Source organism: Pseudophryne corroboree, chromosome 8 (genome assembly GCF_028390025.1).
Source record: "Pseudophryne corroboree isolate aPseCor3 chromosome 8, aPseCor3.hap2, whole genome shotgun sequence".
Classification (NCBI taxonomy): Eukaryota; Metazoa; Chordata; class Amphibia; order Anura; family Myobatrachidae; genus Pseudophryne; species Pseudophryne corroboree.
The window spans coordinates 340,481,453-340,553,541 of record NC_086451.1 but is presented as its reverse complement, the minus strand read 5'-3'; the positions used below and the strand labels follow the sequence as shown (position 1 = coordinate 340,553,541).

The following is a 72,089-nucleotide window of genomic DNA, read 5'->3' as shown; positions in this document are numbered from 1 at the left end:
TGCTGTTTGGGGAGTATTTTTTGGAAGGGCCATCCTGCGTGACACTGCAGTGCCACTCCTAGATGGGCCAGGTGTTTGTGTCGGCCACTAGGGTCACTTATCTTAGTCACACAGCTACCTCATTGCGCCTCTTTTTTTTCTTCTTTGCGTCATGTGCTGTTTGGGGAATATTTTTTGGAAGGGCCATCCGGCCTGACACTGCAGTGCCACTCCTAGATGGGCCAGGTGTTTGTGTCGGCCACTAGTTTCGCTTAGCTTACTCACACAGCTACCTCATTGCGCCTCTTTTTTTCTTTGCGTCATGTGCTGTTTGGGGAGTGTTTTTTGGAAGGGCCATCCTGCGTGACACTGCAGTGCCACTCCTAGATGGGCCAGGTGTTTGTGTCGGCCACTTGGGTCGCTGAGCTTAGTCAAACAGCTACCTCATTGCGCCTCTTTTTTTCTTTGCGTCATGTGCTGTTTGGGGAGTGTTTTTTGGAAGGGCCTTCCTGCGTGACACTGCAGTGCCATTCCTAGATGGGCCAGGTGTTTGTGTCGGCCACTTGGGTCGCTGAGCTTAGTCATCCAGCGACCTCGGTGCAAATTTTAGGACTAAAAATAATATTGTGAGGTGTGAGGTGTTCAGAATAGACTGAAAATGAGTGGAAATTATGGTTATTGAGGTTAATAATACTTTGGGATCAAAATGACCCCCAAATTCTATGATTTAAGCTGTTTTTTAGGGTTTTTTGAAAAAAACACCCGAATCCAAAACACACCCGAATCCGACAAAAAAAATTCGGTGAGGTTTTGCCAAAACGCGTTCGAACCCAAAACACGGCCACGGAACCGAACCCAAAACCAAAACACAAAACCCGAAAAATTTCCGGTGCACATCTCTAATAACTAGACCCCCTAGTCTTAAGATACACCAGTACCATAGATAAATCCTTGGTATGTTTAAATCTCACCAATTTCAGGAAATCAGGAAATTGGGAGGTAATCAGGAACAATCAAACAATGGCTATTCACACTTAGCAGATAAAGAGCTCATTAATATATGTGGAAGAAAGGTTTATGAGTGGCTCTCCCCGAACTCCGAAGGTTTATGTTATCAAGGAAGGACACTACTTATAACCCTTATTCAATGATGAAACAGGCCTAGCATACGTTCCGGAAATGGAAACAATGTTCAGGAAATGATAGGAATATATATATATCATGAAAATTTTATATGTCACTTTCACGATTTGTTTGAGTTTTCTCCCTCTACCCGCAGAACCTCAATCGAATCTGAACATCAGTGTACAAAGACGTAGGTACATGTATGTGTGAAATGTTCGTTCAAATCAGACATCATAGGCCATAACATTGTCCCAGCATACTCTATAGGTTGAATGTTGTCCCACACCCAACCAGTGGTCCCGTGACCGCCGAGTGCATATAGAGGATGTCTCGTCCTCCTCCCTGTCTTCCCCAAATATAGTCAAATGTCTGATTTGCGAAATGAATACATACGTGTGTCTAGGTCACCGATTATTGTCTGAAATAATTTTCTTATGTTAATAATTTATGGCAGTTATTGTTTACTGCCAAAGGGTGGACTGTCGAAGTCAAACATATTACATAGAGAGAACATACAGACTTCACACATTATGAGTCACTATGCTTGCAAATACGCGCAGCGAGCATAGCAATATATGGTAACATACGCATTTACATAGACATGCCACAAAGATAGATTCAACACATATTTCATACAGCACATAAATGTAAACATATCAAGCAGCAGACATCATAAGGTTTTAAATAATATAATGGAGTAACGTCATGTATGTGCATTATTGGAGCGGAGCAAGATGGACATGTCGTGCTTGGTGTCAAAATAACCAGATTAATGTGTACATTCATTTGATGCCTGTGGTTAAGTTGTAGCACATTGCCATAAGTAGATATGATTAAATGTATGAAAGCTAAAGTCACTCTTATTAGAACAATGAATTTCCTGGAAGACAGCATGTTTGCAGCTTGGTACCAGTGGCTATCTCCTGTAATTACACAATCAAGGCTGGACGTTGCTTGCATATCAACTGACCAATGACTCATCATGAATGAGAAAGTTCCCTCCCCTAGACTAATAACAAGAGATCTGTATACGCCCAACAGACTCAGTGTATTGCTGAACATACACACAGAAGTCTCTGTTTTTCCCCTGGGTCCTGAGCGAGATGGAGTGTTGGTAATAGTTTTCTGATATTAGCTGGTGTTGAGGCACAGCTAAAGATGGAGGAACTGGAGCGATTATAAAGTGCATTGAGGGAGATGGTGATGTATTGCTGGACGTGTCTGTATTTGAATTAGTTTGTAATAACTGCTTACTGTGTAAATTGTAACCATGTAACTATATAAATACTGTACATTGTTATATATTGAATACATATCCTTTTAATAACAAATATATACATCAATGAGCTTTGAAACTCATTGGGTGTATTGTTTTCTCTTATGGGATGTAGTGTTTTGCGATGTATAGCGCACATTCATAGCACATGGTAATAAGATGCGCAGGCGTCCACAGTATATAATAGAGCTGGCATTTTAATTATTTGTTAGAAAGTAATTTGACTTCAACACATATCAATTGTTTCTTGAGGCGTCTGGCAGTGCTTTCTATCCATTTTCACATTTTCTAATATTTTATATAGACTCATTACATGCAAAGTGAGATATTTCAAGCCTTTATTTGTTATAATTTTGATGATTGTGGCTTACAGGTTAAGAAAACCCCAAATCCAAAATCTCAGAAAAATTAGAATATTACATAAAATCAATAAAAAAAGTATTTTAAATACAGAAATGTCAGCCCTCTCTAAAGTATATTCATGCATATGTACTCACTTGGTTTGGGCCCCTTTTGCATTTATTACTGCCTCAATGCGGCGTGGCATGGATTCTATCAGACTGTGGCACTGCTGAGGTGTTATGGAAGACCAGGTTGCTTCAATAGTGGCCTTCAGCTCTTCTGCATTGTTCAATCTCATGTCTCTCATCTTTCTCTTGGCAATGCCCCATAGATTCTCTTTTTTCTTTAGCCCAGGTAAGATGCTTCTGACATTGTTTGTTGTTCAGGAGCGGCTTGACAAGAGGAATACAACATTTAAAGCCAATGTCCAGGATCCGTCTGTGAGTGGTGGCTCTTGATGCACTAACTCCAGCCTCAGTCTACTCCTTGTGAAGCTCCCCCACACTTTTGAATGGCCTTTTCCTGACAAGAAAAAAAGAACTGGTCTGTTGCTCAGTGGTCCAAAGTCCTCTTTTCTGATGAGAGCAAATTTTGCATCTCATTTGGAAACCAAGGTCCCAGAGTATGGAGGAAGAACAGAGAGGCACACAATCCATAATGCTTGAAGTGCAGTGTGAAGTTTCCACAGTCTATGTTGACTTGGGGAGCCATGTCACCTGCTTTTGTTGGTCTACTGTGCTTTATTATGTCCAGAGTCAATGCAGCCGTCTACCTGTACATTTTAGAGCACTTCATGCTTCCTTCAGAAGACACGCTTTATGGAGATGCTGACTTCATTTTCCAGCCAGACTTGGCACCTGCCCACACTGCCAAAAGTACTAAAACCTGGCTCAATGACTGTGGGATTACTGTGCTGGATTGGCCAGCAAACTCGCCTGACCGGAAACCCCATAGAGAATCTATGGGACATTGCCAGGAGAACGATGAGAGACATGAGACCGAACAATGCAGAAGAGCTGAAGGCCACTATTGAAGCATCTTGGTCTTCCATAACACCTCAGCAGTGCCACAGGCTGATAGAATCCATGCGATGCCACATTGAGGCATTAATTAATGCAAAGGGGCCCAAACCAAGTACTGAGGACATATGCATGATTATGCTTTTCAGAGGGACGATATTTCTGTATTTAAAATCCTTTTTTAATTGATTTTATGTAATATTCTAATTTTCTGAGATTTTGGATTTGGGGTTATCTTAAGATGTAAGCAACAATCATTTACATTTACCAATTTCTACATATACCACACTCAGGCTACTGTATCCCACTTGCACCAGACTCTAGAGCGTGTCCTTGATGAAGTGGCTCCAGCTACCCATCACACTCCACGTATCCTTAGATGCCAAATGTGGCACTCTAAATCAACAAGACACCTACAAAAACTGTCACGTAAAGTAGAACGTCAGTGGCGTAAATCTCAGAATCCAAGTGACTTTCTCACATATAAGACCACCTATTACTCCTATCATCAGGCTCTGGACATTGCCAAACAAACATATTTCTAATCTCTCACCTCTTCTCATGCCAACAACCCCAAGCGACTTTTTAATACATTTAAATCACTTCTTTACCCTCCTTCACCTCCCCCACTAGCTGCTATCTGTGCATGTGAACTTGTGTCCTACTTCAAGGATAAGATTGATAAAATCCGAGATGAAATGGTATGCTCCAACTCAACCAGTGACCTGCTCAATTCCCTACCTGAACCCTCTGCCACTTTCTCTTCATTTGATCCCACAAGTGAGGACGAAGTATCAACACACTTTTCATCCTCCTACTCCACTACCTCCTCTCTTGATCCTATACCCTCACAAGTCAGTAAAACTTTGTCCTTCTCTGTTTAAGCATGCAGTGATTACTCCCATTCTGAAAAAACACAATTCTGACCCAAACACTCTAACTACCGTCCCATCTCTCGGCTCCCATGTCTCTCCAAGCTACTTGTGAGACTTGCCTACACTCGCCTTACACACTTTCTTAACTCCCACAACTTACTTGACCCACTTCAGTCAGTCTTTCGTGCCCAACACTCCACAGAGATGGCACTGACCAAAGTAGTGAATGATCTGGTCAATGCTAGATCGAAAGGCCATTACACACTTCTTATTCTTCTAGATCTCTCTGCTGCTTTTGACACTGTTGACCACTCTCCTCTCATACAAACACTACAATCCCTAGGTCTTCAGGACACAGCCCTTACTTGGTTCTCATTCTACCTATCTAATCGCTCTTTCAGTGTTCACTTCTCTGATTCTACGTCCTCTTCCTCTACCTCTATCAGTTGGAGTACCGCAAGGCACAGTCTTAGATCCTCTGCTTCTCTCAATCTATACCTCATCTCTTGGTAAACTAATCAGCTCCTTCGGATTTCAGTATCATCTGTACGCTGATGATACTCAAATCTACCTATCCTCCCCAGATTTATCACCATCTGTATTGGTCCGTGTCACTGAATGCCTGTCTGCCATTTCATCTTGGATGTCATCTCGCCACCTCAAACTCAACATTTCCAGAACAGAATTAATTATTTTCCCACCAGCCAAGAGTAGTTACCAACCTGATATCTCCATTACTGTTGACAATGCGACGATTCACCCTAGCCCACAAGCTTGCTGCCTAGGTGTTATCCTTTACTCTGAACTGTCCTTTGTTTCACACATTCAATCTGTCTCTAAATCATGTTACACGCACCTAAAAAAACATATCCAAAATACATCCTTATCTTACACAAGACACTACAAAATCTCTAATCCATGCACTCATCATCTCGCCCATTGATTATTGTAATAGTCTCCTTACTGGTCTTCCCAAACATAGGCTCTCACCACTACAATCCATTTTAAATGCAGCTGCGAGGCTAATCTTCCTCGCTAGACGTTCATCGTCTTCTGATCCGCTCTGTCAGTCCCTCCATTGGTTACCGGTATTCTACCATGTTAAATATAAAATACTTTTACATACATACAAGGCTATTAACCAAACTGCACCATCATACATCTCTTCACTCATCTCAAAATATCTTCCTACCAGACCTCTCCGCTCTGCACAAGATCTGCGTCTCTCATCCACATGTATTACTTGTTCCCACTCAAAATTACAGGACTTTATCCGGGCTACCCCCACTCTGTGGAATGCCTTCCCAAGCACAATAAGACTCACCTCTAGTCTCCAAACCTTTAAACGTTCCCTGGAAACTCACTTCTTCAGACAAGCCTATCAAATTCCAGACCCTCCCACATAACCTTCAATGCTTCCCTATCTAATTACATCCTCTCTGTACAGTCCACATAACCTCCCATATTTTGTCTTCCAAGATTGCTGGGTTATCATATCATACAACCCATTAAGAACCTAGCAATCTGGCAGAACATTATGCAATAGGTAGCATCTATCCCTGTGTATCAATGCCTCTTTCCCTATAGATTGAAAACTTGCGAGCAGGGCCTTCCTACCTCTATGTCTGTCTGTTTTTACTCAGTTTTGTTCTATTACTGTTCTAATTGTAAAGCGCAACGGAATATGCTGCGCTATATAAGAAACTGTTAATAATAATCATCATCATCAAAATTATAACAAATAAAGGCTTGCAATATCTCACTTTGCATGTAATGAGTCTATATAATATATTAGTTTCACATTTTAAGTTGAATTACTGAAATAAATGAACTTCTGCACGATATTCTCATTTTATGAGTTTCACCTGTATTTGAAAATGATATCAAGGACAGACGTACGGTATTTAAAATGAGCATTAGACTTTAATACAAGTCAATTCAGTTTCCAGAACTCCACAGCAGTACAAAATCGATGAATATTCATCTGTAATTTATTAATGATAATTTTAACAAAACTTTGTTTTGATAATCATAACAAGAAAACATTAATAATTCCCTTTTTAAAAATGTAAAGTTTTTAAAATAAAAACTGATAGGATAATTTAAGACGTAATCTCAGTAAATAATGTTTTAATATTATTATAATAATAATAATAATAATAATAATAATAATAATGATTTTACATTTCTATCAAACTACTGAACCATTTAGGCCCAGTGTATAAACATGATAAAATATTTATATTTCCTTTTTGGAAATAATACTGCTGCTGCCTGTGGATGTGTGGGTGCCGTCCAGGCACCCAAGGCCAGGGCTAAATCCCGGGGTTTTTCCCGGGTTGCAGTTAAAATGCCAGCTGTCAGATCCCAGTGTTCAGGATACTGATACCGAAATCCTGACAGACGGCAATACAGACATCCAGAATCCCGGCCCACAAGGGTTATTCCAGGGTGTCCGCGACACCCATAGAGTGGGAATAGATCCTGTGGGGAGCACAGTGTGGCAAGCACAGCGAGCCCGCCAGGGGACTTCTAGCACTCGCCCTGCTGCTGATATTCTGGCGGGTGGGATGCCGCTGTCGGGATATTGACAGCCGGCATCCCGCCCGCTGGTAAATGGTATGTATTCCCTATTCCCAGCACCCATAGGCGGTGAGTGCTGAGAATGTTTAAAAAAAATATATATATATTGTTTTTACAGGAGGGACTACAAGTCCCAGCAAGCCTTCCCCACTTTCGGGTACTTGGAAAGCCACAAGTACCAGCATGGAGGCGTTGAAGTGCCCACTGTTACTTATAGTCCCCCTGTAAAGAAATATAAAAAAAAAAAGACAGGACCCACGCACCCCATATTTTTGTAACCAGGACTGGTCCAAGAACCCGGTGCTGGCTCTTAAAATACGGAGGGACCTCATGCAGTTTTTCCTCTGTATTTTTTGTACCAGTAAAGAGCCCGGGGATGGTCATACTTGTGAAGGGGGACCCCACGCCTTTTTTTTCTTCTATATTTTACACATTTACACACAGAAGCACTGCACAGAACTGGGCTGCGCAGGCTACATGTTCAGGAGTGTTTTGGTACTGGCACAGGAACATAGTAAATTCCTGTGTTTTAATTAACAAAAAGCTCCTGTGTCTGATTGATCTCACCCGTGTTTAATCTCTGGAAAACAGAGGTGAGATACAATTCTTAGTAAACTTAACCATATGTTTTTTAATCATTACTAATAAAACTAATAACTGATTCCACATGCTGCTGGGCTGGACCATTATTATTGGGCACCAGCCACATTGAGAGGTTAATTTGACGCTGGAAATTATATTCCACAACACAAACTCCCCATACATGGTGAATATTCATTCTGTTTTACTGCTGAAACTTGCCAACACCCCACAGTGTACAAACAGATTGGAAGTTGTTCATAACATTTTATAAGCCCATCACAGGTGCATGAAAGGGAGAGGAAAATTAATCTAAAGTAGAAAACAACAAACAATTCCTCCAGCACACTGCTAATAGACCAGCATAAAGAGACATGGAGGCCAAATATAATAGAGTGAGAGTTTCAGAAAGTGAGAGATTTGGTAAGGTTTTTCATTTTTTTTATTTATTTTTTTAAAGTGGCAATCATTTACACAGCAAAACCAGGTTGATCTTGCTGTGTAAATGATTGCCACTTCAAAAAAAAAATGCAAAACCTTACCAAATCTCTCACTTTTTGAAACTCTCACTCTATTATATTTGGCCTTTGCAGTCAACCTGACAGTACCAATACAGAGATCTCCGTAGCATTCAAATATATGGTAAACCAGAGGCAGAACTAGCGGTGATACAGCGGGTGCATTTCACTGTGGCCAACTTCTATTAAGGGGCCCGAAGCGATCAGCTTTAATATTAGTAACCTTGACATCCTTGGAATTGATTTGAAGGTTACCTGTGATCAGAGCAACTGGTCCTGTAGAAAATAAATGCATGTGCACCAAGATTTAAGATCAAACATAAAATCCTTATCTTGCAGTGGATGGACCAGCCCTGCCTGATCCAGCTATTTTGTATAATTTATCATAGATCGATGAGCACTAAACAGCAGTAATCCTTATTAAATGTTATCTGGGTTCATACTGTGACCATCTTTAACAAACATGAAGTGGAAGTGACAGCAATATGCTGTAAATGAGATTAATTATAGGTTGCATAACATGAGAGCCACAATCGTAAGGCACTGAACTGTAGCATGCAGAAACATTGATTTGATGGAATCCATATTCATTTAATTCTTTATGCCCAATAAGAAATAAAATAGTGCTGATAATGAATCCATTAATTTGCACTATTTTGCCCATTTCCAATACTGCATGATCTACACAGATCTATCAGACTACAGTGATCTATTACACCACACAGACCTGTAACATTACATAGATATATTGCACTACAGATATACATCACACGCAGCTTCACAGCTACTGAAAGATTATGCAGAGACATGTGAAAACCGCGACAATCCAAGATGAGAAAAAGATGTTTTATTATAACCTCATGCTGGCAATCTAGTCTCTGTATCCATACTTCATATGCAATATATTATACATTATACCAGTAGCCCTGTATGTTCTTCTTTGCTAGAGATGCTTCTGATCTTACAGTCCATCTAGCAGTAGATATATATATATATATATATATATATATATATTGGAAGAAATAGGTAAGATCTAAGCGACCACTGGTGGCAGTAAATTCTATGGACTGCGGAATTATCTCAAAAAGATTTTGGGGTTTATTACAGAACAAGAAGTCATACAATGCAAAAAATAGAGAATCGCGATTTAACAATAGTGTCAAGGGCTAAAATTAGTAAGCGATAAAAATCCCTATTTAATAAAATATTAGAAAAAGTATTAAAACCAATACATGAAAATCAATGTGTTCTAGCCAGAACACCTATAAAATATAAACAATTGCACCTTACATAAAATGGGGGGAGGGGGGTGGGTTTAAAAAAGGGATATAAAATTCATATGTTAAAAGGTATACAAAAAACATATGAAAATACGAAATGTATAAGACAGGAAACAAGGCAAAAAAGGGGAAGAAGGATAAAAAGGGGGGAGGACAACTAAAAATAGTTGCACTAATAACAATTTGGATAAAGGTAGCTTAACTTGAGGATTTAGTAGTAACAGGATTCACCCAACGCGTTTCGTCTGGTCTGACTTCATCAAGGGGTATTGTGCAAGTGGGACATATCACCTTTATATACTATTGTGGATGAGGAAGTGATTTTACAGAGAGCTAGTACAAATGACAGTAGCAGTGCCTCTCTGTAGTTCACAATGCAGCTGATAGGAACATTGTGAACTACAGAGAGGCACTGCTACTGTCATTTGTACTAGCTCTCTGTAAAATCATTTTGGCCCAATCCTGGGAAACAATTGTCATATGAGCTTTTGAATAAGCAAAGTGATAACCCAAGAGGTGAAATTTAATCTGATATCGTTCTGATAATTTGTCTACTTATTGAAGATTTACTATGCTGATTATCTGTATTGAAGTCTCTTGATTATAAAGCCCCTGATGAAGTCCGTAGGAGGAAACGCGTTGGGTTTTTGAGACAACGATTATGTTCTTCAAAGAAGAGTCACTGTCATAATGTTATATGACTAAAATGGAACATTGTTCTTAATCATCTCATGTATAAAGCATCATTGACTGTCATTTGAAGATTTCGAACAGTTTTATGTATTGCATTTTATAAAATAAATTATTTTTTAAGAAGAACAATTAAGTATACAATTATACTGTTATATACCAGAGCACTAGTGCAAGCTCCTTTGGGAAACCCTTTCTTCTATATATATATATATATATATATATATAGTTTCTGAAAATGTCCGCACTCACATCTACTTATTCAGAAATCAAGGGGTGCTCCTCAAGATAACCCCAAAGGCTTCATGTATACCAGGTATATTGTGAGAACAAACAATCCCAACAGAGGGCACTCACCAGTCCAAATGAATCTAAAATACTTTTAATTGGTACATCAAATTCACCAGTAGATAGTCAATATATATATATATATATATATATATATACACACACATATCTATCTATCTATCTATCTATCTATCTATCTATCTATCTATCTATCTATCTATCTATCTATCTCAGGAGGGGTCTGCCTAGGATGCCGTGCTCCCCTATGTATCTTGATGCATCAGTCTCTCTTCTGCTTTGGGCCCGATTCAGACCTGATCGCTGTTGTGCGTATTCGAACAGCGAACGATTATTGAATGATTGCATATGCACCACAATGCACAGGCGTGTCGCCAAACAGCGACAGGATGGTGCGAATATTTTGATTTCAAAGCGTTCGTAAAGTGATTGACAGGAAGAGAATGTTTGTGGGGGAACTGTCCATTTTCAGGGAGTGTCAGGGAAAACGCAGGCGTTGCCAAGTGTTTTCAGGGAGTCTGTGTGATGTCAGCTCTGGCCCCGATCACCTGTTTGTATCGCACTACAGGAGTCAGTCCTGGGCGCACACACTGCACAGACTGGAAAAACAATTTGATGGTGAGTGAGTTGTGAATGGATTTGCAGCTGTTCGCTGTCTGGCGGAATTTTCGCATGGCGTACACATATTTTGCACACTTGCACTGGGCGGGATTTCACTCTCCCTTGGCGGCGACTATCTGATCTCAGACCTCTGCAAATTTGCAGTACAGCGATCCGGAATGAAATTAGTCCCTTTGTTATTTACTGGTCACCATGCAAAAGACTCTTGTAACGCGCTCATCAGTGCACTTCACACTTTGTTTTGTCCCAGCCATAAGCGGTTGATAGTAAGTTAAGTTGCCAGTAATGTATTTATACATACTCATTATAACTATGCAAGTGAATAACTCACACACACATGTATCACTCACATTACCTGTGATGATGGTGGTTTTATTATTATTTTTAATTAAGCAGCTTACAATTCCAATACTGATTGAGTGATGACCAGACACTGCATACCACTCAGCTGCCTGGTCCCAACCTGCATGGATTGTGTGTGATGGATCTGCAAACCTGTGTTCCTTCCCATACAGTCCAGCTTCCCTGATACACTGTCATTTGCTCTATGTAACATGATGGATGCTAAAACTACAGTATAATGTGCTGCAAGATATATTGCTGTGGAGCAGGGTGTCAGATGCACCGTTTTAGTTGCCCTTCTATTCAGTTTTGGTCCCACGTCTGAATCAGTCTCTAAGAGGGTCAATCATCAGCTTATTAGAGCGGAGAAAGAATAGATAGTTACTTCCAGAGGATGTGCTTGCTCCAGTGTGCTGTGCAAATAGGTTACTATACACGGGATGCGGTTATGTGACCGGTGGTCACAATACCGACGCCGGTATCCCGGCTTCTCAAAATCCCACCGGCCGGCATGCCGACCAACAGGGACTATTCCCACTTGTGCGTGAATAGAACTTGTGGCGAGCACAGCGAGCCACCGAGCCAACTGCATGGCGAACACAGCGATTGACGGCTACCCGGCATGTCCCGGGTCACAGCGGCTGCGTGTGATGTCACGCAGCTGGCGCGGCCCACCCCCGCAACGTCCCAGACACGCCTGCATTGTCCAGACCACGCCCCACCAAAGTCGTTTTAACTCCCAGCCCGTTAGCATGCCACCTCCTGCCCCGCGACCGCCTCTGTCTGTCAATCAGGCAGAGGTGATCGCAGCCCTAAGATGCTTTTAGCATCTCACTTGGCCTCCCAGGGTGCGCACGCTCCCTAAAGGGCTTCAGACTGCAATCGCTGCCACTGCAGCGATCCAGTCTGGATTAGGCCCAATAAACTGAATAGCTTTTGTGATCTACCAAGCAGGTGCATGTGCAAGGGGTGTGGAGACTGTCCCGCTGAAATCACACATTATCCTCTACAGGAAATAAAAATGGGGGGGGGGGGGGGGGGGGGGGAACAGTTTTCCCACAAAAAAAATATATATATATATTAAAAAAACATTAATTGCATCCCACATAAAGACTGACCAGATGTGTCTGAGATAGGAGCTCTCAGTTCCTAGCCCGGCCCTCAGCTGTGGGCGCCACCAGCAGCCTCAGTGCAGACTTCAGAGCACTGGGCCTGATTCAGATTCAGTTGCTATTAATACAGGTTCCTGATTATTGGAAAGCATCACATGCTCAGCATGGGCCCTACATCCTTGGATGCAGTGAGGCTGCAGACATCAGGAGACTGACAGTCTGCAACCATTTGGGGTGGGGAGGGTGTGGCTATGGTATCCATTTCACAAAAGAGTGAGAGTGCCAAGACCAGGGGCTCCATCTTCCGAGGGAGATTTCCTGGCCTCAGCGACAGAGTTGTGGTGGCCAGTCTGTGTAACCTCAGGGATACTCAGCTGGCAGATGGTGTCGCAGAGTAATCCGATGCTGCATCCTCGGATGCAGCACTGGATCACATATGCGTGCAGGAGGCGTCTATTTATACCAGACACCTCTGCTGCATTGCCATACTGTATATAAGCATTGCTGCTGCCTCCGATGAAGCAGCTGCTATGCTAAACCCAGCCGAACCTGAATAAGGCCAATGTGTGAGCAGGTGGGATGGCAGCACTGCGTATGGCTACGGCGCCCTTGAGTCAGCCTTGCCACTGTGCCACCCCCCTTAACCCGGCTTTCAATTTAAACCTTATTAACATAATTTCCAAAAAAATATAAACTCACATACAGTACCTCTGCTTGGTGGGGGATAAATCTGCATCATAAAGCCAAGAATGAAAAAACATAAAGCCAGACTGACAGGACACAGAGGACTGAGGGGCAGATTTATTAAGCCTGGTGAAGTGATAAAGTGGAAGGTGATAACGCACCAGCAAGGCAGCTCCTAACTGCCATGTTACAGGCTGGGTTTGAAAAATGACAGGAGCTGACTTGCTGGTGCATTATCACCTTCCACTTTATCACTTCTCCAGGCTTAATAAATCTGCCCCTGAGAGAGACAAACTAACAGGACTGACAGCGCTCATCCTCTTTTCCCTGTAGATCAGGCGGTTACAGACTTCCCTCCTCCCTGAACTATGTGCTCTCACACATAGTACCGGATTAGCCATAAGGTGGTACAGGTGCCCACCTAGGGCCCAGTGGGCCCACCCACTGCCCTTTTTATTTTTATCAAGATCTGCAAAATAATAATTCTTTCTAGCAACTCCTTCCTGCTACTGCTCTATGGTGAAACACCTAATGGTCAGAGGATCAAATGCTGAGCCCTGATTGGTGAGTCCAGGAGTTGCTCCTCTGATCCAGGCAGGGGGTTGGGGCAATACTGATTAGTTCAACTGTTCAGCACAGGCAGCATGAAGTACAGTTGGCCATCGGTGGGTTATCCATTGATGGTACAATTGGTGTTAACCTTGATGGTATGAAACCATTGACCATTGATCAATGGTTTCGCCCACCAATGGTCATCCCTCCTCTATTACTTACTGGGCAGCACGCCAGTACAATTTGGGATGGAGCTTCATGTGTCACACAGGAGGGCGGAGCTAGGTTACGTTTCCCAGCACCCAGAAAGAATAGAAAACCAAACATCACAGGCTCTGTGCTATTGGATTTCTGCCATTGATGTCAAAACCATTCTCCATCGGTTGTTAACCCTTGATGGTGAAAGGCCATTCCTAGAATATAGGAGGAGGGTGGCTCCAGTCCTGCAATACCCACATCAAAGTATGAAGGTGATTACAGGGAAACACGTTTGTGTTCCCCAGTCTGTCTGGCTGTATCTGTGTGTCTTCCTGTATGTGCATGTGTGTCTGTGGGCGGGATGTACTAAAGAAAAAATGCGGTAAAACCCCCATTTTTTCAGATGTACAATCACCCGTCCGCCGCGTTTTCGCCGATGAGGGTATCGCCATCTCTGAATGGCGATACCCTATAGAATCCTATGGGCTTCTTTTTGCTGGCCGCCGCAACCCGCTGCAGATGCCGACCCCCGCTGCAGACACCGAACCCCCCCCTCCCCTTCGGCATACCTTCCTCCAGGAAGCCTGGGCCCGGAAGGTAATCTCCTACTCCCCCTAGCAACGCAGCCGGAGGTCCTTCCGGCTGCAGGGGGGAGGAGGAGGCGCCGGGGACAGCCTGCTGCCTGCTTCCCGGCAGGGGAGCAGGTGAAGATCCCGGGGAGGTGACGAAGACCCCCCCGCACACCACCTCACAGGTATCGTGGGGGGCCTCCGTCACCGCATTGCGATATTGATCGCATATGTTAGTACATATGCGATCAACCTCGCTGTGATAAGCGGCGAGGGGCGGCGATGTATCTTAATACATCCCGCCCTGTATAAGTATGTAACCCTGCATTTATTATTATTATTATTATAATACTTTATTTATACAAAGTACATAAACAAATGAGCACACAGGAAAGCAGTGACTTATAATACAACTACAAGAACATGGTTAATAAACATTTCTGTTATGGGGTATAATATAGTATAAGTAAGGGAATCCAAAGCACATGAAGGAAGTGGGCCTTGCTCATAAGAGCTTACCTTCTAAAGGGGAGTTGGCAGACAGGGGTGACCCAGATGGGGTAGATAGTGAGCATTGAATAGAGGGTTAGGATGAGAGATTTGATGAAGAAGTGGGTTTTGAGTGCCCATTTTAAGTTTTGTAGATAGGCGGAGAGTCTGATAGGGAGACGGAGAGAATTCAGCCCCCCCCATCTCATCAGCCATCCAGCCCCCCCTCTGTCTCATCAGCCGGCCAGCACCCCTTCTGTCTCATTAGCCAGCCTCCCTTCCTTCTCACTGGATAGTCTTATTGGCCAACCAGCACCCCTTCTGTCTCATCAGCCAGTCATCCCCCACCCCTCTATCTCATCAGCCTGCCTTTTTCTCATCATGATGTCACGAGCGCCTCTCTCAATAAAAATGTATTGTACTAGGCAGCCACCAAACAGTGACAATGGCTGCCCGGAAACCATAGATAGATCCATCTTTAACCAGCAGTTATAGATGGATCTATTTGTGTCCCCTGACAGCTGACGCCTGTAGGCCAATGCTTCCATGGCCTCCGGGAGTTCCGCCAGTGTGTGTGTGTGTCTATATGTAACCCTGCCTGTGTTTGTGTTCTATATGTAACCTTTCTATATATCTGAGTGTGTCACTATATATAACCCTGCCTGTACCCTTCCTCTCCAGCAGCAGCAGATCTTCACAGCTAATATCAGCAGCAACCCGAATAGGGAACCGCTCACTGAGAGGTAACAAGCTCCACAGAGGGTCCTGAAAAGACTTACCGATGGCTACATCTCTTCTCCAGCAAGTGCCCTCATCATAACAGGGTTGATGCCCCATCGTGCTGTCCCTACACTAGTCCCTAGGGACAGCATCTTCTGCAGACTAAAGACAGCCCATCCAGGGACTCTGGAGGTTAATTCCATCACCCGGGATTGATAACCCATGGTGTACCCTACACAAGTCACTGGTGGCAGAATCTGCCAGTCACCATCGGCAACTCCTGTGGGCACTCAGAGTTCTTGGACTGCAAGCAAGACCAACCAAGAATAAGACTATTCTTACAGCGATGCAGTACGTCGTGCTCTCATATTAACCCTACTGCTACCTCAGTTTACCACACTGCAATTATACTTTGTGAGACCAAGCACCACTGCATTGCACAGATAACTTTTGCCACACTGTGGCACACTGTCTATCCCCCGTATGATATCCTATGATTATTGAGATTGTGATGCCCTTTTACCCAACATTTCCCAACATTGTTACATTTTGCATATTTTTTATTGTATTTTTACTAAAGCTGGGCATACACTATACAATTATCTGGCAGACCATCTGTCCAATCACTGATTGGAATGAAAATCTGGAAATGTATGGGAGCAAATAACATTCAGCCATTTGCTTTCAAACATTGAAAAATTAACAAAATGGTTGTTCAGACAAATTGGTTAAATCATGGATATCATATAATCACTTCCAGGGCTCTTTGTTCTCCTTTAAGCTGAAGATAGTAGTTCTTAATGATATTGCCTGTATGTTTGGGGTCATTGTCATGCTGCAGAATACATTTGGAGCCCGTCAGTCACCTCCCTGATGGTATTGCATGATGGATAAGAACCTGACAGTATTTTTTCAGCATTGAAGACACCATTAATCCTGACCAAATGCCCAACTCCATTTGCTGAAATGCAGCCCCAAACTTGCAAGGAACCTCCACCATGCTTCACTGTTGCCTGCATTATTGTTCTGCTCTCCAGCCCTTCAGCTAACAAACTGACTTCTGTTACAGCCAAATATTTAACATTTTAACTCATGAGTCCAGAGCACCTGCTGTCATTTTTCTGCACCCCAGTTCCTATGTTTTCATACATAGTTGAGTTGCTTTGCCATATTTCCACGTCGAAGGTATGTCTTTTTGGACACAATTCTTCCATGCAGACTACTTCTGGCCAGACTTCTCTGAACAGTAGATGGGTGTACCTGGGTCTCACTTGTTTCTGCCAGTTCTGAGCTGTAGGCACTGCTGAACATCTTCCAATTTCAGTTGAAGTAAGCATGATGTGTCTTTTATCTGATGCACTAAGTTTCCTTGTCTGACCATTGCGATTACTGTCCTCAACGTTGCTCGTTTCTTTGTGCTTTAATTATGAGAAAAGGGGGATAGAAAAGATTGTCTCTGATGAAGCTGATGTGAAACGTGCACGTTGGGTGTCGTTTCAGAGCGGCATGAATTTGCCAGCTATAAACTTTCACTGTGAAAAAATGTTGAAAACCAATTGCGAAATAGTAACCAATGTACATAATAGGACCAGGATCAATACAATAGAATGGATAGTTATTTAGAAAGCGTTTAGTAAATGTATCTATGTGTTTTAGTTAAAGTACCTGAGGACAGTTCCAATATGTGTATATGGACAGCTTACATACTGAACCATGCTAGATCTCAAGCGGCTTAGCTACAAGCAACAAACGTCCGTGGACATTCCGGTCTGTTTGTGTCCTGTATGCTGAACAATATTAGATCCTAGACGGCACAATAAGGACAGGCGATCTCATAGTTTTGTGTGTGACATAAGTGTAAATTGATTCTGGCTATAGACCGCTGAATGCAGGGAATCCCTGCACACGAGTTAGAGTTAATTAATGCAAGGAGCGGCATGTGTGTTAAAACCCGTCGACCAGACGGGCCTTAGTATAGATTAATTTACCATACGGAGGAAAACACAATACATACTAGCCAGATAAAAACCAGTGGGTTTACATTCTCTTGTTATCTATACTGAGAAGATACATGTGAATGTTATGTTACACAAATGTCAGCAGCTCTATGTGAATTACGTTTGCAATTTTGCAACAAATTAATACAGTTCAATGGTGGCTTTTTATAAATGTGCAATAGCATAATAGCTTTATTATTTTTTCAGTACTGCTCTTAAATCAACTTGGCAGTAGCATTGTAATACATACTTAAGATGCTGCTTAGATAAAAACTCACATACTAAGAGGCTTTATGTGGCTAATTCAATGGAACAGTATATGATATAATATTATATTCTGGCCCCAGTATTCGTTATGGAGATCGCTACATTCACAATGATTCCTGCAATGTGCCAATGTCAGGAGATGTAATAAGCTGTTCTTAAGCACATTGTATTATCTTGTTTGTGAGTACCTATGCAAGAGATCGAAACTTAAATGTAATTTGTCCTCAGTGGTTACAGTGCTGCGGTGTCAGATAATAAAACCACAACACTGTTAGACCTGACTAGACACAACGTATCTCTTCTTCAAAAGTCTACACACAGCCTTTGCAGACAAGTGTACCCCCGCAGCTAGATATATAGATGAAACTATTCAGCAAGACAGCTTGAGGTACATCATGCTAAGGGCAAATGACAATAATTTTTTAGAGTAATATTAAATGTGTTATGGTTATGAAAATTAGATTATTAAGGAGAAGCTGTGACATATGCTGCACCTCATAGATAATTAATATATAGTGATTTGAAGGTTGCAGGAACCAGTCGGACCCTGAATATATAACCATACTCACTAAGGATTACCCTTATAGTGAAGAGTGAGACAATTGTGTGGTGATCCTGGTTTTCATAAACACCTATTATACTATATACAGTAAAATAATAAACCACACACAGTGAATATAATTTAATAATTTTTTATTTGATATAGTATCCTTTATTTCATTAAAAAGATATATTTCATTAAAAAAGACTTTTTCATATATTTCACATCATTTTTATTGGCTGATACTAAAAGTTATATTTTAGACTTATTAAAATTAATTAATTTATTTTTCTCTCCGTGTGCCAACCAAGAGACAATCTTTTTCATCCCCTTTTCTTGTTCTCAATCTCATTGTCTGTGGCAGCACCCCCAACACATTATTGGGTATAGTAACCACAGTATGTGTATTTTTTGGGGCTTTCATCATATTTAAAAGAACACATTGACTTTTAACTTGTGCAGAAGGTATTCCCATTTCCCTTTTCCTTGTTGATTATGCTTTAATTATGAGAAATACAGACAACTACTTATCCATCATACAATACCAGGCATCTGATTGGCTCCAAATGTATTCTGCAGCAGGACAACATCCCCAAACATACAGCCAATATCATTAGGAACTATCTTCAGCGTAAAGAAGAACAAGGAGTCCTGGAAATTATGATATGGCCCCCACAGAGCCCTGATCTTGTTGAGTCTGTCTAGGATTATATGAAGAGACAGAAGGATTTGAGCAAGTCTAGATCCACAGATGATCTGTGGTTAGTTCTCCAAGATGTTTGGAGCAACCTCCCTGCTGAGCTCCTACAAAAACTGTGTGCAAGGGTACCTAGAAATATTGATGCTGTTTTGAAGGCAAAGAGTGGTCACACCAAATATTGATTTGATTTATATTCCTCATCCGTTCATTCACTTTGTATATTGTTAATTGATAAAACTATTAATACTTCTATTTTTGAAAGCATTCTTACTTTACAGAATTTTTTCCACACCTATCTAAAACTTTTGCACAGTACTGTGTGCGTGCGTGCGTGTGCATATATAACTAGAACTTTGTGGGCCCCATATCAAAATCTTGAATAGACCCCCACACACACATACCGTTGTCAATACAATGCCCCTTAAGGGAGCAGGAGAGAGTGAGGTAATTGAGAGAGAGGAAGTTTCAGAGAAAGGGAGAGACTGTGTCAGAGAGAAATGGTGTCAGAGAGAGACAGTGTCAGGGACAGACAGTGTCAGAGAGAGAAAGAGGCGGCATCAGGGAGAGAGACAGTGTCAGGCATAAACGGACAGACAGATGGATTGGGGGGGGGACATAGACAGACAAACGGGGGAGGGGAGCATAGACGGATGGAGAGGGGGCCATAGATAGACAGACAGACGGATGGGGCATAGGTGCACGGATGGGGGCATAGAGTGACAGAGCACCATATGGGGGAGTAGACACATAGGAGGATGGACAGAGCATCATATGGGGATGTAGACAGACAGATGGATGGGGGGCACAGGTGGACAGGACAGACAGACAGAGCACCATATGGGAGCACAGACGTATAGACTGCCAGACAGAGCTCCATATGGGGGCGTGCGAGCATAGATGGACGGACACCATAAGGGGGGATAGACGGATGGGAGGGCATAGACGGACAGAGCACCATATGGGGGTGTAGTCAGATGAATGGATGGAGAGCACCATGTATAGACAGACAGATGGATGGACAGACAGACAGGTGGGTGGCTCACCACCAGGTTGACTGTGTGGCACTCTTGGAGCATGATCCATCAGTCAGCCGCTCTGCGCCACTACCGCAGCTATGCTTCCGGACAAGCAACTCCATCTGCGGGCTCACACTGAGCGTGGCTCTACATCCCCACCCAGGAAGTAAATTGCCAGGCTCTAAACCCGGCGCGTAGCACTACTGATTACAAAAAAAAAAATGAAACAAAAAATCCAAACGGGGTGCAGTGGGATTGCTTGCTGGGCCTTGGGGCCCCCCAAGATCTGGGCCACTTAGCAGTTGCATCCCCTGCACCCTCTCTAGTTATGCCACCATGCATAGGTAATTAAGTTTTATAATCTATGCAGATGGGTGTAGTTTGGCTGCAAAATTTCATTACAAGTACACATCCCTAAATTATTGCTGACTGGTATGTTGTGTAACCTAATTTGGAATCCGTCCTTATTCGCTAGCCCAGCAATTGTAGCTCCGAGTCATAAATAACCTGGATACCGCACAGTACCGTAGTAAGATTCAGGTGATGTTTCCATAATGACTAATCACAGCATATGATTGAAGTCTATTTTTAATTCTTTCCCTAACTATAAACATGCAATCTACTGTGTCACCCTTTGTACTAACTAATTAGTTATGTAATTGGATAAACTAACAGTAAGAGAGCGGGAATTCCAGAAGGTATTAAAAGTGACTGATTGCATTGCAATTAGCCACCTAACTGTCCGATGAATGTACAAAACTTTAATGGGTGATACTTTGGAAAGGAGAGATTACTGACGTTTGGCATCTGACTGTCAGCGTAATAACATGCTATTAGACCCTATTTTACATATGCTGCATATTTCCTGCATTCTCTCATCACATTGAACTTGTCCAGGATTTCCTAGTTGACTAATTTGACTGGTCTGGTCGCATATTCAGGTCAGGTTTAAAGTGTTTGTTAAGCTTGGGACAACCTCCCACTTTATTATGTACACTGTCACAGACTGTAGCACTTGCCACCTATGTTCCCAAAGCCAGTCGGACATAATGGTATGCAGCATTGGTGTTTCTAGAATGGGTGCAATGTGTGCGGTGCACACGGGCCCCTGGGTCCAGGGCGGGCCCACACCGCACACATTGCACCCATATTTGAATACTTACCTTTCCGGAGTTCAGCGTTGCACACTGCAGCTGCGGCAAAAATCTCACCCAAAATGGCCACAGCGCATGCGCAGTAGTAAAATTGGTCTTTGGAACATGGTGGGCGCCATATTTCCAGAGACCTGCACATGTGCAGGAGACTCCGGCACAATGTTGGAGACTACTGTGCCGTACAGAGGGGGAGGCCCACCTGGACTCTGCACAGGGGCCCCCTCCTCTGTTAAAATACCCCTGGTATGCGGTCAATAGATCTACAGTGTCTAGTTAGATAGTCAATAGGTTGGCACCACATGGTAACATCATCATACTTGCCTACTCTCCCGGAACGGCCGGGAGGCTCCCGAAAATCGGGAGACCCTCCCGGCCCCCCGGAAAAGCAGGCAAGTCTCCCGATTCCTGCGCTCACCCCTGCCCAGCCGCCCACTTAGTGAGTAAATTGGGCGGTCCGGGCAGTCGATGATGTGATTCTTGTTGAATCGGGTCATCATAGCCACGCCCCCTACAGTATAATGCCTGTAATAGCGTCATTTTGCGGTGGGGGCATGGCTTAAGCGACGTGACACCTCAGCCACACCCCACCCGCCTCTGTCACGCCCCCGTCCCACCTCTGCCATGCCCCCGTCCCGCCTCTGCTCCGCCCCCTCTCCTCATCACTACCCATCCCCACCCCCCGCTGATCCGACCTGGCTGCTCTCTCCCGGAGAGAGCAGCTGAAAAGTCGGTAACCATGGGTAACATGCAGCATGTCGACATGTTCATTAGGCCGACCTATGAAAGGTCGACAGGCTCAAATGGTTGATATGCCAATGGTTGATACACATATGGTCGCCTTGAGTTTTTGTGTTTTTTTTTTTTACTTTTTCAAACTTTTACCATCCACGTGGGCTACGATTGGGTGAGGCACCTTGCCTGAAGCTTGGTCGCCATGCAAGGGGAAGCGGTGCACTATTTGATGGTATTCACGTGCTCAGATGATGAAAACAACACAAAAAAAAATGGTGTGTCAACCTTTTTCTCTGTTGACCATTTTCCATGTCGACCCTTTCACATTTCGCCCTTGTGTAACTGTCGATCTTTTCCAGTGTCGACCTTTCATATGTCGACCTAATGACATGTTGACCTTTTACCCATGTCGACCTTTTGACTGTCGATCATATGGTGTCGGCTTAATGATTGTAGACCTTCTTACTGTAGATCTATTTATCCGTAAACAAATGTAATTACTCCTGCATTGTATACATAGAACATAGGTGGTCATTCCGAGTTGTTCGCTCATTGCCGATTTTCGCTATACTGCGATTTGTTGCTAAATGCGCATGCGCATGGTACGCAGAGCGCATGCGCTAATTTTTTTACACAAAACTTAGTAGATTTGCTGGTGTTCGTGCGGCGCTTTTCAGTCGCACTGCTGATCGGTGAATGATTGACAGGAAAGGGGCGTTTCTGGGTGGTAACTGAGCGTTTTCCGGGAGTGTGCTAAAAAACGCAGGCGTGTCAGGAAAAAACGCGGGAGTGTCTGGAGAAACGGGGGAGTAGCTGGCCGAACGCAGGGCATGTTTGTGACGTCAAACCAGGAACTAAACGGACCGAGCTGATCGCAATCTAGGAGTAGGTCTGGAGCTGCTCAGAAACTGCAAGAAAATATTTAGTAGCAGTTCTGCTAATCTTTCGTTTGCTATTCTGCTAAGCTAAGATACACTCCCAGAGGGCGGCGCCCTAGCGTTTGCAATGCTGCTAAAAGCAGCTAGTGAGCGAACAACTCGGAATGACCACCATAATGTGTATAGTTCCCATATGCAGAGTTGTACACTTCACTGTAGCAGGACCCATAGACGTTATGTATAATAGGTGCAGAGTGTGCAGTGCACAGGGGCCGCACACTGCACACCTTGTACTTACCTTGTGCACCAGCAACCAGGTCCCCTATCCTCTGCAGTGCCATCTGCTCAGTGACATTTTCAGGAAAGCAAAGACTATGGCACTGTGCTGAAGCCTTTGTGTGCATGCTCTATATTCCCGAATATCAGATGAGTTGTGGAGGAGGGACCCAAATGCAGATACATAAATGTATTCAAAACGTTTCCGCCAATGGGATGTAAGTTTGAAAATTAAGGAGATAAGGGAAGGGAAGTACTTTTGCACAAGTAATACGCGGTCCATGTACAACCCCCCAAATTAATAGTAGTGCTGTATTTTTCTTACGTCCCAGAGGATGCTGGGGTTCCATTTAGTACCATGGGGTATAGACGGGTCCTTTGGGAGCCATGGGCACTTTTAAGAGTTCAATAGTGTGGTCTGGCTCCTCCCTCTATGCCCCTCCTACCAGACTCAGTTTAGAAAATGTGCCCGGAGGAGCCGGTCACGCTTTGGAGAGCTCCTGAAGAGTTTTCTACATTTATTTTCTTTTTGTTATTTTCAGTCAGTGCTGTTTAGGCAACAGCCTGACTGCTTCATGGGACTTAGGGGGGAGAACGGTCCAACTTCCTAGGGAGTTAATGATCCCGTTTCTCATGCTGACAGGACACTGAGCTCCTGAGGGAGCTGTTCGCAAGCCACACCGTGGTGCAGCGTACCCTCCCGCAGCAATGCCGCCACCCCCTCACAGACCCTCAGAGCGGATCCAGCACTCACCAGCGCCATTTTCTCCCTGCAGATCATAGGAAAGAGATGCTGACAGGGACGCTGCCCTCCAGGTAACTCCAGCTATACCTCTGCGGTACTAGGGTGTTATTGACAGGGGGTAGTGTGGTAACAGTACTAACTACCCTATTAAGGTTAGTTAGTCAGCACCTGGCTTTTATCATAATAACTGCCTACTGGGGCGCTGTGTGGCTGGCTCCTTATACTCTGTGACTCTCTGAAGGTACTCTAGGGGAAACTGTGTCCCTCATTCCGAGTTGTTCGTTTGCTAGCTGCTTTTAGCAGCTTTGCACACGCTAAGCCGCCGCCTACTGGGAGTGAATCTTAGCATAGCGGAATTGCGAATGAAAGATTCACATAATTGCGAATAGAAATTTCTTTGCAGTTTCTGAGTAGCTCGGGACTTACTCTGCCACTGCGATCAGTTCAGTCAGTTTCGTTCCTGGTTTGACGTCACAAACACACCCAGCGTTCGCCCAGATACTCCCCCATTTCTCCAGCTACTCCCGCGTTTTTCCCAGAAACGGCAGCGTTTTTCCGCACACACCCATAAAACGGCCAGTTTCCGCCCAGAAACACTCACTTCCTGTCAATCACAGTACGATCACCAGAACAATGAAAAATCCTCGTTATGCCGTGAGTAAAATACCTAACTTTTGAGTAAAATAACTACCCGCATGCGCTCTGCGAACCTTGCGCATGCGCAGTAAGCGACTAATCGCAATATAGCGAAACTCGGCAACGAGCGAACAACTCGGAATGAGGGCCTGTGTCTGACATTATCCTATGTGTGTGTGTGTGTGTGTGTGTGTGTAAGTGTGTATATCTCACGTTACCATGTCTAAGGACTCTGGGGGTAATCAGTGCCAGATTAAGGTCCACAAGGGCCTGGAGCTGAAATTGTTGAAGGGCCTATTGTGTGCCAGCACAGGGGCTTGACCAGTGCTGTGGTCAGAGCCGGATTAAGGGGGTGTCACAGGGGGTAAGTACCCCGGGGCCCCCCAATCTAAGAGGGCCCCCTGCCACACACCACAGATCAGACCTTAAATACGATCTGCAGTGCCGCAACAGCGCCGCACCTGTTATGTGCTGCTGTGCTTCCACCGGCTCTCTGACTGGCCGTGCGTCTTGAAGGGAGGAGCCGACCCGGGGGGTAGTGGAGGTGTCGGGCAGCCGAGGCATACATTGAGCCGGAAGTGGGGGGCCTAGGGGGTCAGTAATCCCGGGTCCTCTGTGCCATGGGGCCCCCCCATTGGAGCTGCTGAACGGGAATGAGCTCCGCTTCTCCAAGCTCTGCTGCAATCAGCAACCCACAGCAGCAGTGCAGCAGTTGTCCACAGCAGCGCAGGGAGCTGCAGCGGCGGAGGAGCCCATGAGAGAAGTAATATCGTCCCAGACACCTGCACTTGCCTGTACTTGCTCTCACTCCCCTACTCCAGCGGCACCGATGACAAGCAGACACCGGTGCTGTGCTTCTGAAGGTCGGTGACAGGGAGAGGGAGGCTGGACTGACTGACTATGCTGGGATCTAGAGGACTAAACAGAACGCAGCCCACTCCAATCAGCAGCAGTCTGTATCGCTTGATATATTTCATAAAGTGTGGAGGGTGAGAAAATATTTCATATTTAAGGGGGGAAAGATCCTTAAAATACATAATGGGTGAAGGGGATCTTCAAATATATAAGAAGCAGAGGTGATGAGTTGCTGCTGAGAGAGGGGAAAGAGGGAAGGAGTTGGGACAGAATCTTTTATTACATATAATAGAGTGGTATATTGATATGCCTAGATAGATCCATCCATATAGATAGATATCTATACACACAGATATCTATCTATCTATCTATCTATCTATCTATCTATCTATCTATCTATCTATCCGACCTGCACTGCTGCCATTCATGGAGGTGCAGGAAGAGGAGGCACACATACAGCGGGTGTCGCAACACCAGGGGGGCGGTGCTGATATGAGGGCCCCCTCTCTTAGGTGCCCCGGGCCCCCCAAAGGCTTAATCCGGCCCTGGCTGTGGTGGTGTGACTAATGAGGTGATGGTGTGTCCTGTGCTGTGGGGTGGCATCCAGGGGTGTAAAGTCATTCCAGTGGCAAGTTAAAATTTGGAGCTCATGTGGTCCTCTATGTCCGTATGTGCCTACAGTATGCATATATGTGCTCCTCTGTCTTTATGTGCCTATGTCTGTATGTGCTCCTCTATGTCCATATGTGCCCTGCTATGTCTGTATGTGCCTATGTCATTGGCATTTCTATAATGAGTGCAGTGTGTGCGGTGCACATGGGCCCCTGAGTCCAGGGGGGCCCACACTGCACACACCACCCATTTCTCCTATACTTACCTTTCCGGAGTCCATCGCTGACCGTGTGAGGGCCCGCTCCTCTCCCATAGCCGTCGCACCGCTACTAGCGCACTGACCACTAGAGACTCTGGCACAGTGCCAGAGTATACAGCGCATGCGCAGGACTCTGAAAAAAATGGCGCAGCGGCCATTTTTCGGAGTCCTGCGCATGCGCTGTAGACTCTGGCACTGTGCCAGAGTCTACAGCACTCAGAGCACTAGCAGCGGCGCGATGGCTATGGGAGAGGAGGCAGCCCACACACAGAGTCTGCACACGGGTCCCCTCCTCTAGAGACGCCCCATGGCCTATGTCCATATGTGCCCTGCTATGTCTGTATGTGCCTATGTCTGTATGTGCTCCTCTATTGGTTGGGTACAGGATCCCGACAGCTGGATGCTGGTGGTCAAAATACTGACACTTTTGGTAAGTAAAGTAACCCTGCCCCTTACCTTCTCCCTAATCCTCCCCTCATGCAACCTAACCCTAACCTTCCCCATCAACAGCCTAATTCTAACCTCCATTCCCGGAGCCTAACACTAACCTTCACCCTAGTGCCTAACCCTAACCTTCCCTGGCATACTTATATTAAAGTAGAGAGAGAGAAGGGGGGAAACACAGAGACAGAAAGAAGCGCGAGACACATAGAGGGAGAGAGGGATAGAGAAAGAGGAAGGGAGGGAGAGACAGAAAGAGAAGGGGGGACACAGAGAAAGAGAAGGGGAGAGTGGGATTGAGAGAAGGGGAAGAGAATTGGAAAAGAGAATGAGAGAAAGAGACACAGATGGAGAGAAGTGGGGGAGACAGAGAGAACAAGGAGACAGTGAGTGAGTGAGAAAGACAGAGAGAGAGAGAGAATGAGGAGAGAGAGAGATCGGCGGGAGACACAGAGATAGAGAACGTCGGGAGACACAGAGAGAGAGAGAACGGTGGGAGACAGAGAGAGAGAGAGCGGTGGGAGACACCGAGAGAGAGAGAGAGAGAAAGGCGGGAGACACGGATGGAGAGAGAGAGAGAATGGCGGGAGGCACAGAGAGAGAGAGAATGGCAGGAGAAACAGAGAGAGAACGGCGGGAGACACAGAGAGAGAGAACGGGGGAGACACAGAGAACGGAGAGACACAGAGAGAGAGAACGGGGGAGACAGAGAGAGAGAACGGGGGTGAGAGGGAGAGAATGGAGGTGAGAGGGAGAGATAGAGAGAATGGAGGTGAGAGGGAGAGATAGAGAGAACTGGGGTGAGAAGGAGAGAGAGAACAGGGGTGAGAGGGAGAGAACAGGAGTGAAAGGGAGAGAGAAGGGAAGACAGCAATAGAGAGAGAAGGGGAAGATACAGAGAGAGAGAGGGGGGGTGAAAGGTGAGTGGAAGAGAGAGAGGAGAGAAAGGGGAGAGGAGGGAGAGACAGAGAAAGAGAAGGGGAGAAAGAGAGAGAGGTGGGAGAGAGAAGAGGGAGATATGGAAATACAGAGAAGGGGATGAGTCAGAGAGAGAGAGATAGAGAAGGGGGAGAGAGAGGGAGATGGGAGAGAGAGAAAGGGGAGAGACAAGGGAGAAGAGAGAGAACAGGGGAGAGGTGCGAGAGGGAGAAGAGAGAGAGGAGAGAGAAAGCGGAGGAGAAAGGGAATAAGAAAGGGGGAGTCAATGAGACACAGAAAGAAAAAGGGAGAGAGAAGGGGGAGAGATAGAAAGAAGGCTGGGGGACACAGAGAGGGTGCGAGAGAGAAGGGGAGAGATAGAGAAAGGGGAAGCAGAGAGAAAGAGAAGGGTGGAGGACACAAACAGAGAGAGAAGGGGAGACAGAGAGAGAGAGAAAAGGGTGGAAGACACAGAAAGAGAATGAGAAGGGGAAGAGAGAGAGAGAAGGGCGGGAGACAGAGAGCGCGAGAAGGGGGACACACAGAGAGCGAGAAGTGGGAAAAGACAGAGAGGGAGAGAGAGAGAAGGATGGAGGACACAAACAGAGAGAGAAGGGGGAGACAGAGAAAACAGTGGGAGATAGAGAGAGAGTGAGAAGGGGAAGTGAGAGAAAGAATGGTGGGAGACAGAGCAAGAAGCGGGAGACACAGAGACAGTGAGGAAACACAGAGAGCGAGAGAGAGAAGGGGGAGACACAGAGGGGTCAATTCAATTCTGTGCGGATTAAATAGCGCTGGGAATTAGCTCCCGAGGCTATACAGTTCAGCGCGAAGCCACGAGGCCGGTTCTCACTGACTAAACATGGTGTTTTGTCGCAAGATCTGGCATTCTCAGACATAAGTGCCTGGGCGATACTGTTTCCACCACGCTAAGGTCAGAAATCAGCATTGCGCGAGGATTGTTGTTTTGATTCCTATTCGCATCCCCGTCGGCTGTCACTGCGTGCTGCATTGAATAGCTCCAGAAGCTAATTCCCGGCGCTATTCAATCTGCGCCGAATTGAATTGACCTCAGGGAGGGGGGGGGGCAGAGAGGGTGGAGACAGAGAGAGAGATGGGGCAAGTCAGAAAGAGAGAGATAGCGAAGGGGCAGAGAGAGAGAGAGAGAAGGGGGAGACAGAGAGAGAGGAGAGAGAGACAGAGAGGTGGGGGGCACAGAGCGAAGTGGGGAGACAGAGAAAGAGAAGGGGTAGAGAGAGAGAGAGGAGAGAGACACAGTGAGGTGGGGGGCACAGAGCGAAGTGGGGAGACAGAGAAAGAGAAGGGGAAGAGAGAGACACAGTGAGGTGGGGGGCACAGAGCTAAGTGGGGAGAAAGAGAAAGAGAAGGGGTAGATAGAGAAGGGGTAGACACAGAGAGAGGTGGAGGGGTGGGGGGACACAGAGAGAGAGAAGAGGGGAGACAGAGAAAGGGTTGAGACAGCCATCCCCTAAATCTTCCCCCTCCTCCTCCTGCCCACCTACAGGTAGCATTGTGTAACCCCTCTCCCCATCAGGACAGGCGGCATTTTGTACCTTTTGTGGCATTTTGTACCTCTTACAGCAGTTGGTCCCCGCCAATATCGCTGGTAGCAGCGGGTCCTCATCTTTAGCTCCGGCAGCAGCGGGTCCCATCTGTAGCTCCAGCAGCAGCGGTCCCTGTCTGTATTGTAGCTCCGGCAGCAGTGGTCCCCGTCTGTATTGTAGCTCCGGCAGCAGTGGTCCCCGTCTGTATTGTAGCTCCGGCAGCAGTGGTCCCCGTCTGTATTGTAGCTCCGGCAGCAGTGGTCCCCGTCTGTAGTGTAGATCCGGCAGCAGCGGGTCCTCGTATTTAGCTGCTGCGGAAGCAGCGGGGCCCCATTATTTGGATCTCGCTCCTGTGAACCCCTGCTGCCCGGCAACAGCAGCGTCCCGAGGGGAGGCGGCCGGTGAGAGGAAGGGGAGGAAATGTAAGTGGAGGGGAGGGACTGGACCGCCTCGTCCAGCGGCCAGGGCCAGCCACTGGATCCGCACGTTCCACTGCGCTGCACTAGTGGGGTGTATGTGGGCACTGGGTGGGTTGAACGGGTGAGGGAGGGAGTGGGCTCTCTCTCTTCAGGCAGCCATTGATGGTGACAAGAAAATATATATATTTTTATGGACACCAAAGTCTACTAGCACAGTCTGGGCCTATTTTCATGGGGGGCCTGGAGCTGCAGCTCCACCCGCCCCATTGTTAATCCGGCCCTGGGGGTAATTCTGAGTTGATCGCAGCAGCAAGTTTGTTAGCAATTGGGCAAAACCATGTGCACTGCAAGGGGGCAGATATAACATGTGCAGAGAGAGTAAGATTTGGGTGGGTTATATTGTTTCTGTGCAGGATAAATACTGGCTGCTTTATTTTTACACTGCAATTTAGATATCAGTTTGAATACACCCCACCCAAATTGAACTCTCTTTGCACATGTTATATCTGACCCCCCCTGCAGTGCACATGGGGAGTCATTCCGAGTTGTTCGCTCGCAAGCTGCTTTTAGCAGCTTTGCACACGCTAAGCCGCCGCCTACTGGGAGTGAATCTTAGCTTATCAAAATTGCGAACGAAAGATTAGCAGAATTGCGAATAGACACTTCTTAGCAGTTTCTGAGTAGCTCCACACTTACTCGGCAACTGCGATCAGCTCAGTCTGTTTCGTTCCTGGTTTGACGTCACAAACACACCCAGCGTTCGCCCAGACACTCCTCCGTTTCTCCAGCCACTCCCGCGTTTTTCCCAGAAACTGTAGCGTTTTTTCGCACACACCCATAAAACGGCCTGTTTCCGCCCAGAAACACCCACTTCCTGTCAATCACATTACGATCACCAGAACGAAGAAAAAACCTCGTAATGCCGTGAGTAAAATACCTAACTGCATAGCAAATTTACTTGGCGCAGTCGCACTGCGGACATTGCGCATGCGCATTAGCGACTAATCGCTCCGTTGCGAAAAAAAAATAACGAGCGAATAACTCGGAATGACCCCCATGGAGGGTGATTCTGAGTTGATCGCAGCAGGAATTTTGTTAGCAGTTGGGCAAAACCACATGCACTGCAGGGGGGGCAGATATAACATTTGCAGAGTGAGCTAGATTTGGATGGGTTATTTTGTTTCTGTGCAGGGTAAATACTGGCTGCTTTATTTTTACACTGCAATTTAGATTGCAGATTGAACACACCCCACCCAAATCAAACTCTCTCTGCACATGTTAAATCTGTCTCCCCTGCAGTGCACATGGTTTTGCCCAACTGCTAACAAAATTCCTGCTGCTATCAACTCGGAATTACCCCCATGGTTTTGCCCAACTGCTAGCAAATTTGCTGCTGCGATCAACTCAGAATTAGGCCCTCTGTGTCCTGTGCTGCAGAGTGTGTATCTTCTCCTGAAGAGTCTATTCCATGTACTCAGGACTGCAGTGTGCTTTCCCAGCCCTCTGAATCTGAACCCCCATTGGTGGATTCTTTAAGGGGAATGATATCCCAGATTTCAACAAGGATGTTGCATACTGAGAAAGAAACACGGTTTTTGAGAAAATCTGTGGAGGGTTAGACATACTCAACCCCCACTGCTGCATTTAAGACACCCCCCCCCCCCCCACGTACCCACAAAAACGTACACTTGCCCAGATAATGCAAGTTGACACTGATACCGGCTCTGATACAGGGGACGGTGATGGGGATTTGCAGGGGGAGGGGGGGGGGGGGCATCACTTGCTAAGGGGGTGCTACTAATGATTGAAGCCATTAGGGATAGTTAACATATTTCTCAGAAAAGTTCCTGAGCAGGTAAACGAATCTTATTTTACAGAAAGTAAGAAATCCTCGCTTACCTTCCCGGCTTCTAAGGATTTAAACTCTTTGTTTGAAAAATCCTGGGAAAACCCGGAGAAAAAATTCCAGATCCCAAAAAGGGTTCTCCTTGCCTTCCCTTTCCCTGAAGAGGACAGAAAGAAGTGGGAAAACCCCCCCTATAGTAGACGCTTCTGTATCTAGGTTGTCAAAAAAGGTGGTTTTACCTGTCCCTGGTTCAACCGCTTTAAAAGAGCCGGCTGACTGCAAGATTGAGACTACGCTCAAATCACTATACACAGCTACAGGCGTAGCTTTGAGGCCCACCATTGCTTGTGCGTGGATTTCTAAGGTCATAGTAAAGTGGTCAGGCACGTTACTAGAGGTCTTGGATACAATGGATAGGAGTGACATTGAATTGTTTTTGCATCACATACTGGATTTTGCAGGTTTCATGGTGGAGTCCATGAAAGATCTTGGCATGCTGAATGCAAGGGCTACTTCCATGGCAGTCTCGGCACGCAGTGGACTCTGGCTACGCCAAAGGACTGCGGATGCAGAATCCAAGAAAAGTGTGGAGAACTTACCCTTTACAGGTCAGGCTCTGTTTGGGGACTCATTGGATGCGTGGATATCCACGGCAACTGCGGGTAAGTCAACCTTTCTTCCCTCAGCAGCACCACCGGCTAGGAAATCTTATCCTATGTCTACACTGCAGTCCTTTTGGACCGCAAAAGTTAAAAAGTCCAAACACCCTTCCACTTTCTTTAGAGGAGGTCGGGGAAAGTCCAGAAAACCTGCAGCAACAGGTTCTCAGAGGAAGCAGAACCTGGTTTCTGTTCCTAAGTCTTCAGCATGATGGTGGACCTCCCATCCTGGAGGTAGGACAGGTGGGAGCAAGGCTAAAGGATTTCAGTCACATCTTGGCATCATCATGCCTAGACCCCTGGGTAAACGAGATTGTTGCTCAGGGGTACGGACTAGAGTTTCAAGTACTCCTACCTCACAGATTCTTCAAATCAGGTTTACCATTCTTGCTGACAGAAAGTGCTATCCTACAGGAAGCCATTCAAAAATTGGTTCAAACAAATGTCATTGTTCCAGTTCCACCTCACCTACTACACAAGGGTTATTACTCAAACCTGTTTGTGGTACCAAAACCAGACGGTTCGGTGAGGCCGATATTAAACCTAAAGTCATTGAACCCCTACTTGAGGGAATTCAAATTCAAGATGGATTCTCTAAGAGCAGTGATCTCAGGTCTGGAGGAGGGGGAATTCCTGGTATCCCTGGATATCAAGGATGCGTACCTTCACGTTCCGAAATGGCACCCTCACCAGGCTTATCTAAGATTTACGCTGCTGGACTGTCACTATCAGTTCCAGGCGCTGCCATTTGGCCTCTCCACAGCACCGAGGGTGTTCACCAAGGTCATGGCAGAGATAATGCTACTCCTCCGCAAGCAGGGAGTGAACATAATTCCATATCTGGACGATCTGCTGATAAACGCATCTTCCAGGGAGAAGCTGTTACAGAGCATTACTCTCTCAACTCGACTACTCCAGGATCATGGGTGGATCCTGAACCTTCCAAAGTCACATTTGGAGCTGACAAGGAGACTGTCCTTCCTGGGGATAATTCTCGACACGGATGTGCAGAGGGTGTTTCTACCAGTGGAGAAAGCGTTGGTGATCCAATCAATGGTCCGGGATGTCCTGCAGCCAGCCCGAGTATCGGTTCATCAGTGCATTTGCCTTCTGGGGAAGATGGTTGCCTCCTACGAGGCTCTACAATACGGAAGATTCCATGCACGGTCCTTCCAACTGGATCTCCTGGACAAATTGTCGGGATCACATCTTCACATGCACCAGCAGATACGCCTGTCACCGAAAGCCAGAATTTCACTCCTCTGGTGGCTGCAAACTTCTCACCTTCTCAAGGTCCGCAGGTTCGGGATTCAGAATTGGATCCTTCTAACCACGGATGCCAGCCTCAGAGGTTGAGGAGCAATCACCCAAGGGGAAAATTTCCAAGGAGAGTGGTTAAGTCTGGAATCTATCCTTCCGATAAACATTCTGGAACTAAGGGCCGTATAGAATGGCCTTCTGCAAGCGGCACATCTTCTGCAAGATCAGGCCATTCAGGTTCAGTCGTACAATGTAACGGCAGTGTCCTACATAAACCGACAGAGCGGAACGAAGAGCAGAGCGGCAATGTCAGAGGTAACAAGAATCCTCCCCTGGGCAGAAAAGCACGTGGTGGCGCTGTCAGCAATCTTCATTCCGGGAGTGGACAACTGGGTGCGGACTTCCTCAGCAGGCACGATCTCCATCCAGGAGAATGGGGCCTCCACCCGGAGAAGTTCGCAGAGGTGACAAGCCGATGGGGTGTCCCGCAGATAGACATGATGGCCTCTCGCCTCAACAAGAAGCTTCAGAGGTACTTTTCCAGGTCGAGAGACCCGCAAGCAGTGGCGGTGGACACACTGGTGACTCTGTGGGTGTTCCACTCAGTGTATGTGTTCCCTCCACTTCCACTCATCCCAAGGATTCTCAAACTAATAAAAAGAACAAGAGTTCAGGCAATCCTCATTTCTCCAGACTGGCCAAGAAGGGCTTGGTACGCGGATCTTCTGGAATTACTCCTGAAGGATCCAAGGCCTCTTCCTCTTCACGAGGACCTTCTTCAACAGGGGGTCGTTCGCTTATCAAGACTTACCGTGGCTACATTTGACGGCATGGTGGTTGAACGCCAGATCTTAGCTCGGAAGGGCATTCCGAGAAAGGTCATTCCGACCCTGATACAGGCTATGAAGGGAGTAACGTCTAAGCGTTACCATCGGATTTGGAAAAAGTATGTGTCTTGGTGTGAATCCAAGAAGTTTCCTACGGTGGAGTTTCAACTGGGACGGTTTCTCCTCTTTCTGGAGCTTGGGCTCCATTAAAGTCCAGATTTCGGCCTTGTCCATTTTCTTCCAGAAACAATTGGCTGCTTTCCCTGAGGTTCAGACATTCCTGAAAGGGGTTCTGCACATCCAACCTCCCTTTGTGCCTCCCACGGCATCTTGGGATCTTAATGTGGTGCTGCAGTTCCTGCAATCGGATTGGTTCGAGCCTTTACAGGAGGTGGACATCAAGTTTCTTACTTGGAAGGCGGTCACACTGTTGGCATTGGCATCTGATAAACGTGTGTCAGAATTGGGGGCATTGTCATGCAAGAGCCCCTACTTGATTTTCCATGAAGATAGAGCTGAGCTCTGAACGCGCCAGCAATTTCTTCCAAAGGTTGTGTCAGCTTTTCATATCAACCAACCTATTGTGGTGCCAGTGGCTACTGACTCCTCAATTACCTCAAAGTCCTTGGATGTTGTGAGGGCTTTGAAAATGTATGTGAAGAGAACTTCTCGTCACAGGAAGTCGGACGCTTTGTTTGTCCTCTGTGATCCCAACAAGGTTGGGTGTCCTGCTTCTTAGCAGACGATTTCTCGCTGGATCAGGTATACTATCCAGCATGCTTATTCTACGGCAGGCTTGCCGTGTCCAAAATCTGTTAAGGACCACTCTACTTGTAAAGTGGGTTCTTCCTGGGCGGCTGCCCGGGGTGTCTCGGCTTTACAGCATTGCTGAGCAGCTACTTTGTCAGGGTCGAACAAGTTTGCTAAGTTCTACAAGTTCGATACTTTGGCCTCTGAGGACCTAAAGTTTGGTCAATCTGTTCTACAGGAACCCCAGCACTCTCCCTCCCATACTGGGAGCTTTGGTACATCCCCATGGTACTAAATGGAACCCCAGCATCCTCTAGGACGTAAGAGAATATAGGATTTTAATTACCTACCGGTAAATCCTTTTCTCGTAGTCCGTAGAGGATGCTGGGCGCCCGCCCAGTGCTTCGTATTCCTGCATTGTTACTTGGTTAAGTATTGTTGGTTCAGTCGTTGCTGAATCGTTCCAAGTTGGTTAGCTTGGCTTTCCTTTTGTTATGTGTGAGCTGGTGTGAATCTCACCACTATCTGTGTATTTCCTTCTCTCAAAGTATGTCCGTCTCCTCGGACACAGTTTCTAGACTGAGTCTGGTAGGAGGGGCATAGAGGGAGGAGCCAGTTCAAGATTTTTCCCGTGCTGCACCCTTTCAGTGGAATACGCTCTCCTCGAGACATCTGGATTACTAACAAGCTTCTTTAATGAAACTCTGAGGCCACTGCCACCACTGAATGAGTTAGGTCTTCATTTTATTCCACCACTACCACCCATCTGTGTGGCATCCCCGGTTTTTGCATGCGCAATGCGAATATACTGTACCTGTTGTGTGCTATGCAAATTTCTCATTTTCTACTTAAATACTGCTCGATTTGGCATCATGAGAATCATGGGACAACAGAACTGTCTAAATTACATATGACACCGTATGTGCTTAAGCTGTTTTTATTAACCAGACTACACCTAGAAATGTTTTTTTCCACAGAATGGCAACCGGAACATGTCAAATGCATCTTGTTATATGTACAGGGAAGAGACAATGGAGGTCATTCCGAGTTGATCGCTCGCTAGCAACTTTTTGCAGCACTGCGATCAGGTTAAATCTTGGGAAAACTGTGCATGTGTATGCACCGCAATGCGCAGGCGCGTCGTACAGGTACAAAGAGGATCCGTGCTGGGCGATGGATTTAACGAAGAATCCATTCGCACAGCCGATCGCAAGGTGATTGATAGAAAGAGGGCGTTTGTGGGTGTCAACTGACCGTTTTCTGGGAGTTTTTGGAAAAATGCAGGCGTGTCCAAGTGTTTGCAGGGCGGGTGTCTGACGTCAATTCTGGGACCAAAAAGACTGAAGTGATCGCAGCGGCTGAGTAAGTCCAGAGCTACTCAGAAACTGCAATAAACTTTTTTGTGCCATCGGCTGCAAAGCGTTCGCACACTTGCAAAGCGAAAATACACTCCCCCATAGGTGGCGACTATCTGATTGCAGCGCTGCAAAAAGTTGCTAGCGAGCGATCAACTCGGAATGACCCCCAGTGAGCCTAAATCAGACCTGATCACTCCTCTGCAAATTCGCAGAGGTTTGCAATCAGATAGTCACTGTCCAGACATTGTCCTGCCAGCAAGAGCTTACGGGGGTCATTCCGACCCGATCGCTCGCTGCAGTTTCTCACAGTGCAGTGTTCGGGTCAGAGCTGTGCATGCGCCGGCGCTGCAGTGCACCGGCGCATGGCAGCCGTCATTGCCTAGCGATCGCCTCTGAGATAGAGGCGGTTGCTGGGCATGAGGGGGCTGGACGGCGGTGTCAAGCCGCCGTTTAGTGGGCGCGGTCCGGCCAACGCAGGTGTGGCCAGACCGTTGGGGGGGGTGGCGGCCTGCGGCAGCTGCGTGACGTCACACGCAGCTGCTGCGGGCCGGGGAGCGGAGAGTAGCTCCCGGCCAGCGCGCTAAAGCTGCACTGGTCGGGAGCTACTCTTGAAGTGCAAAGGCTTCGCCGCTGTGCGATGCCTTTGCACTTCTGCGGGGGGGGGGGGGGCACTGACATGTGAGGCGGACTAGCCCTGTGCTGGGCGTCCCCCCGCATGTCAGTGTGAATGATCGTAGCTGTGCTAAATTCAGCACAGCTACGATCAACTCGGAATGACCCCCTACATTCCAGTGGAGAGGGGAAGGAGTATTGGGGAGATACAAGTGGTTAAGGAGATAGGAAGGAAGGAAAGAATGGATTGGGCAGAGGTCTGGTAGATGAGTGAATAGGTGAATTTACTCTTTCTGTTGGTGCTTTTCCAGCTAGAAAAGCACTGGCAATCATAATGCTCCATTCACTCTGTGTTGGTACATTGAAGTAAATAGGGAATGCTCAACCCCGTGAAACCAAGCACTCACAAAACTGCTTAATCACTACCATGTGGCAGGTAAAGAACGATCCTCGTTAACCTCAATGTGCCAATATGGATTCCAGAGCTATGAAACACTCCTAATGTCCAAAGTACCTGTGTGACACCACCCTATAAATGCATTTAATGCGAAACATAGAGGGGCCTATTTATTAAGCCCTACAGCCCCATAAATAATGCAAAACAGCTGTTTCCATATTATTATTTAAATGAACTATAAAGGTAACAAAAGCAGGAAATATTGCAAGATATCTCCTGTATTTGACAAAAAAAAAACAATGCATCACACCCCTATTGCCATAGTGCAATGCTAGTTTTCAGATCTTGTCTGTATAGGATAATGCCATCTGAACGTCCATCTCTTGTGGACCGCAACTGTACCCGGTGCCCTTATTCTCACTTCACATGAACAGTAGCACATGTGCAGAAGGGCGGCTAGGTCCAAACTCGGAAGTAACGTGATTGCTTCATACTGATCGAGGGGATTACTTATTGCCGCAATTACTTTCAGGGGCAGACCACACTTTATAATAACTATACCCCAGAGCAGTGTCTGACTGGGGCATGAAGGGCTGACAGGGGGAATGCAGTGATAGGGGACCATTTTTAGGGGTGCGGACAGTATCCAGAAGGGGTGTGGCCAGCCACCACATTGGTTTGCCTAACTATTAGACAGTGCATGGACTGGGCCCCTTGATAAATACATATAGTAAATACTGCTAGTGCATACAGATGCCGCCACGCTTATCGTGGCTCCATCTGTGATGCCCGCCCGGGTGTGCCCATCGCAGCGCCTGGGGCGCGCGCTCGTCTGCGATGCGCAAGCACCCCATTCACTTTAATGGGAGCGTCCCTTGTGCACTACCATAGTGGGGCTAGTCGCCGGATCGCCTAGTCCAGGATTGCACGCCTGCGATGGAGCCGCACTAGATGAGTCGGCTCCATCTGTACATGACAATGTACCAGATTAGTAACAGCAATGTACTGTAGAAAACAGACCATAGTCCGGTGCACTATAAGGTAACATATAAATATGTATATAAGTGCACAGAGGCCCGGGCAATGGGGCCCACCGGGGCTTTCTCCTGTACCCCTGTGGGGCACTCCAACACTGCCCCAGAGTATCAAGAAATAACATACAATATTTTTGATGATAGCATTTTCACGGGTGGTCTTCAGGTTGCCGGCGGCCGGGCTCCTGGCGACCACCATACCGGCGCCGGAATCCCGACTGCCCACATACCGACATCTTTTCTTCGTCTTGGGGGTCCATGACCCCCCTGGAGGGAGAATAGATAGCGTGGCACGCGTAGCGCGCCACCGTGCCCGCAGCGAGGAGAGCACAGCGAGCCCGCAAGGGGGTCATTTGCGCTCGCCCAGCTGTTGGTATGCCGGCGGTCGGGATTCCAGTGCCGGTATGCTGGTCGCCGGGACCCCGACCGCTGGCAAACCATACTACACCCCATTTTCACTAATGGGTTTAACTTGAAAGTAATAAAGACAAGTAGCGAAAGTTATAGCCAAAGAAACATTCTTTAGTTTTTTTGCTGATAATGGGATAGTTTTTTTAATTCATGTAGATCACATATGATACTTTGATTTCTGGATAATATTGTGAAGCTGTATTAATATGGGGAATATGTGATATCTGTGAACAGTAACAACGGCTGTCAGTCACTACATGTTTAGATAACCTGATTTTACATACATGTCCTGGCTAGCTGTGACCTTTGATTACTCCGGACAGTCTTCTTACTGTACAGTAGCCTGACTGATGTGTGTTTGTTTTGTTTTCAACAAAAGATTCTTGCAGTAAACGTTCCTTACTCATTGTTCACTGCAGCAGAAACCCAGTAGAACCAATGTTTCTTGTTCCTGGTTTTCAAGTTTGGGTGCATTTTACACATTCCTTGTCACTGAGTTGGAAACGCCTTTAACACTAGATCTCAGGGTGGAAGAGCAGTGTGGAGCTGTCAGGCCATACATTTCTGTTCTGCTGCAAGGAGAAGCAGGCACATATAGGACTCACCTTTTTCATGCTGCCAAGACTCTGAGAACAGCACCCAGCACCTTCGCCAGTCTAGGTCCCCACACCAGAACTGGAGTACCACACAGTCATGCAAAAGCGCTTTACATGGGAGCAAAGCTAAACTCTACAGATCTGAAAAGGTAAATATAACGTGTACAGTATAATGCTAGATAGCAATTCTTCACTTTTTTTTTAAGTCACTACTAGTATATTATACCTAACTATAAAATATGGAAATATATATATCAGTACTTGTCCTTTTCGCAGCTTGCATTTGCGCCAAATTCGCACATTTATGCAAATAAAAATCTGCAAGTCCAGAGGTAACGTAAGTGCAGCATACAGCTACACTTACATGTGGGAGCAATATAATCACACCTAATTGATGTTTGCAACTACAATATAGTGTACCTGCTGCATCTCATCTGCAGATGGCATTAACTTATTGGCCAGGACCTCTTAAGGCCAGTACTCACCGGCAGATCAGGGGAGAGATGTGTGCTGAGCGAACCGCTCAGCACACATCTCTCCCCCCGCTCAGCGCAGCGCGATGTGTGCTGAGCGTGCAGGGTGGTACGGGGGGGGGCGCTCATTTCACCCAGCGGGTGCATGCAGGCCACTCTAGCAGCAGCGATAGCGCCGCGCATCGCTATCGCTGTGGGGGGTACACAAGGACAGATCTTGCTGAAAATCTAAGCAATCTAGTCAGATTTCTTAGATTATCGCTCCGTGAGTACCCCCCTTTACTTTCCAGACTACTACAGCATTGGGTGTCTGGGTCACAAACTAGGCCTTTCTTTATATAGATACTCACTGGAAATAAAGAAAAACATTAGAAATGACATTGGGGACTTTTATCAAGTGCCGACTTTAAGAACTGATATATTATCGGTTAATGGGCAAGCGCTAGTAAAAAAGAATGTTGTATGTACTAAGAAAATGAATAAACAAGATAAGAGAACGATGGGTCTATTTACTAAGCCTTGGATGGAGATAAAGTACCAGCTAATCAGGTCCTAACTGTCATTTTTCAAACACAGCCTGTTGCATGGCAGTTAGGAGCTGATTGGCTGGTACTATCTCCGGCCACTTTATCTCCATCTAAGGCTTAGTAAATAGACCTCATAATACATTAAAAACAATATAATTCAATATGTTTGCAGCTCTTTTGAGAATACTTTGTAGGGAAAAGTTTTACTAGCACTTGCCCATTAACCGATAATTTACTAGAACAATATTAAAGCAAGCTGCTTAACCAACCAGCGCTTGATGTCCATTTACACTATATGTCATTGTTTAAGAACTGATATACCTAATACAGTATACACGTTATCATATGTAACAGAGCAGCAATCAAATTCATCAATAGCAACGTAAAAGTCTCCATATATTGAAAGAGCATGGAATATACGGTATAGTACTTGTATTTACTATATAGCTTAATGTATGCTGTTATTCTCTGTTATCAATATGGCATATGAAAGAGCATGGAATATACGGTATAGTACTTGTATTTACTATATAGCTTAATGTATGCTGTTATTCTCTGTTATCAATATGGCATATGTTCATGATCCCGGCTGTCAGGATCCTGGCAGTCGAAATACTTATGCCAGGATAGCGACAGCCGGGAGGTGTTAGGGCTGAGGGGGAAGGTGGGTGGCGGGGGGGTATGTAGGTTAGGGTTAGGCTGTAGAGAGTGGTGATTGGGGGCTAGGCACCACAGGAGGGGGGGGGGGGGCAGGTTTAGGCGCTAAGGGTGAGGCTTAGGGTTAGGCTGCGGAAAGGGGGGTTAGCTTTAGGCACTTATTAGGGAGATTAGGGTTAGGCAGTAAGGGGGAGGTTAGGATTAGGCACTAAGGGGGGGAGGTTAGGGTGAGGCTGCAGTGAAGGAGGGTTAGTGGGGGAAGTTAAATAGGGGTGCATTCAATATCCCGGCTGTTGGGATCCTGGCGCTCAGCATACCGGTGCCGGGTTCCCGATTGCCGGGCTACCGACACCTATTCTCCCTTTTGGGGTGTACCACGACACCCCTGGCGGAATAAATAGAGTTGTGCCATCGTGCCCATAGCACGGTGAGCGCAGCAAGCCCGCAAGGGGCTCTTTTGCGCTCGCTCCGCTGCCAGCATTCCAGCGCCCCGCATCCTGCGATCGGGATTCTGGCCGCCAGGATGATGGGCGCCGGTATATCGATACCATCCCATTTGAATACTTACCTCACCCCTGTCAGGATCGTAAACATTGGGATACCTACCTCAGTATCGTGACTGCTGGTATCCTGTCCCCCGGGATCACATACTGATCCCATCTATATATTTAATCAGCTGAGCAATTTGTTTTGTGAGAGCAACTACTCCGCAATGACAACACTGATTGTGATGGTTCAGGTGTCACTCGATAGGGTGTGTGATGTACATGTGCAATAAGGTCGCAGAATTTTGATAAGTGGTCAGGTTGTTGAGGAATAACATGTCAAAGTTGTTATTTTTTTTCTCAAGGAAAAGGCAGTGAGTGGGGCTGGCATATTCATTCCCTTTGGGATGTACATTCAGTTGATATATCAAATTATTTCAAACACTTTTGGGACACAGTAAACTGTCAGGGTACAGTAAACTTTAAATGAGCGCATTGTAGACCCCTTTTTTTTTGCTCCATTTCGAGCAATGCGGTTGACAAGTGAACTGTTAATTAATAAAAGTGGTTGTTTGCAGTGCACAGTGCTATAATCAGTATATGCAAAAAAAAAAATGTTCATATTCAAAACCTTATCTTAAATATTTCCGGTTCTTATCAGATGCTAACATAATAATAATAATAATAATAATAATAATTAACTCCACACAGGGCCTTGATCTGAACTGAACCCAATACCTCAGTGCTGTGAGACAATACTGCTAACCACAATGACTACTTTATGAATAAAACTCAAACAGATTACACAGCATTCAGTCGATTGTGATAAAACTATACACTATTGGCTCTGTGGACTGGAAGCTAAATGCTCTCCTAGCTGTGATGCTGGAGGTTCTGGATCTAATCATCAGACAGAACAGCTGGGCAGCACAACGGCACAGTGATAAGCACTGCTGCCTCACAGCGCTGGGGTCATGTGTGCTATTCCAACCAGGTCCCTATCCATATGAACTTAGTATGTTCTCCACATATTTGTGTCTGTTTTAAGTTTTAACCCATACTCCATGAGTAGTTCCAGAGGAAGATAGAGACATGAAAGATGAACTATTCTTTATGCAAATCTGAAGACTCAGCTGCCGCCAGCCATGAACTTCCCCGTTTATATTAACTGAACCTATTTCCTCTTATGGTTGTGGAGACGTCTTTCCCTTTCGTTCTTTTTGGTTCTTTTCTACCAGGTGGGAATACCTGTCTACCTGGTACTTTATTGGCATTACACTTTAATATATATTTGTTCATATTATTAATATGTACATTTAGATATGTTTACTTTTATTTTAGGGTACATTTCCAACACGTTACACTTAGCTGAATACAGATATATATTTCTGTACTGAAATTTATGTGCTCAGCTAAACATGGTTGTTGTTGTTGTTGTTGTTGTTGTTGTTGTAATACATTTTAGAGTTAAAAGAAGGTGTTTATTGATTAGAGTGCTGATCTGCAGCTTTAATACTTACTAGAAAACCACTGTAAATCTGTGCACAACCTGACATTACATCTTATCGTATAATATATGGCCTTTGTCAGTGCTACCGTACATTATGTAGATAGCAAGTGGTCATTTCAGTTACAGTATTCTATAATAGTGCAGCCAGGCAACATGGTGCAGAATACTGTACACTATTACCATCTGACAATTCTCCAAATTAAACATTGCTTACAGTTCTTCAAAATAAGTGACTTTATTGTAAAGAATAAATATATTATTTTCCATTTATAATATTTTTTTCAATCCAGGAATAACTGCAGATGCGCTAACTGCTTATTTAAAGCATTGTAAGCATTTGATTAAACACATATGTGCCGTGGCCTGTGACCACATTGCTTAGATAAAATAAAATAAAAAAACTCAGTACTCACCACAGTAAACTCACTCACCGTAATACATGTATGTACTATGGGAAGTGCTGAGTTCTCTCTCAGTTTTATATTGTAAATATATATATATATACGGTGCATCTGGAAAGTATTCACAGGGCTTCACTTTTTCCACATTTTGTTATGTTGCAGCCTTATTCCAAAATGGAATAAATTCATTTTTCCCCTCAAAATTCTACACACAATGGCCCTCATTCCGAGTTGACCACTAGCTGCTTTCGGTCGCAGCGCGGCGATCAGGCTAAAAATCGGCATTTCTGTGCATGCGTACGGGCCGCAGTAAGCACGCGCAAAGTACTTTCACACAAAACTATGCCGTTTTACACAAGGTCGAGCAACGCTTTTTAGTTGCTCTGCTGATCGGTGAGTGATTGACAGGAAGTGGGTGTTTCTGGGTGGTAACTGACCGTTTTCCGGGAGTGTGCTAAAAAATGCAGGCGTGTCAGGTAAAAACGCAGGCGTGCCTGGAGAAACGGGGGAGTGGCTGGCCGAACACAGGGCATGTATGTGACGTCAAAGCAGGAACTAAACTGTCTGCAGTAAATCGCAAGGTAGGAGTAGGTTTGAAGCTACTCAGAAACGGCATGAACATTTTTTCGAGCAGTTCTGCTAACCTTTCGTTCGCACTTCTGCTAAGCTAAGATACACTCCCAGAGGGCGGCGGCTCAGCGTTTGCACTGCTGCTAAAAGCAGCTAGCGAGCGATCAACTCGGAATGAGGGCCAATACCCCATAATGACAATGTGAAAAAAGTTTTTTTGAGATTAAGTACAATACTTTGTTGATGCACCTTTTTACAGCCTCAAGTCTTTTTGAATATGATGCCACAAGCTTGAGCAGTTTCACGCATTCCTCTTTGCAGCACTTCTCAAGCTCCATCAGGTTGGATGGGAAGCGTCGGTGCACAGCCATTTTCAGATCTCTCCAGAGATGTTCAATCAGATTCAAGTCTGGGCTCTAGTTGGGCCACTCAAGGACATTCGCAGAGTTGTCCTGAAGCCACTCCTTTGATATCTTGCCTGTGTGCTTAGGGTCGTTGTTCTGCTGAAAGATTAATTGTCATCCCAGTCTGAGGTCAAGAGCGCTCTGGAGCAGGTTTTCATCCAGGTTGTCTATGTACATTGCTGCATTCCTCTTTCCCTCTATCCTGACTAGTCTCCCAGTTCCTGCCGCTGAAAAATATCCCCACAGCATGATGCTGCCACCATCATGCTTCACTGTAGGGATGGTATTGGCCTGGTGATGAGCAGTGCCTGGTTTCCTCCAAACATGACGCCTGGAATTCACGTCAAAGAGTTCAATCTTTGTCTCATCAGACCAAATAATTATGTTTCTCATGGTCTGAGAGTCCTTCAGGGGCATTTTGGCAAACTCGAGGCTGGCTGCCATGTGCTTTTTACTTAGGAGTGGCTCCCTTCTGGCCACTCTACGATACAGGCCTGATTGGTGGATTGCTGCAGAGATGGTTGTCCTTCTGGAAGGTCCTCCTTTCTCCACAAAGAAATGCTGTAGCTCTGACAAAGTGACCATTGGGTTCTTGGTCACCTCCCTGATTGCTCAGTCGCCCTTCTCCCCGATTGCTCAGTTTAGACGGCTGGCCAGCTCTAGGAAGAGTCCTGGTGGTTTCGAACTTCTTCCATTTATGGATTATGTAGGCCACTGTGCTCAATGCGACCTTCAAAGCAGCAGATATTTTTATGTACCCTTCCCCAGATTTGTGCCTCAAGACAATCCTGTCTCTGAGGTCTACAGACAATTCCTTTGACTTCATGCTTGGTTTGTGCTCAGACATGCACTGTTAAGTGTGGGACCTTATATAGAGAGATGTATGCCTTTCCAAATCATGTCCAATCAACTGAATTTACCACAGGTGGACTCCAATTAAACTGTCGGAACATCTCAAGGATGATCAGTGGAAACAGGATGCAGCTGAGCTCAATTTTGAGCTTCATGGCAAGGGCTGTGAATACTTATGTACATGTGATTTCCTAGTTTTTTTATTTTTAATAAATTTGCAAAAATCACAAAAAAAATTGTTTCACGTTGTCATTATGGGGTATTGTGTGTAGAATATTGTGGGAAAAAATGAATTTATTCCATTTTGGAATAAGGCTGTAACATAACAAAATGTAGAAAAAGTGAAGCGCTGTGAATACTTTCTGTATGTCACATATTCCTCCAATGGCAGCACTCAGGAAATAATTCAAGAAACACATGACCACCGCTATGTAGTCATAGCCACTATGTAGTCATAGCCGTGATCGTGTGTTTCTTTAATTATTTCCTGAGGGCTGCCATTGGAGGAATATGTGACATACAGCCGTGCAGCCGTACAGTCTGTTATGTGGAAGGCACCAGGAGCAGTGTTTGTTCAATAACTGTGGAGTGCCGGAGCTGGGAGCAGTATATATATATATATATATATATATGTAGAAAAAGTATAAGACCTTTCTCGCGCTAACAATATATAGAGCTACACCTTAGGGAAAATACCCCCTGTTAGACGGGATATAATGATTATGAACAACAAAGAAAAAGGTTTCCCCAGGGAGCTGGTGATATTCTTTGGTATGTCAAAAATATTTTCACTTGTACAATAAAATAGTCATAAGAAATAGACTTATTTATTTTTATAAAACACATTAAAAATGAGCTGTATCACAGTATGTCCAAAATGACAGTCAATGTTTCATACAGATATTGATGTTGGTAACAATTCATTTCAGTCACATATCGACATGATGATTAATCCTCCTTGAAGAAATGACAAAATCGCTCTCTCTCTATATATATATATATATATATATATAAACACACACACATACTTACATATTTATTCTATCAGCTGTCATAGAGGATAATATTAGTCTTAGGAAATCCCCTTTCTGTGCATAAACAGGCCACTCCCTTTTATATTTTCAACTTCTCAGTGTTAATGCAAACAGCATGATGACAAAATACACCAACACTATGTAATATATCCAAAATATATATGTGTGTGTGTGTGTGTGTGTGTGTGTGTGTGTTTGTATACTGTGTATATATATATATATATATATATATATATATATATACACATACATACTGTATATATTGTATTTGATGTTATCTCTGAATACCTTATGAGGAAGAATAAAGATACTGCATTAAGTTGCCTATATTCCTCTACTAACTTCAGTGATGAATCATTCCAGAGAGAAATTACATCATAATGTCTGTGTAATATGATGGACATGCTATCTTGCTTTTGTATATTTTAATACATTTTTATGAAAGAACAGTTCATGTTTATGTTTTAAGATCAATAATAATTGTGAAACCCACAGGGTTCTCTGCATCTTATAGGTTTCAATAACCTCTGGGCGCCAATTTCCTTTCTTTTCTCATATTTTCTGTATTCAGTTCCTCCTAACAAGGAACTTAGTGAAACAGGGTGCCCATCTTAAGAAATACCATATCTGACTTTATCTAATACCTTGAGAACAGCGCAGAAGGTGAGTATTTGGTTGATATATATATATATATATATATATATAAAATGCGAAAGCCGTCACCCACTGACTGACTGACTGACTCATCACTAATTCTCTTACTTCCCGATATGTTAGAAAGGTGAAATTTAACAAAGTTATTCTTCAGGTGGGAAATAGGAAAACTACGTAATTATGGGCAGTATGGATGGTGTAATGGTTAGCATTACTGCCTCACAGCACTAAGGTCACGGGTTCAATTCCTAACATGGCCCTAACTGTGCGGAGTTTGTATATTCTCCCCGTACTTGCGTGGGTTTCCTCCGGGTACTCCGGTTTCCTCCCACAATCCAAAAATATACTGGTAGGTTAATTGGATCCCAACAAAATTAACCCTAGTGTGAATGTGTGTGCATGTACATGTGGTAGGGAATACAGATTGTAAGCTCCACTGGGGCAGGGACTGATGTGAATGGCCAAATATTCTCTGTAAAGTGCTGCGGAGTATGTGTGCACTATATAAATAACTGGTAATAAATAATAATTAGAATTTTAATAAACGTCCCCTAAGGGGCTGAAAAGGGGGTTGACATAATGACGTCATTACAGATGCATGGCTTGTGTTGTTTGAACGATAACGCCCAAACGGACAATCGGATCAAAATTTGGATTGCACCTCCAGTGTGTGGAATTCAATAAACTACAAAAATGGTCCTGTCACTTTTTACTGTATCTGCTACGGGTGCCCCTCGGGTAACGCCAAGAACCATGGATTAATATTTACTTACATTAAGACATCTCAAATTTACATCTCTATAGAATAACCATATCTTTAACACTTATTTATATGTACAACCGTGAAAATCAAAAAACCTCATGCGAAGAACTGGTAGAGCAGCTAGTATATATATATATATATATATAAAACCAAATATGACCGGCACTCCTACAGCAGATGATGAATACCAGGGTGCCTTCCCGTGGCACTACAAGGCCCAGCAAGCAAAACACCTTTCGTCAGGTAAATAAAGACACCTGAAACGTTGAACGAAGCTGGCTTGGTGAGCTGTATAATTCTTTAAATCCATTGGAGTGCCGCCCTTTACATTGTTTTATATATATATATATATATATATATATATTTCACACACACTTTGATTGATTGATTGATTGATTGATTGATTGATTGATTATGATAATTATGTACATTTCTGGATATGATATCATGGGGACGCTTACACTCAGTTATGAGTATCTGCTCTTGTGATGTGTATTGAACTCAATTATCATAAATAGGGGACTATTTGTCATTGGTAACAGTAGGGGCCATAAACTATCATTTCTTATTTTTGTAAATTATGAGAATAAGAAATAATTTTTATTTCCAATTTATCAAAGTCCTCTTGGCTTGTGCTGTCACTTTTGATGCCTGGTTGCGGCATGGCTTACTTGTGTATGAGCGACTTTATGGAACAGGTTACGGTTTGAGAACCTAGCACCTTAGCACATCCCAACCATATGAAGTACTTTTTTTTTTTTTTAAGTAGTTTCTTATTCTAATGGTGTGTCACCTTAAAAGGTAAGTCATGTCCTGTTGCTTTGGTTGTCCATAGAGATGTGTAGTTAAATACAAGTTTCATATATCTAGTGTTCTGCTGCATGACCAGTATGTACCCAATTACCTGCAATTTTAATATACAATTTTAATATAATATTTTAATATCGTTAAACACTGGGAAATAGTGTGTGTTTAAAAATTCTAAGTTAAAGTTCATTTTAAATGTAAATGAACTATGTAATGTACAAACAGTCTTATCATGGAACAATCCTATGCCCACATAGAACGTTATAGTGTTTCATTTTATTTATACTTACAATGATACATATGATTTCTATTATGGGAATATTAAAATATGGACAATCACATTTCTGAAAGATATTTTGGACTATATTGCGCTATTTCTGACTATATTGATACCTAAATCATGTAATAATCGTGTAATGGAATTTGGCTGCCTGAAAAGTAACAATTGCTGTGCTTGTGCCGCTATAGCATGTACGGCGGATAATACAAGATGCGTGTTTGAGATGTCATTATTCAAAGTTAATCTGCCACATTAAAATATATACGGTATATTCCTGCTTGCATGCAGTATTATAAAATCATAAATATATAGATACCAAAGCCAGACATATCCAGTCTACAGTATAGTCCTATTACCGAACAATCTCAAATTCATTAGCATTCACAAAACAAACAAACAAACAAACAAACAAACAAACAAACAAAGCGGTGGAAGAATTGTTTACATTTTCCACCTGTTGGCCACACTGTGTACTGCATCAGTTGCACCTTTCCTTGTTTCCTTTCTAATAAGCATCAAGCAATATCTATAATATTGGGGAATTCCGAAGTACTAGCATTCTGCTTAGATTGTGATATTAATAGCTGTCACCTCAAGGTTTTTAACTGGTATGGAATTCCCTGGAGGAAATACAGAGTAATTATATTAGATGATTGTAAATGTCAAGACAACTACTTCACAAATGTTGTGCTTTAAAGAAAACAAACTGTCTCCATGGAGGTGTGTATCTAAACAATACTGCTGTCAGTTGGTGGGGTGGCCTAATTCACTATGTCAGTCTATGTCAGCGAGGATCTGTGTGTTAAGAATCAGATGTTTTTTTAAACCGCAGTAGTATATGGAATAATAATATAGATGATCAAATTGGGGGTCCTATTCTAAGTGCTAAAGAGACACCTGGCCTGATCTTCTGATTGCAGTCACAGTCCTGCCACAGTCCCAGGGCCGGTGCAAGGTCTCTTGGCACCCTAGGCAAAACTTCAGCCTACTGCCCGCAACCACCCCCAATACCCACTACCCAGCCCTTCAAATGAAAGTGGGACATATAAGTTTCACAGCCACCGCTTGCATTAAGTACAACAAGAATGTTTCTTTCAAAGACTTTCTTAATTTTGTTTTTCCCCCCCCTCCCCCAATCCTGGTGCCCAAGGCAGCTGCCTGAAGGCTAGTAGAGCCGGCCCTGCACAATCCTTTTTGGGGGCCTTTGGAGGATGACAGCAGTTTCCGACAGGGGCTGTTTTTTTCCGACAAGTCGGGAATTCCCGACTTGTTGGAAAACACATGGATTGTCGGATTAGCCATGGATCCACGTGTTCCACGGCCAAATCCAACAGGACGCAGTGAGGAGATGAGCGGGGACGCCGATGTGGAGATGAGCGGGGACGGAGCATGGACAGGTGAGTATTGGCTGTCGGTAGCGGGCAAATCCGACAGTCGTATTTGGCCCCTCATTGAATACTGACCTATAGGATCCTTTCCATTGGAACGGATCCGACAGGTATTAAATATACCCTATAGCTTTCATTAGCTTTCCTATCCAATTACATCCCCACTATACAGTCTACACATATCCACACATATTTTCTCTTTCTTCACTTTCCCTTTCTCCTGACCCCTGGTCAACATTGCTGTGTGACCGAATCATATAGCCCACCAAGAACCTTTGCAATCTGGTGGACAACTATGCAATAAATAGCACCAATAGCACCTATCCTTGTGTATCAATGCCTATTTCCCTATAGATTGTAAGCTTGCGAGCAGGGCCTTCCTACCTCTATGTCTGTCTGTTTTTACCCAGTTTTGTTTTATCATTGTTGTTTCCAATTGTAAAGTGTAACGGAATTTGCTGTGCTGTATAAGAAACTGTGAATACATAAATAAATAAATAAATGAATAAGCTCTAAATAATTTAATGAAGAGAGGATTACTGAGATCAATGAAAGAAAATAAGACATTTTTAATTGTGCTAGTAGATTTTAGGCATGGTGTTCCAATAATAGATCCAATACTTGTATATCCTAACAATTGTTTTTTTCAGCAAGAGTACCCTTTGTAACATGAGCCTTACAACCTAAGACTCATATTTACAAAGACTGCGGATATGAATACTGAGAAGACACACTGTATGGACACTCTTTCGGAGTTTACTGGAAAGGCAACAATAATCGTTCATCATTTTGTTTAGCTCCTTTATACCCCAATATTAATTAATAGTGGCTGTAGCTAAAGAGTTCTCAGAAAAGAAACCTCCACAGCATTGGTCCTATTCAGGCACTAGATATTCAGTTGTTAGAATCGGAACAATGAATAATTGAATGAGGCTGGAAATGGAATAATTCCGCTGTAATCCTGCTTTACCGTATGCTGCTTGTAAGCTCCTTGTGGTGTAAACACATTACAGTAAATAAATCAGGAATACAAGACTAGAACCACAAGATGTAACATAATGAATAATAAGTTTGACAGAAGACTAATACAATACAGTTGAACATTGTGAAAATAATGGATTCAGAATATATATTAGAAATCTTGACTATCAGGATCGCCCCTCAGTGGCATCTAATGTGCTTATATTATAGAATTACTGGTGCACTGTATCTTCTAATAAACATCTAACCTTAATACAGTTATAAGCATACCTACCCACAAACATACAATACATAAACAAAAGATACACACATGTATATAACTATAAACCTACTCAGATACAGTATATAGACATTCACATACAAATGTGGGCACATATACAGCAAACTGTATATAAGCAGGCACATTGCACAGCATATAACTGCAGGGCATAGCCCTTTTCTAGCTAGACCTGTTTTACGGTATATTAACCTCCAGGAGGTAGGGGGGGAGAAACTGGTAGACAATTGTCCACGGAAGTCTTTGTATAGGTTGCCCATACACGTTCTGCACACATTTTCTTCCATCCGTTTGAAACTCATGAGAAATTGCAGACTGATAATATTGACTATTGTGCTGCTAAATCCTTTTGGTGGATCTTATTAACGTGGGATGGAGTCCTAGATTGCCACAGTCCTGCTTTTTGTACAGTAGGATTGAGGGGGAGGGGTATAGAATGAAAAGGGGGAAGTGGGGATGGGTAAGGAAGGAGGGGTAATTAGGTGTAACAATAATACACAATAGAATAGACAACAAACATGCCAATTAATGACATGGTATAATAACAATGTGGATAAGTAAAGGATCCAAAACAGAGACCAATTACAACCTAATTAATATCTGATGTTCACAGTGTAGGCATCGCTATATGACGAGCTGAGAAAGGGTAGAGGGAGTTGTGGGACGGGAGATGTAGGTTCCAGCTATCATTTTATAGAATGTACTTGATATATTATGGATAGTAGCTGTTTGTCCTCTATAGAAGGTTTGATACATCCCCACCCCCACCCTTGTTTCTGTATGAATGCGTAGAGAGCTAAGAGATTGCTAATACATTGTTGAGTCAATTGTCTAAGCTGAGAGGTAGGGGTGGCCTCAACCATTAGTTTGTGTTTAGTGGTCTTCTAACCAAAGGGCCTGGCACATTTTACATTATCCAGCTAAAGTGTATCCACGCTTCTGATATTTGAAGAAAAAATGCAGACATTTGGCTTTGAACAGTGTCAGACCAGCGATTGCTGACTCATTATAGATGAACAGATAAGGAGGCCCTTGTTTAAAGACTCACCCACAACAAGTTTTGTGACTTTTGTTTTACACTTGTGCAACTGTTAGTTTAACCTGTGCACATTGTTTGGATATAGTACTCATATATACAGTCTACTCATGTGATCTGTGTTATCACTTTATCATTGCTTACTAGGAACAGTTAGTAAAGTTTAGTAATTACTGGTAACAGAAGGAGAAATATCCTTCTACAAATCAGTATCTGAGTTCCAGCCTTGTCCTGCTGGCCATTATGTAAGATATTTGAATGTTTCTCTATGTACTGTCTGCCAGTTCATGCTCAGCAATTGTGACGTAGTTACAGGCACCTGGGGGGTCATTCCGAGTTGATCGCTAGCTGCCGTTGTTCGCAGCGCATCGATCAGGCTAAAAATGGGCATTTCTGCGCATGCGTATGGGCTGCAATGCGCACGCACGTCGTACGGGTACAAAGCCCTTTGTGGTTGTGCACAGGTTGCAGCGAAGTTTTCAGTCGCACTGATGGCTGAAAGAAGATTGAAAGGAAGGGGGCGTTTCTGGGTGTCAACTGACCGTTTTCAGGAAGTGTTTGCAAAAACGCAGGCGTGTCTGAAAAAACGCAGGCGTAGCTGGGCGTTTGCTGGGCGGGCGTATGACGTCAAATCCGGACACGAATAGGCTGAAGTGATCGCCGCAAGAAGATTGACAGGAAGGGGGCGTTTCTGGGTGTCAACTGACCGTTTTCAGGGAGTGTTTGCAGAAACGCAGGCGTGTCTGAAAAAACGCAGGCGTTGCTGGGCATTCGCTGGGCGGGTGTATGACGTCAAATCCGGACACGAATAGGCTGAAGTGATCGCCGCAAGAAGATTGACAGGAAGGGGGCGTTTCTGGGTGTCAACTGACCGTTTTCAGGGAGTGTTTGCAGAAACGCAGGCGTGTCTGAAAAAACGCAGGCGTTGCTGGGCGTTCGCTGGGCGGGTGTATGACGTCAAATCCGGACACGAATAGGCTGAAGTGATCGCAAGCGCTGAGTAGGTTCATAGGCCTGCTAGGGACAGTGGGATCCGGAGGGCTGGGCCACTAGTGTCAGTATGCCGGGACCTGAAAGGGTTCCTTATTTAGGAAGAGGGAGTGAGGCAGGGCCTAACCTCCCTGGTTGTTTATACTAAAGACAGTGATCTTTGTTTTATGTGTTTCTCTGTATTTGAGCTACAGTACCTGAATAAAAGGTGTTTGTTGTTTTTGCACAAGCCTGGAGTTGGTTGCTGGTGGAATTTTTGTAGCAGAGCACATTCTAGCAAGACTCCTGTTACAATATATATAAATGGATGAAGCTGCGGCAGCACTCAAGGGGCGTGTTGGTCCCCGAAACGTTGGTGGTTTTTATGGATGCTTAATACAATTTTTTTAAAACAGTCTCCAAATGCCACCGCAGTTTCATCCATTTATGGCCCTCATTCCGAGTTGATCGCTCGCTAGCTGCTTTTAGCAGCAGTGCAAACGCTAGGCCGCCGCCCTCTGGGAGTGTATCTTAGCTTAGCAGACGTGCGAACGAAAGGTTAGCAGAACTGCTTGAAAATCTTTTCATGCAGTTTCTGAGCAGCTCAAAACCTACTCCTACCTTGCGATCACCTCAGTCAGTTTAGTTCCTGCTTTGACATCACAAACACACCCTACGTTCGACCAGCCACTCCCCCGTTTCCCCAGACACGCCTGCGTTTTTACCTGTCGCTCCTGCGTTTTTTAGCACACTCCCTGAAAACGGCCAGTTACCACCCAGAATCACCCACTTCCTGTCAATCACTCACCGATCAACAGAGCGACAGAAAAACGTCGCTCGCCCTTGTGTAAAACTGCATAGTTTTGTGTGAAAGTACTTAGCACGTGTGTACTGCGGCCCGTACGCATGCACAGAAATGCCACTTTTTCACCTAATCCCAGCGCTGCGACCGAAAGCAGCTAGCGATCAACTCGGAATGAGGGCCTATGTGTACTACATTACGGAGGGCACCAGAGCGTTCATTCAACTTATGGGAGTGCCGACCTGCTACTATATATATATATATATATATGTGTGTGTGTGTGTGTTATATTCACTATACAGTCACCCAAAACATATCTTATTTCAACAATTAGTGTATGTTTCAGTATAAAGTCCATATAAATAGTTTTACATAAGCCTATTGCTATCACTTTCTCTAAAACGAAAGGATGTTTATCACAACAATTTAAACTGAGCTGTCATTTTGAGTGTCACGTTTAATTCCATTCCCTGGTAAAGACTGAAAACTGAAAACAAGATATAACTAGCTTTAGCAATTGCCCGTTTTATGCTGAACCATCAACTGAGCATTATAGTAAATTTATTATAGAATAATAAAATTACATTTTGTTGTTTCACTGACAGGCTCTGACTGGCTTCAAGACATGGAAGATCTCAGGGATAGTGCGGTGGAGTACAGGACTAAGGAACAGCCTGTGAAGAAAACAGAAATGGGCTCACGTTGTGTAGTTTTCACCTACTATCAGGGGGACATTAACAGTGTAGTTGATGAACACTTTTCCAGAGCGTTAAGGAATACAAAGGACCCACAGGACTTAAGTACAAAACACAGAAGTAGTGATTTTCTTCAAAAGAACAGTGAGTACTATACTATAAATCTATGGTAATACTGCTGTTATACAGGTCTGACAAATGTCATGCATAAATGTAGGCCGGTGATTTAGCTAGGGGCAGATTAAGAGAGGAACAGGCCCGTGTGCATCTTCTAGAGTTTACTGCGAATGCATGGGTCTCCAGGAACATATAGCTTATGCCATGTTCCCAGTGATTTCTTTACTGCTCTTCCACAAATCTCTGGGAAAATGTCGGCCATGCCATTTTCCCGGTGATTTGTGCAGCACCGCCACAGGTTTTTTGAGAGGTAAAATGGGTGCTGAGTCACTGAGGGGGGAAGGAGCGGGTACACTTTACCTATGTCTGTTGGAGGAGACCGAAAGGGGCCCATCCTGTTCCAGCCCCCCATTACTGATAGCGGCCGCCTTTTGGCCAGGGAAAGAGAAGAGACTGCTGCTGGGCTGATGATAAAGGCTGAGGCTGCTGCAACAGCAATCGGTATTCTCTCTCCCTGTGAGATGTGCATAGGGATGGGGGGTGGTCACACTCAACACCACCACCCCATCTGCCCCTCTGACCAGCCACCAGTGCCTTCCCCCAGCGTGCACAGTATATTTTTACTTTGATGGTAAGGAAGGGGCCCAGTCACACCTCTCTGAGTTAGCCACGCCCCCTCCCAGTACCGGGGCCCCACACAACTGTAGGCAGCCCTGTGTGGGCTTTCCTGGACACAGGGGCCTGTATGCAGCATATACCCCGCACCATTATAGATACACCACTGGCCATAATGCTTGGAGCATACACATGCTCCTGACTTCTGCACGCCCTCAAACCTACTTTAATATCCCCGCCTTTCCAATACCCTCATTCTTCCCAGACTCCTTTAACATACAGTCCCCTCCCTTCCAAGACCTTTGTAAGAACCTGACTCCTCCATGCCCTGAAGTGCACTCCACTACCCCTTCCTTCCCAGACCACTGTTGTATTCCCAACTGCAAAAAGGACATTTTGTGTTTGCTTTACCTATTGCTTCAAAATCCATAAGAAACACCCCTTTTATTTTCAGGCAGGTTAGTCCACCATTGTGAGCAAAGATTTTACCTTCTACAAAAAACTTGGCTTACATTCAAGCAGGTATAAATCAGCTTACAAATGAAACAGCTGGGTTAAATGCATGGTTATCTATTGAGCCACTTAAATATTAAATGAGTGTAAATATTTGTTAGACCGCATAACAGAATACATAGATCTAAATCTTTACAAATAACTATGTATCTATTTGTCCCACTAATGGGCAGGAACAAAACGGAGCTCATCCATGCACTTACAGAAACGTAAATGTGAGCAAATGGTTATTTGATCACTCTAGTCAGTTAAAAAAGTGCTATAAAGTATCATACTGTTCTAAAGAAAGAAGCAGGTCTCAAATGTGTGGGATAAAGACAGAGAAACTATTGGCATACAAATGGAGACATTAAAAATTATTCAATTTTACTATTTCAAAAGAAATAGAAATGTAAATATAACACAGCTACTCCTGTCCGAGTCATGCTAGCCTCTTCGCTTTCATTCTCTTCCGTATGTACTGACCTGGTCTACTCACCTCTGGCTCCTCACTGTCAGCGTTGTGGACGTCATGCCACAGAATGTCATGGCAACGCTGTCAGTGCTAAAGTCCAGTACGTACAGGGAGCAGTTGCACGTTCTGGGCCCTGCTTCCCCTCCACATGTCTGGGATAGAATAGCAATGTGGAGATATGTTCATGTTGGACTGGAACAGCCTTGCTATAAGATGATGAAAGTTGTAGTCATTTTCAGTATGTAGGCGCATATCCAAATGTCTTTTAATGTGAACCAATTAGGGTCCATTATGGTTTCTCTTCATCTCTGTGGCCCTTTTCTCTTTCTCTGCCATGAGATGCAAATCTAACCAAAATGTTTTGGTTTGTATAGAGGAGGTTGAGGCGCCATAAATGTGGGCGACACTACTATTGTTGAACCCAGATAATAATAATAATAATAATAATACAATTAGCTGGCCTGAGGTTAGAACAGCCAGTAACAGTTAGGTATCCTCCCCCTTCAGAATGATCTACCTGACTATTCATTTACAGTAAATCAGTGTCTCTAGCTGCACTGCTCTCTGCATGTAGTCCATCAGTTTATCTGTAATATCACTAGCATTCGGATGCCTCATTTTCTGACCTTTTCTCCTCCGATCCCTTGTGGATATCCACAGATCTACTCAATAATTAATCTAGCATGTTTTAATAGCCACTAATTGCCAAATTACAGCTTACTGGAGAAGTTGAGGCCCCTGCCTTGCTTTCAGCATGTTCATGTCACTGAAACACAGATGTTGATTCTTGCTCCGACCCTTTATTAGTAACGCTGACGTCAAATCACAACCTGACTGCAGGTGATACAACCATTCAGTATGTTGAGGCTGTGTCCTCTGTACTGTAGCTACCATGTGCAGGGGCTTATTAACAAGGGGCCCCCTGTGTCAGTGAACACCTCCTCTAAGCAGTGCCCCCACCGCACCACCTGCATCCTATCTGGTGCCTGCAAGTGGCTTCCTCCTACTATGCACCCACATCTTCCCAGTGATATTTGGGCAGATGGCACATGTGCACAAGATAGCAGAGGCTCTGGCACAGTACCAGTGACTGTGCATCACTGCGTGGTGCCATCTCTCTGAAGATGTCACTGGGAAGATGGCACGGCGTAGGAGGTGGATCTGCTTGCCGGCACCAGGTAGGGATTCTCCGGGTGCAGGGTGTGCAGTGCGCCCCTGAGGCCTATGATGCCTTTTCTTGATGACCTGGGTAAACATGACTGTTTTGCCAAGTGTTACTGTATTTAATTTTAGATGTAGGCATAGCATACATATACAAAATAGGCGATGGTATCAATATCCCAGAAGTTGAAGTCCCGATGGTCAGAATGCCAACAGCGGCATCCCAACATTCAAAATCCTGACGGATCCTGATGAGTATTTATGGTAAATAAACCTTATTACTGTATATCTAACCCCCTGTACCTTGGCGCGCTTTGCAATCAGAGACAACAGTACCACTGAGCTGTTTATGCTGTTTCACATGCGTTCTGCTGGAAATACTTACAGTCTACATTAGAAACAAGTAGGTGCTTGATGGATTATTTCACCCTTTTAATATAATTAAAAAATTATATTTATTTTTGTCCTTCCAGCAAATAACATGATGGTGGACGATTTCAACTGGTCCAAGCCCTATCAAGCCAGTACTTCTGTTAGGATGACATCTCCAGTATTACCACCACTGACCTCTTCCTCCGAGCACTACCCATCAGCGGCGGTATACCAGCAGCACCAGCAGCACCACACCCAGCCATCAGATTTATGGCATTTCCACCATTTTGGACCACCAAGCCATATTAATTCTGTCTATCATCACCAGTCCGTACCAGAGTTTCAGATGGTACCGGGTCCTGATGGAAAATGCAGCTCATTTCTTAATCTGTTACAACCTGAGAGATATCCTAGCACTCTGCAGGAGTCAATGTCCAAACCAGACCTCCATACATCAGCAGCCAGTGGCTCTCCCATACAGGAGAACCTGAATCAGAGAATAAACTCACAAGCAGGTAAGAAGTCTCTGCACTTTAGTGTTAAGCTTCCTTGATAACATAATACTGAATTTATGTTTCAGTTCTAATTCACAGTTTCTCAGAACCCCTCCAGTCTGAGACACAGTAAATGTGAAGTAACCCATGTGCTTTAACCAGCAGCTAGACACACACTAGCATTCGTAGCGTTCAATCGACCTTGTGAGGATTCTATAAGTGATGGAGAACATCCTTTTCCTGTCAGAAAGTGAAAGTTATTAACGTCCAAAACTGTGGATTGAGCTTATTTACTCCCATGTTATAGGGGAGCAGTGTTCTCCAGTTTCTTAAATCTATCTGAATGGTAGGGAATTAGGTTTCAAAGTAGGTGCAATAATTGGCGTAAATTAGGTTTCAAACTAGACACAATTTACGGTGGCCGACACCAATGCACCAGAGCAATTAAGAAATTGCTTCTCAGAAAAGCAGTTTACCCATGAGCCCTACTATGAAAGTTTACACTGCCGGTGTACTGAGGTTTCACAATGGTTGGAGCTTGGTGCATGGATGGCTCCTACATCAGGGCACTAATGGTGGTTGGTCTGTTACATTAAACGTGTAAACTACTGATTCCACTGATTCCACGTGTATAATGGATCCATTCTCCTTGATGAATAGGCCCAATTTAGTGATATGACTAATAGGGTTTTAGCAGCTGAAGAAGCTTTACTGTTTAAGGCACACTTATGGCATTGTATTCATATGCACACAAGATACACTCTGCAAAACAGTGCACTTTTAACTCTTCAATATAAACATATTTGTGATATAGTACAGGATGACATGCATTGGCTAACCATCCTGTGACCATGCAGGAGACTGTGACTAATGTCATTTTCCAGATAACTGGATGCTGTTATACAGTATATCTAAGTATCCCATATGGCCTGGCTTTCCCAGGACTGTCCCAGTTTTCATCAGTAGAAATCTGCATCTTGCAGCTGCCATTCCCATAGTACACAGATTCTCTATGCCCATTTCTAGGTTAGCAGGGAAGAAAGTATTATGTGGGTTATTCAGAAATATACGCAGCAAGATCTGTCTCCATCTCCTCACATGCTGGGGGCCGCCCAGCACAGGGCAAGGCCACCCAGCATGTGCGGCGTCGCCTCACGATGTGTCCGCAATGCAGACGCATCGAATTATGATTGACCGCTGCCATCTGCCCCATGACCCTTTTGGACTGAACTAACCTTATAATGGTGTCATGTTTAAAAAAAAAAAAAAAATACTGAAAGCCTTGGGGTACATTCCAGTAGCCACTCAATCTTTAATCCAAAAAGTTGCGTGCCACTTTGGAGTATCTGTGATGCTTCATGGAAACAGGGCATTGCCGAGTTATTGTGGGTGTGGCTTCAATACACCCTTGCTATGGCATATTTCCTTGTGATTTTTATTTCCAAATGTTGGGAAGTAAAATGCCACCCTACCACCTCCTGCTCATTGCCTTCATAAAGTGGGTAGAGCAAAGTTTGATTACACGCTTCATAGTCTAAAGCTTAATCATGTCATGACCCTGCATGTTATAGCATTGTCAGGATAATGTGAACGGTGCTGCGATGCCCACTGGATCTCCCGGAGCAAAGGTCGTTCATGCGGGAAAGTTTGATTTAAAGTTACATGTATCTTAAAAAATGTGTAACTCTAAATACAGCTGCAGAAATGTCATTGTATTTAGTGGTGTAACTAGAGGCATGGAGGCCCCTGGCAAACTCTCTGGGTGGGCCTCATATTTGAGTTCTATAAACCCTTAGGTCTACATGTTTTATTGTAGACCAGTGGTTCTCAAACTCGGTCCTCAGGACCCCACACAGTTCACGTTTTCCAGGTCACCCAGCAGGTGCACTGTGTATCACCAACTGTCACATTTAAAAAATCTACAGGTGACCTGGAAAACATGAACCGTGTGGGGTCCTGAGGACCGAGTTTGAGAACCTGTGTTGTAGACAAATAATTTCTGTAATCATGCTTATCAGAAATACACGAGGCAAGATAGTGTGAAAGCTTTGTAAGTGTCTTGGCTCTGTTTACCCAGCTGCTAGTCATCATCACTGGCGGCTGCTGCCCCTGGGTTGCGGCACAGAACACACAGCATGGGGAGGGGGTTAAAACATATAAACAAACCTTTAATGGTGAGAAAAGAAAAAAGCATATGGTTCTAAGTGCGCACTGTGCTGCTAGTGGTGCTAAAGCTCACAAAGAGGTATTTCCAACCCTCCACCACAAGTTAATAGATAAAAAAGTAGAGAGATAGTTCCACCAGCGCAGACAATGATAAAGAATGGATACTTATTCCAATATGATTGATGGTGTTTGCAACTTTGTTTTCTCTCCCAGTCAGATGTCATATAATTTGCAAGAGAGAAGATAAAAATACCATAGTGTAATCCGTTTTTTTTAATCAAAAATTAAATGAGACATAAAATATCCCTGCAAGGACATTATGTATGAACAAATAAAACACCGTTTCTACATAGGTTACAACACTGAACATTAAAATACACGTGGCTGTGAATTGATTGTAATTACCGATGTAATGAGAGAACTATGTCACAAGTTCTCAAATAGGCATATACAATATACATTCCATGCGTATCAGCAACATGTGAAAATACTTTAAAAAAGCTGGGATATCCAAAGCCGGTCCGTAAGGTGGATAATTACCAGTTCCAGGTGAAGAACTGGCAGCGCTCAGTTCTTTAAACGCTTTGGAAATCAGAAGAAAAATCCTTGGCTGCAGTCCCAAGTTCCTCCGCTCCTATCCAAACTCCGGATCGTCTGGTCCCCAGCTGCGGCACCCACGCGTTCCGACCCTCCACGGGGGTCTTTCTCAAGGTAAGCCGTGAAGCTGAATGAATCCATACCTCAATGGAGGTGTTTAAAAACCTCCCGCTATTTCATGATTGGTCCCGGCGCGTGAGTCTCTAAACAGTCTGAAACTACATGTCCCATGACTCCTTGCGCAAGGACCGTCATATCCTGTTTCCTGCATATCGCGTCTCGTCATGGTGACGCGTGACGGGAAGCATTTCGGCCGAAACTTGGGACTTGGGACTGCAGCCAAGGATTTTTCTTCTGATTTCCAAAGCGTTTAAAGAACTGAGCGCTGCCAGTTCTTCACCTGGAACTGGTAATTATCCACCTTACGGACCGGCTTTGGATATCCCAGCTTTTTTAAAGTATTTTCACATGTTGCTGATACGCATGGAATGTATATTGTATATGCCTATTTGAGAACTTGTGACATAGTTCTCTCATTACATCGGTAATTACAATCAATTCACAGCCACGTGTATTTTAATGTTCAGTGTTGTAACCTATGTAGAAATGGTGTTTTATTTGTTCATACATAATGTCCTTGCAGGGATATTTTATGTCTCATTTAATTTTTGATTAAAAAAAAACGGATTACACTATGGTATTTTTATCTTCTCTCTTGCAAATTATATGACATCTGACTGGGAGAGAAAACAAAGTTGCAAACACCATCAATCATATTGGAATAAGTATCCATTCTTTATCATTGTCATTGCGCTGGTGGAACTATCTCTCTACTTTTTTATCTATAAACCTTTAATGGTACATGTAATATGCGTGACGGCTGGCTGACCCATGGGTTTGGCAGTGCTGTGTTTCACAGCCGTGGTAGTAATATAGTCTTTATTGTGTCATCAATTAAAGTGGTTGTCCACTTTCAGCTATCTTTCATTAAATGGCTTGTAAGGGTCGTTCTGCATTGTACTATTGTGTTTTTCAGCTATGTAGTTATACTTTCCAGGGAATACATACGTATTTCCGGCGGATGGGATGCCAGCTGTCAATATCCCGCCAGCCAGAATGCCAGCAGCAGGGCAAGTGCAAAGCGTATCCTTGCGGGCTCGGAGGCTCGCTATGCTCGCCACAGGTTCTATTCCACTCAATAGGTGTCGTGGACACCCACTAGTGGGAATAGCCTCTATGTGCCGGGATTCCAGCTGTCGGCATTGTTGGCTGACGGGATTCCGGTGTCTGTATCGTGACCGCCGGGATCTTGACAGCCAGCAAATTAACTGCATCCCCTTTCCAGGCATAGTTGTTTATTTAAACTGACCTTAGATGTTAGACCACTCTTTTTCCTTTACTTTTCTTTGCCCTTTGCATTGGATATAACTGCATTCATTACGTAGCTCTGTAAACAAGGGCTGGAAAAATAACCTCCTCTGACTGCATGATATAAGACATGCCTGAAAAGCACAGAAAGTTAGAAAGGTGAGGCAATGCATTGAGTAACAGCTGAAGTAAAGTATCCACAACCTAATGCATTACAGGCAATCTCAGTATTAAAAATCCATACAAAAATGAATTAAGTTTAGAATTGCTGTTTTATTCATAAATAAGTTTAATATTGTAGCATCTTTCCTTCACAATTATTTTCAGAAGCAAACCAAAAATGTTACATAATTATTACATGTCCACATGATTTATGGGTTGCCTTGTTTTTCTCCCATCTCTAGGACTTCATCCTCAGGAGAGAAGAAAGGAGTTTTTCCACCCACAAGAGCGAAGGAAGGATTTATACTTTTATTAGGTGTTTCATTGTTGTTAAATAATTTTTAGCACGTGTATAGTAAAGGACATTATACTGCAAAATGCTCCCATTGAAAATAATACATATATTTTTTTAAATATGTTCTCTGTGAATGAAACACTGGTACAGTACTTCCATATTGAATAAATACTCTGCCCAATCATTGCATGATGAAAACAGGGAAGAACTACCTAGAGGTGAGCGTACAGGACCATTCACAAAGGTGCAAAGTTCTGCGTTTGTCTCTCCATTCTGTGGAATGGTATTTACACTTTACCTGTAATAATTCATTAGGTGGGATTTACATTCTGTGAATAGAACACAGGTTGACGGTGGACAATAAATTGTGCTGTGTGGTGTATTCGGAGTAAAACAGGAAACTCTACTTGAAGCCAAATTCCACCAGCAAAGAAAGAAAGCCGGAAATTGCAGAATCTAGCAAATATTTTCTAGCGGACGTTGGTTCCAGGTCCACCAGTTGGCGTGGTGACTTTGCCACTGAAGTGCACCATTATTCAAGTCTCAGGATAATATTTCAGTTTACATTGGTAGAAAAAGCAGTATGTGTTGTAACCTACACAGAACAAGCATTATGATATGGAGAAATGTCCATTTAAATGGAATATTCTGAATATATATATATATAGCTATATAGATATAAAATGTGTGTGTGTGTGTGTGTGTGTGTGTGTGTGTGTGTGTGTGTGTGTATGCTTTATAGCGGGACTGATGAGTGTGGCTGAGGAAGTCTGATGTGTATAAATTTGATATTTTTCTCTTGTAATATATTTTAAGAATGCAATGTATAATACGTATTTGATTTCACCTGTAATATATTTCAATGGTAAGAAAATGAGTCATACAAATGTAATAGAAAATAAAGGAAATTCTTACAAATATAACTAACAGCTGCTTTGTCACATAATAAATACCATATAGCTTGGCCTGTTTAATACATCAGTTTTGTGATTGGGTATAGATTGGAGACAGTGCAGAGTCGTAACTACATGTGTGCCGGGTGAGCCTGGCACACAGCACAGTTGCCCGGAGGGCGCAACTGCCCGCATCCTTTGCCTAAAGTCTGCGGCATTGTAATGAGTCAAACTGACTCATTACAAGCCGTCTGTGTGCGTGTGCTGCCGCCGGAGAGGAGCAGCTCCAGGAGCAGGGGAGGAGGAGGAATGGGGACTCCGGAGCCGCAGCAGCGCTATGTAATTGGCGGCGGCACCGCTGCAGCTGTCCCTCTCCTTCACATTGGCTGGCTACGATCGCTCCCTCCCTGCTCCTGGTGCACTTCCGCCAGGGAGCAGGGAGGGAACGATCGCGGCCAGCCAATATGAAGGAGAGGGACAGCTGCAGCGGAACCGCTGGCAGCACATCCCAGACGGAGTCAGAAGTGCCCACAAAGAGGAGATGCTTGTCCTCAGAGCTGCAGCAGGTGATGGAAATTGGACGGCCGCTGCAGTGCTGGGGTTAAGGGTAGGCTGCTGGAGAAGGACACAGAGCAGGAGAGAACAGAAGCTCCTCCTCCTCCACTCTGTGTGCTCTCAGCTGCTGCTGCTGCCGATGTACCATCCCTCCTCCTCTGGCGCTCCCTGGTCACTGTCCCACAGCTTCCGCTCTGTGGATGTCGGACCCAGGCAGGGGAGATGACTGCAGAGCTGGCCTGGAGGCGGACCCTCAGGTGCCTGCTGCTGGAGGATGGCGGTGACCCCCAGCTGCTGCTCTGGAGGAGAAGAGCGTCCATGAAGTTCCTGTATGATCCGCAGGTGTGCTGGTGAAGAGGAGCATGCTGAAAGGTGACTTTCTCTCTCTCCCCCCCCCCCCTCTTTCTCTCTCCCTCTCCCTCTCCCGTTTTAATGTGTAAAAATGGGGCTCTGCCTGCCGTAATGTGTAAAAAGTAGACACTGCCTGTCGTAATGTGTGAAAAAGGGGGACTCTGCTGCTAACTGTTGTAAAAGGGGGACTCTGCTGCCTAATGTGTAAAAAGGGGACTTTGTTTGCCTAATGTGTAAAAAAGAGGGACTCAGCTTGCAGTAATGCGTAAAAAGGAGACTCTGCCTGCCGTAATGTGTAAAAAAAGGGGACTCTGCCTGCCATACTATGTAAAAGGGAACTCTGCCTGCCGTATTGTGTAAAAGGGGACTCTGCCTGCTGTACTGTGGAAATGGGACTCTCCTGCTGTAATGTGTAATTGGCGCTACTGTGTGGCGTAATTTGAATAATGGAGACTTCTGTACAGCGTAATAATATGAATTGGTATTATTTTGTGGCCACACCCCTATATTTTTGGCACGCGCCTACAGTGCGCACTGGCCCTGTTTTGCATATGGGAGGGCGCCGATGCTGCTTCTTGCACACAGCGCTAAAATGTCTAGTTATGGCACTGAGACAGTGTGAATGCAGATTATCAATTAACTAGAAATCAGTGCATAACTGAGGCACTCGGTACATGGCAGTCATCAGACCTTGGTTCTTTGTGAATAGTCTGGATTGCACAGAGTATTATGGCTGCTTTCCTTGTGTCTATGCACAGTTAGAGACAATGAAAGTGAGAACCTATGCCAGAGAATAATGTCTACTTCCACCACAATTAAATGTAATGTAGATTCAGTGAAGGTAGGCAGTGGAGGCAGGACCTCACCTGCCATACTGCAGTACACTCCAGAGTTTTGACTATAAAAAGGATTTGAATAACACAAAGAAGATATTTAGAACTTATAATTATCATCTTTGTATTATTCATATCATATTTTTGTTACTATAATTATTTTTAGAATCAAAGCTCACCACCAAATCATATATGTGTGTAAATCTGGCTCTGATATTATCTAGTGCCTCTCCAGCTATTGACCTCACCGCACCTCACTGGGTAGATTCTCTGATGCCTCCCATGGTCAATCAGAAGCAATCACCACCACTACCAATGCAGAGTAAACAGAGCCGTAACTAGACTTTTTGGTGCCCTGTGACAGAGAATTAGAGCCCCCCATTTTTTTTCAATAGGGACATAAAGAGCATGCCTCATGGTGAAGGCATATTTAAAAAAAAAAAAAATAGGTCCCTTTGTCACCGTGTACGACCTCTGCCATTATGGATGTGGTTATGGCTGCAGATCCGTCTGCTCCTACTCAGCCATCCCGTCATATAGCAGAGTACCCAGACCTGAATGCCATACTCCTGAAGCTGCAGTCTCTGCCAACCAGTCAGGATTTACAACAAGACCTGCAATCCATGGAACAAAGGATCCAAGATTCCATTCAAGCCCGCATTTCATCTATACAGTCGGATATCTCCCAGATTGCTGATAGGATGGTGGTTATGGAAGGAGAAGTAGTGGACTCCAAGGTTTCTGATTTGCATGACTTAATTTCCCGGCAATCTAGGTCACTTCTCGAGATGAATCGCAAACTTGATGAAATAGACATAGAGGTCTTAGAAACAATCTGAGAGTGAGTGGATTACCTGAAGATGTTTCCCCTCAGGGTATTGAAAATGCCCTGTCCAAAATATTCACCAAACTCTTAGGCACCGACCCCGACAAACAGATTGTCTTTGACAGGGCGCACTGTGCCCTATGTCCCTGAGGAGCGCCAACAGAACGACCTCAGGATGATATTTGTAGACTCCATTATTATCAGGAAAAGGAAGAGCTTCTCAAGGAGTCCAAACGTTTTTCAGAAGTTGTCTTCGAAGGCCACCAGATCCAAATTTTCCAAGATCTCTCGTGGGACACCTTACAACAGAGACTGCTACTCCCCCTTACGGATGAACTTAAAAAACGCAATATTAGATTTCAATGGGGATTCCTCTTGAGCATTCAAGTTAATCATGCAGGGTCTCTGCTGGTCCTACAAGAATACGAGGGTGTTGAGGACTTCTGCTCATCTTTGGGGATACCCCCTCCGACTCTTTTGAACTGGTTAGACCCGCTGGAACTTTGTACCGCGTCTCAACCTCGTAAGGAACCGTGGCGCACAGTCCACAACTCTAGACGACGTAACCGAGCTGAAGCTTCTGATGGCGTCTCTGCCTCTTCCTCCGCTACTAGAAGACAACAACGTCCTGCAGTTTCGGATGCAGCCTCCAAGTACATGTGAATTTTAGTCTTTGTTATTTATTTGATTGTTTTAGTTGTCCTTACAGACTATGGTCTTCTGTTCAACATTTTAGTGTTTAGACATGTCTTACTGTTTACCTGTCCCTGAGGACTGTCTGGGCACTGAATGTCTCCATTAGGCTCTGTCTGCTTCATTTTGAGGGTTTTTGCATTTAACCTTATGTTAATTGTTCTATTAGTCGGCCTGTGGAGCGAGGCACTCCCATGTTGTTCTATGGCTCAGTTCTCTGAAGATTTTGCTGTTCATATTAGCATATTCTAACTTGTTATAGACTTATGTTTTCATGTTATTGTTATGATTCCTGTACTCCAGACCGGAGGAGATCTTATGGCAGGGATCTGAGTACATGAAAATAAGCTGGTTGTGGGAGCTGGATAGCCTAGTAACCCCTGGCGCCCTAACTCCGTTGTCTCGCCCGTGTTATCAGAAATCCCCTGCGAGACTATGGTTGCTTGAGCCCATGGCAGCCGCGTTCGAAGGGCGGATTATGTCTGCCCAACCCCGATGCCCCCGCAGGTCTTAATGGGAGACAAGGGGAAGTCCGAGACAGGGTGATAACAAGGGGCCCTCTGACTAAGCAACCAGGCCAGGGGTTACAAGCTAACTAACTAAATCAAAAGGTATGTGCGGACTAGCCGCCAGGAAAAAAGGACAACCAAGGATCCACTGATCCGACACTCCTATCCGGCACCGCCGGACACCAGAGTGGATCTGTGGAAGCGGAATCCTCCGCAAAGCTCCAGAACACAATTAAACAAAATAATAAACAGAAGCGGACAAGCCGCAACACACGGCTGCGCCGCGACTCACGAACACCACCAGATGTTAAAGGTGCTCGGTCAGACTCCAGGAACAGATGGTAACTTCCGAGTACAGGATCTCTGAGGACAGGAACAACCGAAAAGACCGGGACTGGGAACTCTCTGCAGCAGACACAGGCAAACAGGAAGCTATCACCGGCGTCTGTAAGAAGTCCTGAGGGTGCCTTTATTCAGGCACCCTCCAATCAGGATCCAGACAGGACAATCAAATAGAAATGCCGTGCAGCTTGCATGCTGCACGGCCAGCACATAATCAGGGTAATGAGAATAGACCCAGCAACGGGGAACGCGGCTGAACGTGGCGTCCCCGTTGCTAAGGTCAGAGCGGCTCCGTGCGCCCGGCGTCTTAGCGTTGCCAGGGAGCCGGCGGCTGAACGTGCACGGCGTCCCTGGTTGCTAGGCGCCGGGCCGCACGGCCGAGCGGACCCCGGCGCCTAACAGTACCCCCCCCTTGAGGAGGGGTCAAGGAACCCCTAAAGCCAGGTTTCCGAGGAAATTCACGAAAAAATGCCCTTTTGAGCTTTGGGGCATGAAGGTCTTCATCCAGGACCCACGACCTTTCCTCTGGCCCATAACCTCTCCAATGCACCAAAAAATAAAGCCGACCCCGGGACAACTTGGAATCGAGAACCTTCTCAACCAAGAACTCTTGCTGACCCTGTACATTAACTGGTGATCTCCCCTGAGATTTTTTATGAGGAAATCTGCTGGACGAAACATATGGTTTAAGCAATGAGCAATGGAAGGTATTTCCGATCCGTAAAGTTTTTGGTAAACGTAACCGGAAAGCAACTGGATTGACTTTTTTGATAATGAGAAATGGTCCAATATATCTAGGACCCAATCTGGCTGAGGTTTGTCGAAGTTTGATGTTGCGAGTCGACAACCACACCCTGTCTCCTACTTTAAAAGTGCACGGCCGCCGGAGCCTGTCAGAAATTTTTTTTTCCCGGAAAGCTGCTTTTCTGAGAGCCAGGTGCACTTTTTTCCAAATAAGTTTAAGATGAGAGGTCAGGGCCAGAGAGGAGACAGAGGAATGTTGAAAAAATGAATTAGCTCTGGGGTGGAAACCAAAAACTGCAAAAAATGGAGACACATTGGTGGAGGAATGACAGGCATTATTATAAGCAAACTCCGCCAATGGAAGAAACTCAGACCAGTCATTTTGGAGTTTGGCCGAGTACAAACGCAAATATTGTTTTAGAGATTGGTTAACTCGCTCAGTCTGTCCATTGGATTGTGGATGATAGCCGGAGGTTAATGATAATTTCATCTTTAATGAAGCACAAAAAGACTTCCAAAATTGCGCAATGAATTGTGGACCCCTGTCAGAAACAATATCAGTGGGTAACCCATGGAGTCTGAAAACATGACGGAGGAACAAGACTGCCAATCCCTGGGCAGATGGCAATCGGGGAAGAGCAATAAAATGGGCCATCTTGCTAAAACGGTCCACTACCACCCATATGACTCGGCATCCGGCTGACAGAGGGAGATCCACCACAAAATCCATGGAGATATGCGACCATGGCCTAAGAGGAACTTTCAAGGGCATAGTTGACCAATAGGCAAAGAACGGGGAACTTTATGCTGTGCACAGACCTGACACGAAAAAACAAACTCTTTAATGTCTTTGGAAAGACCAGGCCACCATACTGAGCGGGATACTAATTCCAAAGTCTTAGCGATTCCCGGATGCCCTGCAACTTTGCTATCATGAAATTCCGCCAAAACAGTTGCTCTCAAAAACTCAGGAACAAAAAGACGACTAGCAGGAGTATTTCCCGGAGCTTGATGTTGAAGCAGCTTTAATTGGGAAAATACATCCTGTGTGAGACCTGCCTGAATGACTGAAGGCGGAAGTATGGGAGTAACAGGACTGTTGTCTTGAACCGGAAGGAAACTGCGTGACAGGGCATCTGCCTTGGTATTCTTGGAACCTGGTCTGAAGGTGATAATGAATTTGAAACGAGTAAAAAATAAAGCCCAACGAGCCTGTCGGGCATTCAGTCGTTTAGCCGATTCAATGTATTGAAGATTTTTGTGATCAGTCAAAACTGAAATGGTGTGGGTAGCTCCTTCAAGCCAATGTCTCCACTCCTCGAAAGCCCATTTAATAGCCAGCAATTCCCGGTTACCAACATCGTAGTTGGATTCTGCAGATGAGAATTTCCTGGACATAAAGGCACAAGGATGTAACTCAAGGGAATCTGGATCCTTCTGAGAAAGGATAGCCCCTACTCCAACCTCCGAGGCATCCACCTCAATAATGAAAGGTAATTCTGGGTTGGGATGTCTAAGGACAGGGGCTGAGACAAAGGCTTGTTTTAAGGCCTGAAAAGATAACTCCGCTTCACATGACCAATTGGTAGGATCTGCTCCCTTCTTAGTAAGTGCCACAATGGGAGCAACTAGGTCAGAGAAAGAGTGAATAAATCTTCTATAGTAGTTTGCAAACCCTAAAAAGCGCTGAATTGCTTTTAAATTGGTGGGTTGCGCCCAACTAAGGATGGCTTGGAGCTTTTTTGGTTCCATTCGGAATCCCCGAGGGGAAATAATGTACCCTAAAAAGGATACTTCCGTGACATGAAATTCACACTTCTCCAGCTTGGCATATAAGTGATTTTCACGTAATCTCTTTAGCACCTGACGCACCTGGGTAACATGTTGTTCCACGGAGTCAGAATATATCAAAATATCGTCTAAATAGACCACGACGAATCTTCCCAGAAACTCACGGAGCACATCATTAATGAGATCCTGGAAAACTGCCGGAGCGTTAGATAGGCCGAATGGCATGACCAGATACTCATAGTGGCCCGACTGAGTACTAAATGCCGTTTTCCACTCATCCCCTGACCTGATTCTGATGAGGTTATATGCTCCTCTAAGATCAATCTTAGAAAAAATAACAGCCGAACGTAGCTGATCAAAGAGGACAGAGATCAGCGGCAGAGGGTAAGTATTCTTTACTGAGATTTTATTCAAAGCTCTAAAGTCAATGCAGGGTCTGAGTGAACCATCCTTCTTCTCTACGAAGAAGAAACCTGCACTTAAAGGGGATTTAGATGGCCTGATAAACCCTTTCCCAAGGCTTTCTTTCACATACTCATTCATGGCCACAGTTTCAGGACAAGACAATGCATATAACCTTCCTTTAGGCAACGTGGCACCAGGAATTAACTCAATGGCACAATCATAAGGCCTATGGGGAGGCAAAATATCCGCATTGCCCTTGGAAAACACATCAACAAAATCCTGGTATTCCCCAGGAATATGTGCGGAACTGGCGGCAGCTACTCGGATAGGAAGCGTAATACATTCTTTATCACAGATGGTACCCCATTGTAGGATCTCCCCAGACTGCCAATCAATGACGGGATTATGAAAGGCCAGCCAAGGATGACCCAGAACCACAGGAACTGCTGGACAATGGGTAAGGAAAAACTCAATTTTTTCAGAATGCAGAGCTCCCACCGAGAGCAAAACAGGAGGTGTACATAGAGAAATAACCCCATTGGATAAAGGACTCCCATCTAAACCATGCATGGTGATACACCTACCTAAGGTTAGCTGAGGAATACCTAAGGCCTTGGCCCATGTTAAATCCATAAAGTTTCCTGCAGC

At 44.6% G+C, this 72,089-nt stretch overlaps 1 protein-coding gene across 1 annotated transcript; it reads left to right on the top strand.

Moving 5' to 3' along the window:
- Positions 1–39,553: 39,553 nt before the first annotated feature.
- On the top strand, positions 39,554–64,399 carry VGLL1 (vestigial like family member 1). The gene is made up of 4 exons (XM_063935674.1): positions 39,554–39,769; positions 55,096–55,329; positions 58,519–58,932; positions 63,447–64,399. Exons 2-4 carry the CDS (start codon positions 55,116–55,118, stop codon positions 63,518–63,520), a joined length of 702 nt encoding a protein of 233 aa, XP_063791744.1. The 5' UTR covers positions 39,554–39,769; positions 55,096–55,115; the 3' UTR covers positions 63,521–64,399.
- Positions 64,400–72,089: the final 7,690 nt, after the last annotated feature.

Excerpts from the sequence above, each read along its gene's own strand:
- VGLL1 (XM_063935674.1), top strand. The coding sequence starts at position 55,116 with ATGGAAGATCTCAGGGATAGTGCGGTGGAGTACAGGACTAAGGAACAG. Across the intron at positions 55,330-58,518 it reads TGATTTTCTTCAAAAGAACA|CAAATAACATGATGGTGGAC; the intron begins GTGAGTACTATA and ends TTGTCCTTCCAG. Across the intron at positions 58,933-63,446 it reads GAGAATAAACTCACAAGCAG|GACTTCATCCTCAGGAGAGA; the intron begins GTAAGAAGTCTC and ends TCCCATCTCTAG.